At 39.2% G+C, this 57,996-nt stretch overlaps 1 protein-coding gene across 1 annotated transcript; it reads left to right on the top strand.

Moving 5' to 3' along the window:
- The first annotated feature begins 21,166 nt into the window (after positions 1-21,166).
- Positions 21,167-53,950, top strand: MYLK4 (myosin light chain kinase family member 4). Its single transcript, XM_014872402.2, has 14 exons — positions 21,167-21,868; positions 32,660-32,726; positions 33,173-33,641; positions 34,464-34,483; positions 37,236-37,341; positions 38,216-38,309; positions 39,335-39,444; positions 40,536-40,677; positions 42,960-43,030; positions 43,769-43,897; positions 44,387-44,539; positions 44,873-44,945; positions 46,500-46,575; positions 48,856-53,950. The coding sequence occupies exons 1-13, from the start codon at positions 21,224-21,226 to the stop codon at positions 46,545-46,547; spliced, it is 2,127 nt and encodes a 708-aa protein (XP_014727888.1). The 5' UTR covers positions 21,167-21,223; the 3' UTR covers positions 46,548-46,575; positions 48,856-53,950.
- The last annotated feature ends 4,046 nt before the right edge of the window (positions 53,951-57,996 follow it).

Below are 57,996 nucleotides of genomic sequence, written 5' to 3'. Positions count from 1 at the left end.
GAATTAAGAGAAAAGTCAAAGATGAATCAGAGGACTGAAGAAAAGCTGGTCTCTTTTCAATTTATTTTCAATTTTTCAGACACTTATATTACTTGTCTTTTACAGAAGTTCTCAGTTTGAGTCAAACAAGGTCAAACTCCTTTGGTGTTATTCTGGTTGACACAAGCTAAGAATTGGTCTGCTGTTTTTCACTGACCAGAAAATACAGAAACCTGCATTGGGATGGTTCCCCTTCCATATCAAAAAACATAACTTCAGTGTATAAAATGGTGTATTTCAGATAAAACTTGCCCAGCTGTCACTGATTCATTGTCAGAATTTTGGTCAAGTGGGAGTTTCAGATGTGTACTTGAAATGTAAGTTCTTTGGTTTATGAAGCTGCTATTTTTTTTAATACATTGGGAATTAGCTGAGCTCATTTATCTTTATTCTTTTCCAGTACTTTCATACTTATTTCCCCTAAAAATGGCCCACCACCTCTGTTTTGTGAGCATTGGCTGTTCCTTCTGATATTCATATCAGGATTTCTACAGCGTGGGAGACAGGAACTCAGACAAACATCCCTCCACTGTCTGAGTATCAGTTTTAAATCAGCAATGAATACAGTATGTATGCACTGCTATCTGATTGAATGTGGTAGGGTAGAAAATGTTTGAAAGATTGTTCCCAGTAATAGTCCTCTGAATGCAATGAAAGGAGAAAAGAAAATTACATTCAGATGAGCTGTGATTTATGGATTACATAGGAGGTAAACCTTCAAACCAAGAGGCTTTTTTTAAAATTAGGATCTGTTGCCAAACCTTTGTCTTTTTTAACAGATCTTGATCCTAATGCAGGTAATCCTACCCTTGTTTTCTGAGAAAAACCTGTGATTTTAATGAGTTGCAGTATTAGGTCTCCCACTGTGTTCCCATCACCATAGCTGTTGTTAGCTTACCAGTGTTCAGGGAGAGTGTCTGCAAGACCAGTAAGAGAGGCAAGCTGACATGCAAAATGAGGCTCTTGTGTGTAGGCAGGCACATGCCTAAACTCTCAGCAGTCTGCCAGTTGCTCTGCTTGGAATGAGTTGAAATAGGACTAAGTTTGTCTCCAGCAAAGAGGAGTCCTCACCAGTTAGCTACGGGTGTTTTTCAAATATTCTACAAGTGATATTTAATTTCCGTCTCACCTCAGGTCCTCCATCCTAGGTAACTTGCTTGCAATATTTTTTTGCTTTTCTTTTGAGAGGCTGATAAAGAACTACAGTTCACAGTGACCTCCAGTGGTGAAAACCCTCTTCTGGAAGAAGAACAGAGCTAATAGCCAATTTTGTCTGAAAGTAATTCTTCAGAGGTTTTAGGTGATGCAACTTCACTTCTATACTGCATAATACATTCCAATTTATCATGTTTTGTGCTGTGTTTCTGTTGTTGCTTTTTAAAAAATAACCTTGGATTTTTCTTTTTCTTGCTCTTTCTTGTTTCAGAATCTTTTTACTTTTGTGTTAACAATAGTTGACAATGGTCCTACTGGAGCCATATTGTATATGAGCTATGAAGCTTTGCTTGATTAGATGTCTCCCGGTATAATGGCATGAGATCAGTTCTGTTTTTCTTTCCCTCAAAAATTTTGATTTATTTTATAGTCGGCTGAATGCTCATAATTTCTTTAAAGCTTCTTCTACATATTTCTTTCTGTCTTTTCCATATATTTATATATGTTGTTCATTGAGGACTTCTTCCATTTCGCTTAAGGTGGTTTCTTCAGTGGTCTGTGCTGAGAGTTGATTCTGCAAAGTTTTAGCCATCTGGATAGCCTAGACTCCACAAATAGTATGAAAGAGTGGATTTTTGGAATTGATAATGCTGAAAGGTGCCATTAAGAGTGAAGGGAAAATGTTTCCATATTCTTCAAGGCAGAATATACCTTTTTGCTTTAGAGTCCCTCATAGCAATTTTAATAGAGGAATACTTGTCTTTGCCTACACTGGCTTCTGTACTGTGGGCAGCACAGAATAACCTGAATGCTTTACGTCTGCTTCTCAGCATTACTGACCTTTCCTTGTAGAAAATAGACAGCTATCTTCAGGAATGAAAATGGAGCTGGATTCTACAAAGAGCAGTCAAGATGTCAGGTAATTTGTGTTTTTACAGGGATGGGGAGGAAATTTTTGGGGGTTAATATGACACATGAATAACTTGCCTTTCCCAGATGATTTCCATTCTTTTGCACTTCATATACCAAGTAAATGTGCACTGTGCTAGACATGCAAGGAATCAGAAATCAGCAGGCCTAAGACGCCTGCTGTGAATGTAAATCTACATGTGCATTACTTGAGTGGACATCTTCTGAGCTGCCAATATGATTATGCTGGAAGTTGCCTTTTCCTGGGAATATCTAGATAAACAGAATAAAACCCAAACAGGCATGAAGATCAGGTTTCAGAATTTGCACAGTCTTGTTTGCTAATTTTCTGAACTAAATTTTGCTGATTATTATGGATCTTTCATTCCCATGGACTTTCTTTGGACCTCTGAGATGGTGTTTGAGAGGCTATTTGGAGTGCGTTGTCTTCCTCTGGATAGACTAGAGTTTGGAAAACAAACTGAACAATTAAACAACACAGCAGAGCAGCTCACTGAAAGATAGAGCATAAAATATTCTACTACAAACTGTGCTTGAGTTGACTCTTCTCTAAATCCTTCCCAAACAGATCAGGTAGGTGCTGTTGTATTTCTTTTACAGAGGTTTGCTATACCTTTGCCACAACCCCAGTGACTGACAATGAAAGATCCTGTTGTCATTGTAAAAGAAAAGGGTGTGTTGGCCACATTTCTGCACTACTCACTCTGGGCTGCAAAGGGGCAATTATGCTTGTAAATGGGAATATTCAAATCCTGTAGGGAGGGTGTCATGCTGGCAAGGTGCTCCTAGCTTCCTGGGAATTTCCCTGTAGCCTGCTCCTCGTGAACCCTGTAAATGCCTAGAATTCAAATGCATATTTCTCATAGCTGTAGAGTAAACGTGTATAAAAATAGTCCGTGCATCTCATTGTCATGGCAAAAAAGCAAGGCTCTTGGATTGCAGTTGAAGTGAAGAATTGGTGATAGACATAGCCATGGATGGTTGTGCTGTGGCAGGCATGTGCTGCTCTCCCTGTAAGGTTTCGCTGGTAATCTCTGGGCAGTTGAACACAGACATCAGGTTTCATGCCGTTCTGAGAGGCCATGGACCGCTGAAGAGATGCTGATGGTGTCAGAGCAGCTTGAAAAGTTAGAAGACTGTAGTTGTCAGCAGAACAGCAGGTGTTGTAGTGACAAAGGTTCAGACCCATGCCATGAAATGTAGTGCAGTGGCTGTAGCTGGCTCTGCTCTTCTGGCTTATAAATCATTTACATCAAAGCTAACTGGGAACTGAAGCACCTGCAGATGATGATGAGTCCTGTGGGCTTATGAGACCTTCTAATTGTGGTATTCAGTGATATGAATGCTAACTATAATGGGTCCACCTCTCTCCAATTGTTTCTGCTCCTTAAATGGCTCCAGTCATATTTCTTTATCCCTGTTAATAATAGATGGGATTTACAGATGGCTCATATGCCAAGAACTTAATGCCGAGCACTATGAAAATTTGTCATAGCTTCAAAACCATAGTTTTGGATATTCTCCATGAACCTACTTGTGCCAGTACTTTCCAGAAGTGCTTCCTGAGGACAATGGTGTTTCCTTTTTTGGTTCAGCAATGGTAGGCATCTTGACAAAGAATTGCTTTCTGAATGATTCTTGATAATCACAAGATAATCTTTAGGAACTAATGCAAACTAATTAGAATACATGATTATAAGCTGCCCATCCTGCTTAAAATCTACAGATCTGTGTCTTTGTGAATTAGCTTAAGAAAAAAAGGTCAAGCTAATTGCATGCACCAATGTTACTTCTCAGTTCAAGATGAAGCAGGCAGAAACAAGATTTGTGGTTCCAGATAAGGAATGAACAATATCACTGTAAACAGAATTTCTGATGCCTTCCTAAGAAACTTGTATCTATCCCACCTTGGATGAAGGAAAGCTGGGATGCAAGCCACTGAAGCTCTTTGCAATGTAAAGGCATTTGCAGGGTTTCATGTTTCAAATGACAATTATATTTACCCTTAGTTTGGGGAGGTGAGGTGGGGAGAGAGGAAAGAGGGAATAGATTAATTTATTTTAAATTTTTTTTCATTTTACCTGTCTTTCTTCTTTGTATGTTGTTGCCTCAGATTCTTTTGTTAAGTATTTAAAAAAACGAACTAAATTTTAAAACAATTGTACTCAAATAGTGTATCCTGAACTTAGGCAGACTAACTTACAGTGCTGTGAGAGGGACTGCAGAACTAATGAAGCATCTGAAACTTTTACTTTGCTATCAGGTTTAACTCTGTCTGTGCAGTCTCTAATGGGTTCTGAAACTGTGAGAAACAAATTGCATTGTTTATTCATATTAAAGCACACCTCTAAGTCTCTGTTTGGGACATGTAAATTATTATACCTTACAGTGGAGTAGGGTATTCAAGGTTCATGTAAATTGTTTCTAGCATGTAATGCTCCCTCAGTGCCCCTGCCCAGAAAAATTTTTCCTTGATTTGGATTAGTGTACTGAAGCAGGTGAACGTGTGTTAATGCACTGAAATGGTGTGGATTTAGAGCCTACCAGGATCTCCCTACTTAACCTTCACATATTTAGTATTAGCACGTGGATTAAGTCAATGATTCTTTGAATGTTTCCTCTTACTTTGAGAGCCTAAGGGTTGCTGTACATGGAGTTAGTGAAAGGCAGGGAGCATGCTGCTTGTGGGTGTTCTGTCACATCCGAACACCCAAGATACAAGATTCAACAGATTTGCACAAAATATTTCTGAACAGCAACATGAACACAGTGATAATGCGTTTGAGAGGTGCAGATGGCTGACTGGTCCTTGATATTTAAGTTAGAATCATGTCTTGAGACTTCAGAGAATCACGTCTCTTTGTATGTTTCTCATGGCTTTTTGTCCACAGCAGTAGGCAGTCATATGAGCACTTCTTCAGAAAGTGTAAAGCTTAAAAGAGATTGCTTGCTTTAACTATCATTACTCAAAAGAGGCATAATTATTCTTTCTGTTGATGTGATGCTTATCCACTCCACTCCAGCCCTGATTACGTCCATGACAGTTCAAGTTGCTCTTGTGGAGAGCTTTCAGTCTGTGCATTTTCATGGCCGGATGCTTCCTTCCAATCTCAAAGCTCTCAGCATGTTATGAATCCTCTGAATGATATTTCTGTATTATTATCCCTGTTTGAAAAAAAGGAGAAACTGAATTAGAAAGATATTACACAAATTTCTTAGGCGGATGCACAGCAAGTAAGTACTGACTGACTTTAGTTCCCTATTATTTCCCCATGATCTCAAAAATCTGAACCTGAAACAAGATACAAATGAAAGGAAATATTTTAATCTTTTTTAATATTAAAAAAATCCTAGTTTATTTTTTCCTCCCTATTTTTCTTTTATACTTCATGTTCTGCTACAGTTTCAGCTAAGTCTTATAGCCCTGGGCATACTGATAATGTGTTCAAGAGGAGTAGAGCATACTGACAGGTCCTTGGAACCTGGTCCAGGAAATTGGACCTTTTCAAGAAATCATGCCTCTTCAGCTCCCTTCAGAAGCACTGATGTGTTAGTTTGGGATGTTCCCCTGTCATTACATGCATTCAGGCTGTATTCCTTAAGAAAACATACAAGTATTTATATATTGAGCAGCAAGCCAAAGGCATGACTAGCAGTGTCTGAAAAGATGAGCTGCACACACAGAATTGCAGGTACTGCCAGCCCAGAGACACACCTGCATGAACACAAAGAAGCATTGGGTTCCCCTAGGAGGACAAACATTTAATCTCCTTTGCCTTTGCTGCATTAGTCCTCGACTCCCAGTGGTGAAGATTTGGAGACACAGCCTCCCCATTGAGGTCTGGGGTGGGATCTGCTCCCTGCTCTGCCACACATGACTCTTTATTCCTGGCGGTTACAGTGCTGATCCCTGACACTTGATTCTGGACAGTGGCAATGCAGACAGCTGAGCCTTCGTGCTTGATCTCTGACACTGGGTCTCTATTAGGAAAATTACTGGTACCTGATCTGCCTGATTACAGCTACTTGATATATGGTGATGTTCTCCATTGTGGCATGTTTACCACTGAAAGTAAACTTGAAACAGCTAGTACAGCAGAACCAAAGAATTGAAGAATTTTGCTGTGCTCTGCTGATACTGTGGATGAATGGATGTGGATGTTGATGTTAAGAAATGCCATCTTGTAAGGAAAATAACAGAAAGTAGTGATACGGGGTTAAAAGGAGAAAATAAACAGGAAATATTAAAAAAAAAGGTGCAGTTCCCAGCACCTCTACCTGTTATCAGAGCTTCATGCTCTGCCTTAACTCTGTATGCTGTGTTCAACATCTAAAACCAAAATTAGCTTCCTTCAGCTTTATGTAAAATTGTCTTTTTATGAAAAGCTTAGTTAAATCTATTTCACAGCAAGTACATTTCAGTTCAGTCAGTGGGCTTCCAGAAGATAGAAAATGCCTTTGACTAAGTAAGCTGGCTGAAATTAGTTTGTGAAGAAATTTATAATCTGACTCATTTCATAAGGTTTTGAATTTCATTGTAATAATTTCATACCCTTGAAGAGAGGGCTGCAAAAGAAAAACTGAACTGAAGTGAAAAATAGACATGCTTCATTCCAGTAGGGTTGCAAGTATTGCTCTGCCTTCTTCCCTAGTTAATTTTACTTGGAAGAGCGCATCATGTGTTGATCAGTCTTCTGTTTTCATGAGCCATCGTTTTCCAACACATTCCAGTGTTTTGTTTCAAAACTCTTTGGTTAGCTCCAGTGACAACTATTTTTAATTCTCATGTTGGATCATATGAATTGGTCAGGGAATAGAGCCTTGTGCTCTGGGTGATCACAGTTCATTTTCCATAGTGTCAGATGAAAAATTTAGGTAAAAAAAAAATGCACCAGTCATGAAATTGAATCCCACATGCAGAAAGGTGAGTGAGGTCATGGCAAGGCTTCCAAATGTTTCCAGGTGCAAGCACTATGTTCTAGTGGCAGAATGAAAGGCTTACAAGCAATAAAGCAGGGGTTTCCACGTGAGTATTTTTGATTTAGAGCTTGGCCAACATCCCAGCTGCAGGTGACTAGTAGAATATCCAAAACTGGGGAATATAAGATGGGATTCTTACCCAGGGAGACCTTCTGAGCTTCAGTCAGACGTCAGACCATGGCCAGAAGTTATTCTTTGCTATTGCCTCTAATGCAACTGTCCTTCATAATTTTGTCCAATGCGTTTTTATCTGCCCTTATTCCCCCACCCCATCAATTCCCTATGTCAATAAGATCCTGCACAGGTAATTAGTGTGAGAATCTGTTGTTTCTGATTTGAAACTGATGTGCAGTATTTGTTTTGATTGTCTGTATCCTCTTCCTCTGGGAGAAATGGCAGTCAGTCATTCCCTATTCATCTTGTCACAACAATCATGATTTTCTAGAGCTATGGTAGTCTTAGAGATGTATGTATGACTCTTCAGTGAGTACTGAGATTAAGGCATAAGGATTACTTAGAAACCATGTATTTCTTTAAAAAAAAAGGGAGGGGGGGAAGAAAGAGAACTGAGAGAGGAATTAACTATTTTATGAAACCATTAAACCAGCTAAGCAGACTAATAAAAAACTGAACAACATAGCCTAATTGTGAAGTGAGATTGCTCTGTGAAATTGTCCCACCTTTCCAAAGACTCTGGATTTTTTCCACCTTCTGAAAATTGCCTTTCCAAAGAGTGAAAATCAGGTACTTTGAGAAGAACAATCCCTTTTGCAGTGCTCATCTGTGTTGTATAGGCAGAGTGATGAAATAATTTTTGGGTTCTGATCAGTTCACATATGTTTCCTGCCCTTAGGACAAGATTTAATCCATGATTTCAGCTGATGCCATTTTTCCAAGCAACATTCATGAATTACATGATAGAAGTCATGATGAAAATACCATCTGCCACATCTTCACACAAAATCAAACCCCACTATTTGATGTTCTGAGATGAGAACTCAGAATGAAATGAAACTTCTGTTTCTTTGTGCTTGCTCATTAGAGCCTAACACCACAGTGCAGTAGAAGGAAAGTTACAAGGCTAGCTCTTGCCCAGGCTAGGGACAGACATAACTTAAACAATGCTGAAAGCCATGATTCAGGTTTTCTGATGACAGACTTTTTTCTAAGCTTTGTTGTAGTGAGGGCAAAAGGTGAGATTAGTCTTCTCTGCCTCTAGTCCTTGAAACAGTAGCAGGTCTCCTCCTTTAGTCAGGAAGGAGAGAAATACCGCCTAGGACACTTCTTTCCATTTGTCCACCATCATAATCTCATCATCTGGGGTTGAACTGTCCTGTAGACATTGCTCACTTTTTTTCTCCCTTGACTATACAGCCTTATGCTAAACATCTTTTAGATGACTAGAGTTATATTATGGGGTCTAGCAGTTCTGTATCTTCATTTTCCTTGTGTTTATACTCAGCTTTAGCTGGTGTAATAGCTGACTATCCTCCGGAGGAGAGAGGAAAGCCAGACAAGGGTATCAGTAAAGCCTTATCTATCTCTGCTTTCCCTTCAAATAGGAGAGAGAAAGAGGATGCTACTTGTATCTGTGATCCCAAAAATATTACAGAGTTTAAAAGGTAAAAAGACCTATAACATAGGCTTTCATTAATTGCATGAAATAAGAAGGGACCATTTTTTATCTTTCAGTCTGCCCTTCTATGGTGTAGAGGCCATGGAAATTGGCCAGGGGGTTTCTGTATAGAACCCAAAAACTTGTGATCAAATTAGAGTACGTAACGTTAATGGAGTTCTGTAAATAGAAGCAGGGAACAGATGAGGATAGGTCAGGAGAAGAGAGGAAAGTGACTTTGAGGTAAGAGGAGAGTTTGTTTCATAACATGACTGCTCTTCTCGTGTTTCCCTGTCCCAGAAGCAGTCACTAGACACTCAGGAATCCAGATCTGATCTTTCATTAACATAAATACAACTAACCTATTCTAAGTAATGTTATGTTTCCTTTTTCCTATACAAAAAATATGTAACAATTTAGCCTGAAAACACTTGAATAAACAAAAGATCTGGCTTCTAGGAAATGCTAATTTTCTTGTATTGCATAGGTATAATGTTTGTCTTACTTCTGCTGTATTTTCAAGTGAGAGTTTCCTATTAGTGAGGTTTATTAAATATTATACTCCTATAGTATAAGATATTCACTGTGGTCAATTGTACAATGCAGCAAGAGCCCTGACTTTTCTGGTTGCTGTTTCTTTGCATTTTAACCATTCACATTTAGAGAGCCTATAGCCCCTCTTATGCAGAAGTGGGGAAGTTACAGGTGCAAGAAAACTATGCTGTTTAAACATCATCACCCCCTTTTCTGTTCTCATATAGGATAAGAAATCCAGATAGTGATTGGGCCAACTACATGGGGCAAGTGGGGAAAACTCTTCATCTATCTTTCCTTTTGCTGGACAAGTTTCTAGGAGAGCACTGCTCTGACCATCTGCTTCACTAGGAAACTGTGCCTGCTTACCAGTGCACGTGGCTGGTGTCCTGCATGAATTGTTCAGAATGCTCTTTTCTTCAGCTTCTGAGAGGTTCCCACTCCTATCACACAGCAGCACAGTTGTTTTCACCTGAACACTCCAGAAGGCTTTAGAGTTCTGAAGTTCATACAAGTAAGTATGAACAGCAGGCATAGCTTCTCCCCAAAGGCTTTTCAAAAAGCAGTCAGAAATGCTTCTAGATGCACCTGATGACATCAAATGGTGAAACACTAAAACGTGAATACTGTCAGCAAACGTTATCTTGCACCTGTTCTGGCCACCTGCGTGGATGGGCTCTCCTAAATGGTTCATACTTCAGTTCTGGTGTCTGTAGGTTAAAATCGTCCTCATAGCACTAATGCTGAATCCTACAGCAAGCACCAAGCAAAGGCTGAAAGCTTCCACTTTGGTGGCCTGCAGGTGTGCACTGTAACAGAGTTTTAATTTGGAGCAGGTGACAACAGGAAAGCACAATGTGTGCATTTTGGCAAAGAAGTGATACAACTGCTGAGCTTCAGTAGACAGACCGATTTCATTGGTTTGGTTATTCTATACTCACTGAGAGAAAATATCTGGTCTTTGGCACTTGTGATCTAACTTAAGCCATTCTTTTAACACAAGGCTTTCGTTTTGGACTCTAACTTAATAATCCTGACTACTGAGTTTTTTAAAGTCTAATGCATGACTGCATCGGACTTTATGGAAGCAAAAAGAAAGACTAAACTTTAATAGTTGCATGAATTCAGGGATTTTAGAGGTTGGACTGTAAGCATGGAAGTGATACAATGTGGTAGGAAGGTGAGGCTTCTCAGCAGGCATAGAACTAACAAAATATTTTTTCCTAAAAGAAACCAAACCAGTATTTCCTAAGTATTTACAGGCTGAAACACATTAATATTCAGGAATATTAATGAATGAGTAATACCATCCTCTGTTTAATTAGCCAACTTCTGTAACACTGATGTACGTTGTTATTTACTCAAACTGCGAACTTATCCAGTGTTACATTTTGATAAAATTTATGTGAAAAGAAACTTCTGTCTGGGATAAGCTACAGCTGGCCAAAGGAAGTGCTGTTTTTGCTTAGCTAGTTGGCCCAAAGGCCAAGCACTTTTAATGTTACATGATTTTACTTAACCTGTGCATTAAGGTGGGGAAACAGTGTTTCAGTTGTGGGCACTGTTACCCAACTCTGTGTGCTTTGGGTCACTCTGCTCATGAGATGCCCAAACTGACCTTTGAAAGCAGATTTCCTGCAGCATTACCACGAAATAAAACCTTAGCTCTTCTTTCCTGGAATGACACAGCTGTTATTTTATTGCTGACCTGCCTTAAAGAACACTGCTTCCCAAGAAAAGCGCTTGAAGTTGAAAAATGGCAGGTGTGCAGCCTCAGAGTTTCTCCTCCAGTTCTTACGGACTGTCTTAACATCTGGATGCATACTACTTTTTTGGGGGTCTTCCTGTGTGGTAAGCAGAAGCCTGTTTACAACAACTTGACTTTCAGAACTTTTGTTTCTTCTTATTTAGTGCATTGAGATACTCACTCTGCTCCATTTAAACACGTTCTTTACTTATTCTGGAATGCCTGAAGGGTATCATAGACAGAAGTGAAAGCATGGGAAGAAAAGATATCTGTGTTCAGAGATGCATTTGCCAGGGCCACTGTGGGTTCTTGAAGGTGAAAGAAGCATCTGCAAGGTAAATCCTGCTCAAACTCCCTGCATCTGCCAGGAAAGTCCTCATCCATTAGCAAAGGCAAATACTTGGCAGCAAGAGTCCTCTCCCCAGATTTTGTGTAAATGATCATAAGAATATATTCAGTACACACTAAACCTCTTTAAAGTTTTGTTTTTTCTTGAAAATAATTTAATTTGAAATTTCTCACAACAATAAGGCCAAGACTGATGTTCTTCTTTGGAAGTTTTTTGGAAGCTGAACAAAACCTTACAAATTGAAACAAAAAAAGCTTTATTATAGAAGATATTTGGTGGATGTAATCTTGTTTTGTGTATCAGTGTCCTACCAGCTAAACATTTTAGAACTCACCATGTAATGCAAAATTGAAGAAGTGACACACAGGGTCTCTGTAACAGCTGTTGATATTCTTAATTTGCTGAATGTCTTTGGTTGGGCACTGAATGTGGCTAATCTTTGTAGCCAGGTGGCTGGGCATCTGGAATGATCATTTAGTTGAAATATGTGGGGTTTAAAGGACACAAAAATAGGTGATGATTTTGATGGCTTTCAGAGTTCAGCTGTAAGGCTGGGAACTTGCCATGTTTCATTTTGGAATGAAGGTTTCAGGAGTGAAAATAGCTGAAAAAGAAGACATGTAGCTAAAAGACATTTCTGTTGCTGAAAATATCCACTAGTGCAAAATGGTATTAGCATGTGCACCCTGGGCAGGACAAGAAGACAAGGAAAAAGATTTCTATGACCTTTATTTACCTCATGTCCATTCAGTCTGTCATGAAATTGAGCAGAATGGGCAACTTGTATTGATATAAAAGAAATAGATCAAAGAGGAGAAATACTTTAATGCTTAGATTCCTGGATTTTAGGGCTTTTTAATATAGATAAGAAATTAAATTTTAAGTAACACCCTTCCTTTGAATTCTTCATCCCTAAAGCATAAAGTAATGCTATGGAAACTTGCCAGGGTCAGGTTACAATCTGTTAAAATATCGACATTCACCAGAATTAGCCAACCCTACAGATAAAATAAGCTCAAATTGCCCCTTTTCTGAAAATACTCGTTGCCACTATATGCATCTTATGTTCCTTTTTGTTTTTCCTTCTACACAGTCCTAGATTCTGACATGCATGCCTAATATGAATGTGCCATTTATTTCACTTTTTCTGATGCTAGATTTTCAAGAGATGATTCACGGCATTTTCTGTATGCAGCTTTTTATGCTGATTTACTTAGTTGAAATCTGTTTAATTCCAAATTTGGTTGCACTCATGCTGGTAAAAGAATGTTTGCTTCAGCAGAGTCTGCCTGGATAAATAACCAAGTGCCCTGGCTTGCTTACAGAGCAAGTGAATTCCTTTTTTTTTGGTGCAATAAATGTATGATACAGAATTGGGCTAATAGTAGTTGCGGGTAGTGTTTACTGTTATTCTAAAGAAACAAACAAGCAAAAATCCATAAAATTTCCTTCCCACTTCTGCACTGCCATAGCTGGTCTCACAGTAGAAGGGAACAGGAACAAACCACAAGTGAAAACGAATCGGTAGTCATTTATCAGAAGAACACTACATTCCCTCTTTGCCTCACTGGGATCTTCACTAGCGTGGTGTTATCTTTTGGAGTGTTCTTATAGCAGAGAATATGGGTTGGCTCTGAGGGTATCAGAAGATGATTGTCTTTGCATTGTAAGGGTTAATTTGTAAAGCCAGCTTATCACAGAGTGACAGCCCGAGGCACACATGGGTCTTGTGTGCTCTGCCTGTTGGGTGGGCAGTCACCCCAGAGGATGCCCACTGTTTCTGACCAGGGCTCTGCTATTTAGTTCTGGACAGTAGGTAAGTTTTGCAGCTTGAAGAAAGCTGAGCTATCAATGTGTTTCTTCTGGAGAGGATAATGCGTACTTTTTAAAACTTCTACCTCCCAATAGGAGAGGCAGCTCTGGGGCTCTTCTCTGTAGCTCTTTTAAAGATCTTTTAATCAGTACAGTTTCCCTTTCTCACTGAAATTGCATTTACTGTATTTTTAGTATGTTCTGGTAGAGCAAAAGGTGTTACTTACATCCAATTTTCCATATAACCACTTCTGATGACTGTCCCTTTCAAGTCCTTTCAGCCTATCCATCCTGAATTAACTTTTTTGTAAGAAAAGGCCTTTTGTAGTTTATAAATTTTAATACAGGATGCTAGCTGCCAGAAAGTTTTGGATTGAAACCAAAGATTTTAACCAGTCTACCCAGCAGATGAAATGAGGTATAGCTCCTACTGCACCTGGAGACAGTACTTCTTTCATTGCTCTGTTTCAGAGTTATGACACCTCTGCTTTAGCCTCAGAAAGTCAGGAATTTTCCTTTAAACAAGCTTCCTGGAAATAGAGTTTTAGACTATTAATGGGTAATTTATCACACAGTATTTTTCAGCCTTAAGAAACTCTGGTTTTTGAGGTTTGTTTTGTTTTTAGTGTAGTTAATTGGGGACAGCTAAGCAAAGGTGAGACTCTTGATGTGATATCTTGACAGCAGGAGATGATAGTGGAGACCAACCCTCAGTGAAAGAACATCAGGCACTTTGAAGGCGAAGTGCTTTAAACTTTGGCTGCTGAGCAGACAGATGCTGATTTTGGTGGCATTTTTCAATGTACTGTGCAGCTCTTATTCATCCAATGAAACCCATTAGCACTAGGATGCCATGTATGAGTTAGTTGTTCTTGACCTGAATAAATGTTGCATGCTGCACCATGCAACCTGCAGTTACACTATGTTTTCTGTGCAAATGTTTTTCCACATGAAGGAGATCTGCAGAGTTCCAGAGTACGAGAGATTTCCCCCCCAGAACATGGATAGTGCCTTCTGTTATCATTTTCATCCAAAGATATTTTCTATGGAAGGATATACTGGTCAATGAACATTTATTTTTCTGCAAATGGTGGTCACATGAATGCTCACAGAGAGGCACAGAATTTGAAGGTGGTAGTATATCTAAAAGACCAGTACCAGGCACCTGCAAATTGATCACTGAACTGTGCTGGGATCTCTCTGTAGTTTGTTTCAGGGGCTTTCTCTCATTATTTATCCCTAGGATATTCCAGGGTACTTCGTTACCAGAGTCATTACAGTAAAGGAAGTCAGAATTCATAATTAATTAACAGGTCGTAGAGTAGTTGTGTGCAGAGAGCCCTGTGGAGCAGTAAATTCCCTAGTCCTACCTCATGAAGTTCATTGCCAGACTTTTCTTGCTGTATGCTCCTGCACTGTATGAAGCTGTTTCCTTTTCTGACCCTAAGCAGAGCTGCAGACAAGTGTTTTGGGCAGACCCCAGAGGAGCCATAAAGGCATATCATTTATGATACAGTATGTCACTTAATCTTAGGCATGTGGTTATTTCAGCCCCCATGGTGAGGGAGTCCAACATGACTTCTCATTGTAGAAATACATCCTTTTGGATCAATTTCCTCATCTATCTTGATGGATCTTTTTTGATTGGGAAGGATGGGAGGAATGGGGGCAGAAGGAAGAGAATGGTTTTTCTGTTCTACCATCAGGGACATCTGTGAACTTTCAGCAAACAGCATGACTTTCTGAATCTAGTTCATAGCTTTCATTCTTGCTTTCTAATCTGTTTCAGAGCTGGGCAGCTGTAAGCTTATACTGTTTCTCAGGGAGATGTTTTTGTGCACTAGAGAAAGAGCAGAAGTGCTTTAGCTCTCACATGCATTACTGTGTTACAGACTTTTTCAGCTTTGTGACTAGAACATCGAAATCTTTGAGTATTTTGGATAGTGGCTTTCCTCCTTCCCCAAAGTCTTAAATTGTTCCTTCTTTGAGACTTATTGAGATATGGATCTTACTGAGACTTCTACACAAAAATATTCTGTGCATGATATAAGGATCTTCTTCAAAACACCTTATTTGCAAATGATTAAAGGAGACAGACTTTCTTGCTATGTCTACAGTTTATGACCACTATCACAATAGGGAAAAATACAAAGATATGATTTATCGCTGAAACACAATTGGTGATTCAGATGTAAAACATACTATTGGACCTCCTCTGCTGTGTCCTGTATCCAGTCCAACCACAAAATATACATTGCTGGGGAAAGTCTGAGAACAAAGTCTGCATTTCTCTTGATCAGAGTTTCAGAAAGAGGAGTGGTTTGTTGGTTGTGCTTGGTATTTTTTTTTTAATTTGTAGAAAATAGATCATTGGAATAGTTAATTTGAACTAGGACTTCATAAAAGTAGCATAACAATTATACCCTGACCTTTCTTAATTTATGAATGAGTTTTCATTAAATGAATTCAGATCAGCCATAGAATAAAAGCTGAAGACAAAACAGTAGTCAGGATGGCAGGAGAGAATTAATTTTAAGGAAGAAAGAAGAATATAGAAGTTCCGGATATGTAGGGCAGTGATATATAAGGCATAAACTAGACATTTAAAAGAATAAAAATGAATGAGAACTCACCTGAAAAGTAAGATAATTGCAGATAATCTTCCGAAGAAAGATTATTTACATTTTTTCTGCAATTTTCTGCAATTCTTTTAACTCATTGAAATAGAAAACAGTGGATAGTGATTTTGTTATGTGGGCTCCTGAAAAGCATCCTGCTGTTTGTTTATGGCATTTTTCTTTTCTCTATCCTGAGGTTTTATTTTAAAGATTTAAGCAATTTTATTAATAGAAAAGATTCATATATTCTAAGGAAAGCAAAATCTTACATTGTTTTCTGGGAGATACAGCATAACATATTAGCTTGTACCATTTTCACAAATGAATTTATTAAAATATCCACAAACACAGAATATCTTTGATTTCTTTTCATCTAGGAAGGCAACTTCTCCAGAAAAATACTCAAGAAAAAGCCCCCCATTTTTCTCAATACTGATCATTTCTAGGGAATGGTAATATGTTTTTGTGTGCAATGTAACTATATATTTGAGAGAACACTGAGAGGGAGATGCAATAATAAACTTCAAATACATTAAATGTATTTGCAAAAGAGAAGAGAACAGATTATTCTAGTCATCCATGGATGTCGCAGGAAGAAATCAACTTCAATTGCACCAAGGGAAATTGAGATAGTATTTTTGGACAACTTAGAAAGTCAGAGCTAATTGTTCACATACCTGCAGCCCACTCCCCTTAATATATTCCCTATGTAAACCCAATCCTTGCCAGGACACAGGTACAGAAATGTCAGGAGAGCACGAGTGAGGAATGGCTGGAACATGGAGTGTGCATCACACACATGTTGCAAACTCATGCATGGCAGGTCACCCCGTGTTATTTCTGAGGGAAAAACATCCCAATCCTCCATTGCAGTTAAATATTAAACTGGACATGGGCGTTTTGGAGATACCTTGTTTAGAACAACTCAACATTGATGAATGTGTACCATTTTCTCCAGATAATGTTCAGTTGTAGCAGTCGTCATGCCAGCAGACATAAATTTATTAGGTACACTGTCTGGACGTTTAATTGTTAGGAAAAATAAAGAACTGAACTGAATTAAATTGAGAAGACTCAGTCTAAAAAAGCATGGAGGGAGAGGGTAACTCCTGGTAACATGGGTCTAGTAGAACAAGATAAGGTAAGGAAGGGTAGTTAACAGCTCAGCTGTATGATCAGAGGACCAAGAATTGATGAAAACTTAGTGAACAACTTTAAGCAGAAAGCAGGCTTTCTTTGGTCTGATAAGTTGTCATGTGAAATTAACCACAAATATTACATATTTTTACAATTTTTACTGATTAGAAGCTGGATGTTTTGGGCTATGATTTTTTTTCAAATGTGTTTTCTCTAATGCCTGTGAGACTGAGATCCAAACACTGTGGAACTGAGGTCCTCCTGCCTTTTAATGCTTTGGGTCAGAATGTGCTAAAAGCTTGGTCTGGGCATCTCTGAACTGGAGCATCACAGTTCAGAAGCAGGCAGCTAATAGAGCTAGGGAGCAAATAGCTATGCTGGGATAATTTCCTAATCCTAGCCAGCTTTCCATATTTGTGTGTACAGAGAAAATAATACTGGCTGAAATTTGAGTTCAAGAGAGAAATCAGAAGGAAAAATTTACTTCTCCGGTCTGTCCAATCTTCACCTATAGCCTGTTTAATTATGTGTATATATAAGGTACAGAGTTTTATGGCATCGCTGACAGGCTCACTGTATCATGTCTACAGATACGTTAAAAATGTGAAGGTCACGGTAGGAGCAATGTATCCATTGGTGCTTTATTGCTATTTCTTCCAAATTTTCAGTGCCATGACACTTGGAAAATTGTATATGCTGTTTTAAGGCCTTTTCCAACGGACCTGGAAGTAAAAGAGAACTACGGGTTAATTTTCTTTTATGTAAAAGCCACTCAAAAGATTCATCACCAACAGGGCAGCAATTGTATAGAAGAAATTAAGCTGTAGGGAAGATTATCAAATACCATATGTTTTCACAGTTGATTAGCAGGTGTTTTTTACAGCTGTGTGCAACAATTCCCAGAGCTCAATTTCAGCCTTTGAGCTGATATTGTCACTGCCATGGTGCAGTGGGCTAGTGTTAATATTCTGAATTGTAGTATTATGCAATATTGGGAACATGAGGAATCATGTCATCTTTAAAACTAGTGGAATTGCTTTCTTTATAATGTATTTCAATCAGTTGTGTTTCTTTGTTTTCAATACATGAAAAGCAATCACTCCTGCAGCTCACACCCTTAATTCTCAGCAGACTTTTAAGCATCTTTGGTGCTGTGCAAATTCAATGATCAGTCATCACTAAAATTTGTGAGATGAAAATAAGAATGCTGTTATATGAGCTTATTTGGTGCATTAATGATAGGTACAGGTGCTAAGAGATTATCTTAGTCACTAGGAAAGCTGCATTCAGCTATTTGTTTATTATAAATGGCTCAAATTATTTACATATAGTATTATTGAATTTCATAAGGTAGCAGTAATAATTCACAGCACCAAGAAGGAAATATTCAAATATTTTAAATCACACTATTTTTTACAGAACAATTTCCCTTAAGTAATTAATTTTCACTGAACTCCTGAAAAGCATCTGGGTATGTTGTATATATGTATAATTTCTGGTTTACAGACCAAGAGGCCAGGGTCACAGATTCCCAGCTGTGAAGAAGGTACTGGCAAGAGCTTTCTGAGCCTACAAAGCAAGCTGACACTAGTTTTCTTTCATTTATTCCTATTTTCAAGACCCTACATAGCAGTTCTCTCTTCCAGTTCAGTTCAGCTTCAGACAGAACTGCTAACATACTGATGAGCTTTTAATGAAGCATTTTTATAGTTTGCTTTCTACCCTTTCAGTATATGTCATGGTAAAATATTAAATCAGTAGGACTTTACAGATGATACTTGATAATAGGATCTTACCTCACAGAGCTTAAAATTTTTATTAGTGTTTATAGTACTGGTTTGAGGTATTTCACAAAGTATTTCCCTGGGCAACTGTTAGGAGAGATTTAAATGTTTAACATATGTGGCTATGCACAGTAATATAACACATGATTTTACCATTGCTATCTGTATGTCCTTTTCTTTTTTTCTTTTCATAATTTCTTGCTTTAGCAAATTGTTCTTTTTGAATAGGATCCTTGTACTTAACAGTCTTTGCCTATGAAACTTCCCAGAGCAGGAGTCCTAGCTGAAAGGGTGGCAAGATCTAATAAACCTTTAACCTTTTCTTGTGTGTACAGGGAGGGCAGGGGACAGGGGGAAGCTAACTGTGAACTCCTGCAGGGATGTTTCATCCAAGATAAATGGCTTTTCAAACCTGGCCAGCTAGCCAACATGTAAATGCGTATTCTGGAAGTTTGTGTCCAGCAGGGGCTTCTGCAGATATGAAACTGTCAGGAGAGTTTAGTTCAGGTTTCTAGCACATAAGAAAAAGGACTTCAAACAAAACTACTTTTCGGGAACGGATGTGATATTTTTTGCTTTGTTGTTACTTCCTCTTGTTTAAACTGCTATCCTGTATATTATTTTTCCATGAAATAGAGAACTTTAAATTGTTGGGGTTTTTTTAAAATCCTGTTTCCTATTTTAAAAATATTTAACCTTCTCAGTGAATATGCTGTGCATGGTAACACATGATTACCTCTTGGAAGTGCCTGTTATTTAAAGAAGAGATTTCAATCCATGTTTTAGGGTCACGCATGAACAAAGTTCACTTTCACTTGCAGTAACATGCTGATCCCAGAAGGTGACAAATGTGCTTATGAACCTGCAGTAACCAGAGAACAAGCTCCTGAATTAGCTTATCCTTATCAACACTGACTACATGTTGAGTCACAAATAATTGTGGGAGAATGCCTTTGGAAGCTTTTGGAAACTTCAGCTGTATTTGACTCTAAAAGACATGTTTGGCACCTAAAATTGAAGAGAAGACCGTGCAATTTTGAAAGACTATTTAGTGGGTTAGGTATTCAGAACTCACTCTATCCCTTACCTAATTATCCCTCATACTCCCTGTTTAAAGGATGGAGAAACTGAGGCTGGCAAAAGAAATAGTTAACAGGGATCACAAAAGAAGCTCTTGATCCTTTGAGCAGAGCAACAGTCTGGCTGTTTATCAACCAGCTGGCCAACTTTATGAGTTTATTTCTATAAAAGATGTGGCAACAGTGCAGACTGACCTATGTGTGGTCTATCTGTGACAGTCATTTGTCTAAGGTAGCTGTTTCTTTGTGTTTCAGAGGCAGCCTGTCTCCATCGAGCTGATCCATACTGATTTACTTCTTCCTCCTGTGGTGTATAGCTGACTTGAGATGAGAAATTCTGGTTTTATTCTGTCTTTAAATCCTGTTTTTATTTTTATAACCAACATGAAAGGTGCTCAACGATTCAGCCTACCCTTAGCAGAATCCTGTTCCCAGTAATGAAATTTCTTTTTTGTCCAATGTTGTCTTTCCGAAAGAAACAAAGATCTTTTGCAAAAGCAAAACTCGAGCATACTCTTTGAATTAGGAATATTAATCGCTGATCATGAAACATTTACTGTCAGGCAAACAAAGAAAAGAGCTGAGTCTCTATGAAATGTTCTATTTTGGTATTTGGATGATCAGACCATAGTAAAACATAAACCTCTTAATTTGTGGCAAATTAGAACAGCCTTGATAAATGCAGAATTAAATGAAGATATTAGCTATGGAGCTAGTTACTTGTGCAACTATGTAGTAGCTGAGATATAGCATAGATAAAAAGGCTCTGAATCTTTTTTCAAATTATTTGCATTCCAGCATCTCCTTCTTGTTTTATTTTCTTTAATGTATTTATTTTTTAACCACTCTATTGACTTCCTGCCTGGCATAACAGATCTTCAAGGAATAGAAGTTTTCATCTGAAAAGTTTACCTTAAAACAGCAATTTCAAGCATCCACATTCAAGTTCCCTGTAAGGACCCTTATTCTCTTCAGAGTGGGGATCACATTACATACTAGGCTTTTGAAAAGCAACAGCACCACTGCCAAAGTCTCTCTACCCTTAATGACTTCTCATGTGTCGCGTAGCCTTTTTGCTGTCAAATGCCATTGGAGTGCAAATAGTTTGGTCCTTGCTAGGGCATGGACCTTGCTAGGGCAGCGACCTGCATGTCACTGAACCGAGTGCTTTTAGGATACGCATCTCTATATTCACTTCATTTGGAAATAGATAGATATATATATATGCAAAGAAAAGAATGGATGAAAGGCACTTTTCTGCTGAATAATTTGCTCTTTTCTCTGTTTTAGTCAAATACATGAGAGTAGTTTATTAATTAGTTGTGCTGGAGTTGCCAAACTTGGCTGTATATCTGAGCAGCCTGGATGGAAAGCCTTTGCAACTGATATTGTCCTCAAGCAGCTGATCATCAGAGCTTTTCCTTCCCATACCCAAACCAGCAAAATGACCACATCCAGCAGGCAGAGCTCTTCTACGTCTATGGTCAACAACTTGGCCAAAATATTCGATCCAAACACTTTGCAAAACCAAGGGCCAGATAATGGAATGGAACCTCCTCAAACTCTTCATGTTGAGAGAAGTGATGTCAGCACGTCTGAAAGTTTCAACATCATGGATGTGAAGTTTGCCTCCCTTGAAGAGAAAATTGATAAACTGTTGACTCTGCAAGAGAATGTCCTTAAGAAGCTTAACAGTGTTTCCCAAGAAATCTGTTGCATTGAAAAAGACATGGAGATGGTAAAGGCGGAAACATCTGAACCTGGATCAAGGATGGAAAGAAACAAAAAAATGAGAAATAATGAAGTGAAGAGACTTTGCCTTAAAATGAAAAAATCTCTTTCTGATATAAACAGGAAAGCAGAGCAGCAGGTTAAAAGGCTAGATGGACTTGAACAAAGTGTTTCTGGACTACAGAAACTTGTAGGACCTCTGGTAGAGAGGGTGAAAACATTAGTAATTCATAATTCAAGTGTAAAACATCATGTTAAAAAACGTAAAGCTTGCAAGGCAGGAGCTGGACATCCCTTTAGGATGCATGTTTTCTCGGAGACAACAGCTGGTGATCTGCTCAAGAAGAAAAATGAAAAGGTGAGCCCAGGTTTGTGTTTCATCTTGGCAGGAATCATTGCGAGCTACGGATAGTTCTGCTACATGCTCAGCTTTTTTGTTTTGTTGACATTTAAGAAAGAACAACCAATGTGGTCTAAAACTGAAAAGTATAAGAACAAGCTGAGCAAGTTTCAGTGGAAAAAATATAGAAAAATCTACTTGTTATACAGACCTTCATTTTTCTCTAATTATTCCTTTGCAGCTGTAAAACATAAAAACAAAGAACATAAAAAAGATTGAGAGACATCAGTAGCCTTGGGTCCTGTCCATGAATTTTACAATGATCTTTTCTGGATTTATAATTATCTGGGGGAATCAAGTTGCTGCAGTCATGGTATGAGCACCAGGGTCTAGAGATTAGTGGAACTGGTAAAAAGCCTCCTTGGGTCAGGGCATGCACATATGTTTGTCCTTTATTTCAGAGAACATCTTAAGTGTGGTGTTCCGATCTGGTATTTCTCTCCATTGGTGAAGACTAGGGGACTTCTAAACTGGGATCTGAGGTAGGGTTACTGTAACTGGAGCTGTGGCTTGTGTAAACTTCCCTGGGTAAAAAATGCCTCTGTTACCATAATGAGAGTTTCATCATGTTCTTTAAAGCTCAGATAAAAGATACCAAACCAAAAAATCTCTTGAAAGACTCTCTTGACTCTAATAAGTTCTTGTAAGGTAGTTTGAGTATTCTTTTTTGGGAAAGAAAATTAAGGATGTTCTTGTAACTAAGTATGTTAAGTATTTAAAGTATGTAAGTATTTAATTATCACACTGTGAACCAAAAACGTTGCTTTTCATATTCTTTTTTGCTTAGTTTTTTTCTACCAAAAGTCACATGCAGGCTTTACTCTTTGGTTCATTTAAATAATAGTTCTTGAGTTTGTTTTTTTTAAGTTTTTAAGCAGGAAAAACATCATGTAAATGTATTACTGGAAACAGCATTCCTTGAAGAGAAGAAGCACTGCACCCGGTATTACTCAGAATGGTCTGGTCAGCAAATCATGTGCTTTTCAGCTTGGTTACCCTAAGTCAACACCACTTCTTAGATAGACAAGAAACATTTGAGCCTTCAAAAAAAAAAAAAAAAAAAAATCAGTCAGTGCTGAGTAGCAGCAGAAGAGCATCTTGTAAAGGTCTTTGCGCTGAACTGACTGATCTGTGACTATGTAAGGATACAAATTGTGCAGCCTTGTTTCCAGAGCATCATTAACTGAAGAGAAAAATAGCTTCCTTGCCAAAGAAGACTGACAACAAAAATTGTCCTTACAAGCCCTTCTTGAACATCAGGCTGGACTTAAAAAAAGGACTTTCAACAGGAGAGAAGTTTTCTTGTTTTACAGAATTACTTTGATAAGAAAAGATTATTTATTTTGAGCATCTGAGGTTAGGGCTTCATTTACTTTTCAAAACATTAATGAAAACATCTGCTGTAAAAGTCCCATTGGAGTGACACCCACAGGTCATCTTTGTAAGGCTGCCATTACTGCAGTTTGTGGTAGAGACCTTCTTATCTTAGTGAAAGTACATATTCATCTAAATTATTTATAAATGTAAACTGAATCAGGTCTGGCATGTTAATGAACGGGTACTTCCTGCAGACCAGAGTAGTTGCAAGGCTCTCTGCAATAGAAGCACAGGGCTGGAGAAAGGAGAGGACCTTGCAGGGTTTGGTAGTGAGTTTGTGGGAACCAACAGGTGTAGCAGAACAGGAGGAGCTTGTGCTCGTGACAGGTCAGAGGGGAGCCAGGATGGCAGAGATGCAGGTGCCCTCCGTGGAGAGTTAAGGGCTTTAAAATACCTGGAGGTAGAGGCAAGGGACCTTGAACATGATGGAAAAAGAGGTAGCCTACTGATAAGGATCCAATAAAGACATGAGCAACTGGAGTTTCTGTCTTTTTCCAACAGCAGCTACATTTGTAATTCCCTCACTGATTCATTTTTGTTTCTGCAGACTCTTGGCAATGTTGAGTGGAGTCAGCAGGAACTTGTCTAGCATGTGGGCTTAGGAAAGGCAGCATGAGCATGTCTGGAATCATGCTGATGATATTATTATGTTGTTTATATTTTGTTTGTTTTATGAGATAGCATACATATGTTAGCTTGTCATTACCTCCTCTCTGTGTCTTTGATTTATTAGAAAAGGACCATCATAAAATTACAAAGCTATCCTGTGAACAACAGCTGGCTTTGGTAAACACTTAGTCATCTTAGGTTTAAGTAAAAACAGACTTGGAGTCAGCCCTGCATTAGGAGTAACAGAACATGGAATGATATCCTTCAGCAGAGACTGCTGAGCTTGGCTATCAGCTTAGTAGGAGGTAGTGTATACCAGCATTTAGGGCAAACAGACTCCTCTCTGGGTGAGAGGGAAAGGACAGGATCTCTGAGCAATTTAGTCAAAATACTGGTCCATGACACTGTGAAGTTGGTTGCTTGTGCCTCCATATTTGAATTAGATCTGCATATTTTTCTATATATTTTATATAATTGTGATTAAAGTTAAAAGAAAAGCAAAGGAATAGAAAAATAGGGGATTTCACCCTTGAAGAGTTTTACACCTGAAATGCATCAATAATATCTGGTGACAAAGCAATGAACAAATTTACCCAAATGTGCAGATACCAATCCTTGCTTCTCTTAACAGAATCCTCATTCCATCTCTCCTGTCTCTAGTCACACACAGTGATAGTTTTGAACAGTGCTGACCCCACCGAAGTGCAAGCTGCCAGGCAGCAAGAACAATATGTCTTGTATCATAGGTGGACTTCTTGTGGCAGCACTGAGCAGCCCTTCAGTCCCGTTAGACTGCACAGTCCTATTCTGTTTCTATATGCCCACAGACAAGGCAATCCATTCATTGCAGTTAGTTCAGGACAGTGCCCACTTATATGCACTACTGGAGATGATAAGATGTTTTGGGTGATGTTCCTGTTTGTCATCCACCCTGCTGCAGCTATGAGTAAATGCCATCTTTTGGTTCTAATAGCTGAGCTGTCTGCAAAATGTTGGTCTGTCCCCAGCCTGGTTTGGCAAAATAATCCAACCATAACTTATGAATAAATTAGTAGTAGGTGGTGCAGTAGGTGGTCATGGGTACAACTGGATAAGGCAGTGAATAGTGTTGATATAATGCTCACCTGCCTTTACATCTTTCCTTCTCTAGAGACATGCTGCTTTTTACTTAATGTAGTACTGTTTTTTAAATTTTTCCTAACTGCCTCTTTTTACAGAACCATATTATGTAGAGAGCTGTGAAAGAAGCAGAACAGAGAGGGAAGAGGGGAATGAGAGAGAGATAAAGAAGGAGTATAAGCATCTGGGGTGTGTAATCTCTCTCTTGGCATCAGCAACAGCTGTAGCAGTTTCCTAATCACAGGCTCCACAGGCACATTTTGTGCTCTTGCAAAATATAGGGACTTCTCTCTTCTGAAGCAAATTTCTGCTTTCCTGCCTTTTACTGCCATCCTGAAATACCTTCACTGCCTCATAGAGGGGCTTAGTTTATTTCTGGTTTGGGTTGAAATTGTAATATGGTGTAGCTTGGAGACACTTCATGCTTTGTCGATGCTGCCAAATGTCTCCCAGCCGTTTTCCACTGAGTGCAGCATGACCTTATCACCACATGGCTGAGAGCAGTAGTGTGTATTACTTGTCATTTAAGTTATTTTGTCACTATTGCCACTCAGGGAAATCAGCAGTTCTACAGTAAGCATCTTTAAAAGCCTTGAGGTTTTCCTCAAATTCACCTTTTTAAGTAGTCTGTGATAATCCTGTTGCAAAATGTTCCTGTCCATAACTCCATTTTCAGCCTTACTTCTTCCACTTACAAAGAAAGAGGGTAAAATAATACTTCATTTATTTCCTCCAAATTAAAGAGTTTAGAGAGTCTGTACTATTAACCTGCAAATATTCATCTGGAGAGTCAGAAAGTCCATTTTGTTGCCATTATAAAGTAGTGTTGAACTTCCTGCAGTTGCCTGCAGGTGTCTGTAACTTTGGTTTCCTGACATTTCTACAGGCTTTGCTGTAGGAATAACAACTATTAGCAGTTTGAGGCTGTTTCCCACACTAAAGACACTCCAGCAGTTGGAGCTGTGTTCTCTGCTTGAACCCTCTGTACCTCCTGTGCAGGTATCACACTGCAATTGCAGGTCACTGGCTGCTTTAGTAGGAGCCCACAATGAAACTGCTGTTTGCCACATGTGTTTTAAGATCCATTCAGCCTCAGTCCATAACTGTTCTGATTCCTCCATTTTGCCTACAAATGCTAACAGGTCCCTTATGTATTATTTAAATTCTCTCCAAAATGGCCATGTTTCATGTATTTTTCATCTTTCAGCCAAATAGGTGGGTAATGTTTTGTTAAATTGTTTTAACATCTATTTGCAAGAGTTTCTGCTGGGCTTGGTGGTTTCTGCAGAATCTCAGCAGATGTGTTGTCTGTTGCTTGGGCGATGCAGCTGGTCAGCACCCACAGGTGCCATCATACTTGGGAGTGCTCTTCTTTCCCTCAGGACTGATGCCTTTACTTAAATATGTTCTTGGTAGAAGAATTTCAGCTTCTCAGTGAGCTGTAGTATATCAGAGTTAAAATTCTCTCTCTGACTGTCTGCCAGTCATAAAACTGGTATATTTTCTTAGGACAAAGTTTTCATCTCATTTTGCCCTGTTCTCTCCCTTACTGACAGCCATAGGAGTTGTTTCATGCCCTTTCAAGTTATAATGCTGTTTAACTTTGTTTCCATTTACTCCCAGAACTTGCTGTCTACTGTATAAAGTTCACTGCACAGGATCCCTTCCTGAAAACTGTTGGGATTTTGCTGTCTCTACAACTCTGAAAATGTGTGAAATCAAAGTAGATACAGCTAATTTCTAAATAACTATATGCCACATTGGATAGCTCCTGGGGGCATGACATGAATGCCTACATAGGAATCCTTTACAATTCCTTTGCAAAACTAGGGAGACCTCATGATGAAGTTAAAGAGATAACTGGCAAGTGCAGGAAAGCAAAGCAAGATAGCTCATCAGAGGGCAGTCCTGGAAAACCAGAATGTTCCTCAAAGAGGTGAGACAACGACAGGAGGGATTTGCCAGGGAGGAAGTCTTTGTCTGCTGCAGCCATCTGAAATTCAACTTTTGTTGTCAGATATCCTGGCAGTTTTCTGGTAATGACTCCTCTCAGCCCCGATCAGAAAGTGCAGGGGTACCATGCCTGGCTATTTCCTCTGGTAGGAGAGTGCCATTGCAATTAAATGTGAGGTCTCCACCACACTGAGTTTTAGTGACAAGGGTGACTGCTCTGAAACACAACTAATTTGGTGCCATCCTGGCAGCACCCTGGGTTTTGCATACACATGCAGCAGTGAGAAGCAGCAGAGATGGGTGGCTGGGCAGCAGCTGCAACAGAGCCTGGAATGAGCCCCACCACATTCCATTCGCTGGCTTCTGCATGGTGAGGTGTGTCATGTCTATAAAGGGAAAATTTAAAAAAAAATTTAAAAAATGGGTCTTTCCCCTCAACCCAAACTCCCTTCTTGTTAAATGAATTGTTAGGAAACCTGCATTTCTGAAGGTTTTCCAATTCAAAGTGAGCCATCAAAGCTGTAGGACATGATTTCTTGTTTATAACCGTTTGGATGGAAATCTCCCAGCTGTGTGATTTTGGAGAAAAGCTTAGGAAGGGCTGTTTATGAAGTCTGAAGATATTTGCCATCCCTACCATTGTCTGCTTAACTCAGTTAGTTAAGTTGAGAAATACTCTCTTAACAGTGAGGCTACTTAAATGATACTGTAGGGAAAAAAAATTGCCTGAGTAGTTTGGCAAGTGAGTGGTTTATCTCCACAGCCAAAAAAGATCTGCCAGTGGTTTGGCTTTCAAGATGGGGTTTTTTTCTCCTGTGTCACACTGTGACAATAGTGGAACCCACTTAGGAGGATGACCCATTTAATAGTAATGGCAAAAATGTGAAGAGCAGCACCTGGAAAATTTTGGGATTATAGAACAGGTGCATATGAGGCACATGTGCACTCTGTCAGTCATCACACATGTACGGAATTTGAGCAGTATAGAGAAGGGAGAGATGTGAGACTGTCTAATGTATTGGTAAGAAAAGCAGCTGAATTCTTTGGTGCTTGTGCTTGCCTGACGTTGTGCCTGTTTTGTTCAGGTGAAAAACTCAAAAACAACAGTGACTGGTTGATTTGATTTCCCAGATGCAGTGAAAGGAGGTATCAAAGCCAGGTAATGCTGAGTGCTCTTATAGGTGTCTTGGTAGGCTCAGATTTGTTAGTGATTATTACAGGTCTCTGTGTATTCCAGAGACATTAAAAATAAACCAGTAAAGTAAATTGGAGTTAAACTCTCTACTTCCAAAGCCCTTCTTAGGCCTGATAATGACTCTGTTAGGTGACAGTGACTAGACCTCAAGACAAAAGTAAAGATGTTTAGAATCAACCTGTCACTGTTAGTGCAACCTGTTGCACCTTCACCCAGGCCATGGGCTTTGTCAGGAGCCTGATTGTGTGAAAGCCTTTTCTATTCCTCAGAGTAAGATTCCCTGTTTTGAGACCAGTGGCCTGGCAGGGAGAAGCATCCATTCGAAACAGAACAGCCACACCTTCTCCAGCACAGTGGGTGGGAAATCAGCAAACTTTAGTGGGGAATGGACAACACTTTGTCTTCACTGATTTTCATCTTCTGCCCTAGGTTGATGTTGTTCTGAGGTTTTTTTTTTCATGCAGAGGTTGTTACTTCATTGCCTGTGTATTTGCAAAGCAGCAGGTCACATAGAACTTCTCTTGTATTTTCTATTGGGGGGAATCATGATTCTCATGGTTCAGAGTTTATTTTTTGTGTGTGATTAGAAGATGTTTGTGGATTGAGTTTGTATTTTGCAAAAGAATGATTTCTTTATCTAGTTCAAGGAGCTCTGTAAAAATCATGCAAGAGTCAAAGTCTTTGCCTGAAGGTGCCAGCATTTGTTACGGTGTACCAAAAAAAGAATGACATGAAAGCAGATGCACCACCTGCCAATAAAAGCAGAATTCCCGTGTGTGTGGTTTTTAGCATTTAGAAGTTTGTATCAAAAATACTCTCACTGAATATTTTACACTGATAGGAGGGAGAAAGGTGTATATGTTGAAGAGGAACATGAAAGGGCAGGTGGGGATGGATTCCAGCTTTGATGGATGGCACAGGAGGCATCACCATGCGTGTGCTGTCCCAAGGTCTCTGTGTTGTGTTCTGCATTCTCCTGGGAACTGGTGAGGAGATACTGGGAGCACTCTCAGTGGCAAAGCCCATGGCTGAGTTTTGGCTGTTAGGGAAACTCATTAATTGCAAATATCAAGTAACTAATAATTTTGATAAATGAATGGTGATCCGATCTTGCACAAAGCCAGGTTATCTTGCCATAATACAGCTCTGCAAACAATCAAGAATATGAGAAAGTGAAACAGAGTTAAAATTTGGTTTAGGCACATGCAAAGGTTTGTGTCTTGATATTGGCTGATGGAAGCTGATGATAACGTCTTGGTATCAAATGAGATATGGTAGGGTGATAAAGGACCTCTAACTGAATGGTTGGGGTTGCTTCCTGAGGCCATTAATTACAAAAATTTTTTTGCAGTAGGAAAAAAAGAATCAAAGAGTTTTATTAGGTGAATAAAAAAATCTGAAAGTTAGCTAAAAAAACATTCCAAAGGTAGGACTGCTGCAGTATAAAGAAAGAATTTAACCATGTAGAGCTCATTAAAAAGGAGTCAGATATATATAAAAGACATTAATTTCTTGCTGCATTTGAAATTTCAATTAGAATATATTATATTTATATATATTATTGTTTTTTCCTTGATTTCTGCAGGTTTCTAAAGTAAATTAAAATACTTTCCTGGGTTTTTTGTTTGGTTGGGTTTTTTTCCCCATTCTGTATTAAAGTTTCAGCCTCTGGACTATCTCACATTATTCTGTATCATCACCTGGACTTGTATTCTGTCTCTCTTACTTAGGGTCTGGCAATACCCTATGAAAGAATATGTTTAAGTCTAGAAACTGTATTTTTGAAGACACAATACAAAATTGTGTAGATACAGACACATTTTTGCTATAGTGTACAGGGTAACAACACAGACTTTCATATTCAAGCTTTTGTGAAATGAAAATTTAAAATTCTTTGGAAGCTTTTGGCTTGTATGACTTGGAAAAATTACTATAGTGCCATTTACCTGATTTTTCATATTCAAGTCATCAAAGAAAGGGGAAAAATGTTTTCTACTAAGAAATATTTATTACTGTAATTTTTGAAAATACAGGCTGGAGAAAGTCATGTTACATAACTCTGGGAAGAATAATGCATAAATAAATAAAATATTATTGAGGATTAAGTTATAGAGACCCTTAAGAAAGTTCTAACAGAGGGAAGAGGAGTGGTATGAAGAGTAATTAGGTGGGATACATGTCTTTAACAAACCACCACACCTTTCAGATGAGATTTTCACAGTGTGTGATGGCTTTTGGGAATTGTGGGCTCTCAGAGCAGCTGCTCAGCTGCCTGGGGCTGGACGTTGTGCATGCCCCTGAGAAACTACAAGGAGCTCTTTGTACTGCCTGTGGCTAGCATAGGAAGAATACATTGATTTCTGGGAGCTCCAGAGAACCTGGTGAGCCTCCACCCTTTAGAGGGAAGAAATAATGGGCAAAAATTCTTGGTTTTATTGCTAGGTCAAGATTTGACAAGTTGAAGTCACATGTTGCTACAAACAGCAAAATATGGAGAAAAGTAGGTTGTTCATATATAGACTGCTCATGTATTTACACGTATTTAAATTTGTACTTGTGTTTCTTACTCTAGTGCACTCTTGCCCCTTTATTTATTGCAAATTAATTCTGAAGAATATCAGTAAATATTTAATTTGTATGATTTTTTTTCATTTAAATTATTGCAAACTCCTCATCTGCTAGTGAAATGTCAGAGATCAGAAATGGTGCTTGAATAAACACAGTAGTAATTCATGTAATGCCCTGGCAGTCTCAGGTATTCAGCACTGTCCAGTGTTCCTTCCACTAGACGGATTTTTAAAAGCTGGCTTCTGTATTTCACACCTGCAAACTACAGCAATATTTAGTTGGAAGTGCCGTGTGTCTGCAATTAATTCTGAATGCAGAAGTGAAATCTGGCCTCATGCATCAAAGAGCTTGGAGGCCATTTCTCTGGTTATTTGCTCAGCTGACTGTGTTTGATCAGAGATGATGTCCTCAGTGGTACAGAGAGGCTGACATACTTACAGGAATGCGAGTGCATTACTAATTGCCAGCACAGTGCAAAATAAATAAGTCTGCGGCTTTTCCCTATTTTATTTTCTTTTCAGTGCTTTTTAGAGCATTAGTTGGTTCCCTGTGTTCCATCTGGCAACATTGCATTATATTTAATTCTGTAGGAACAAGACTCCAATTTATATTTCAAAGGTATTTACCTTGTTGTATTGCGGCCTCTTTAATTTTGTGCCTGCAAAATGCATCCAAAATAATTGTCAGTCTCAGGTCTTATGCTCATATTACAGTTCCCTTGTCCCTTGTGGATCAAGATTTTCTGAATGAGTCCTGTTGAAATCCCTCCATGCAGTTACATCCAGTTTGTTTCAACTCTTTTGGCTTCACATGGAATTTCCTTTCCCTTGAACTCTGTTTATAGTGGATACACATTGCTTTGATTTCATGCCTATTTTCTATATAGCCTGATGAAATTAAAATAAAAAAAAATAAAGCATAAAAAATGTGGAGGGCTTACCAGAATAAATGTTTAGTAATAGGATTGGTTGGTGCCCAAAGCTGTGGGACTGATCACATTGGTTAAGACACTCAAAATTAAGTGCCTGAACCTGTACTTTTATTTGGGATATGTACAAAACTACTTTAGCTGGTAGCCCCTCTGGAAAATATTTTGGGGTGAAAACTTTTTTCACACCATGTGGATCTAATAATAGCAATGACAGTGCCAGTTTCATAACATTGTGAGAGAAAGAAGGTGAAAAAAGGAGCACTGAGCAACAGCAGATACCATGTTTTACTGTGGTCATCTACTGACAAGTCTAGGAGGGGCCAGGAAAAAACATGACAAGCACACAGCATAGAAACCTGAGTTAATATCCATACAACAGTAATTGCAGAGGTTTTATGAGGGCCAGGGTTGATATAAAGCACCTCTAGGTGTCACTGCAACATTGTAAAATGTAGGTAAAAGAAGAGGACAAAGCTGAAGCTACGGGCTTGAACGCTCCAATTCCTGGTTACTTCTCAGTCAGCCCTTAATAAATCGTTGCATCATTAAAGAAGTCATTACCAAATGTTGATTAAACAGGGATAAACTTTTTGATAAGTGTCAGTAAGATTGTTACTGAACATTTTACTAGAATATTAAATATTCCAAGATTTGGTTTAACCTAGTTTTTAACAGCAAACACTAGGGCAGGGCAGCAGCTGATTCTTGGATGCTTCTTTGGTTTCGTCTCTGAGGTTCAGTCCTAATCTTTTCTAGGCTGTTTTTATGCCAACACTGATGCTGATTACAACCAAGATAATTTCTCTTGCTTTGCACTGGTATCAATTCAATTGGCTTTTAGAGATTAAAATTAGGAACATCATTTACAGGAAATGTGGGAGTTAGAACACAGAGTATTTGCATTTGACAAAAAAAAATTCAGGCTGCAATTTCATGAGGACCAATACAACATGTATACTGTATATATTGACTAATATGTCGATTGCCTTCTTCACAGGTCGTCAAAGAAAAGTCACATTTCAATGAAACAGAAACAAAAGAAAAGAAGCCACCAGATTCAACAGGTTAGACTATTTTTTTCTCTCATCAACTTCTAGTTCCTAAGAAATAACACAGAAATAACCATGATTTTCCTGAGCAACTCCTGTGAAGTTGCTTGAATTACATTTGTGTTCATCAGCATGAGTGAGTGAAGGGTGTGCAACTGCTCAATAAGGTACTTTGTATGAGGAATTTATTAACCTTGACTTGGCTGACAATAACTTGGAGTGAGAAAAACATTTTCTAGAGCTGGGTCTCAAAGAAAGCATTTTTGACCATGAAATCGCAATTTACAAATAAGTAGTCAGCTCTTGCTTAGGAAACAGTTGTACTGACCTTGAAAGTGGAAGAGGAAAGCAAATACCTAGTTCAAAATTCAACAGAAGTTATGCTAAGTCTGCAGCTCTACTTTTATACTGTTACTGTCTATCAGAAAAGCACTGACAGATTACTTTGTAATCCCTTATAGATGGGGACATCCAGCAGAGTCAGTCCTGCTCTCAGGAAGAAGTTGATAAGCTCAACAAGGAAAATGCGAAGAGGGAAAGTTCTGTTCTGCTTGAAGTGGATCCTCCCAAATTTCATACTGAAGAGTCAGATGAGAAAGAAGAAAGTTTGTCTTTAGAAAGCCATTACGAATATAGGAGAAACTCTTTCCAGGAATCCTTCACTCCAGAACAGAAACAGGAAGAAGATGCTGTTAATGATGCTTGTCAAAAACTAACTGTGCAGAAGACAGAGAGTGAGTCCCCAACAGATGAAGAGAAGAAGGAACATCAGGTGCCTGAAGATGCACTTGAGGAACAACAAAAGGAGAAAAAGAATGAAGGGGAGGAAAATGCTGATAAGAGTGAAAAAGGTGCTGAGGACCCACCAGCTCCTTCCCAAAAGGAAGATAAGGCAGAACAAAGTCATGATGAAGAGGTATCAGAGGGAAGGTAAGGTCTGAAACTCAAACTACGCATTCTTGGTTCAGAAAAATGTGTAGTTCAAGTTTCAAATCAAAGTGACTGATTAATATAAGTACTGGTGAAAATTTAGCCCAGTACAAAAGTGAAAAATATGTTTATGTCTCTGATCTAAGTGAAATTATATTCTTAAAAAAAGACAAGCGAACAATCCACCACATATGATATTAGCAGTGTGCTGTGGCTGTTTGCTTGGGAAATATGTAAGGAACACGGGAATTATGTTATGCTATTCTTTATCTCTGAGGAGAATTCTCCCATAGTTATGCTTATATACTGCAATGTCATATAACATAAGCAAAATAGATTAGGCTATCTGCCAATTGGGAGTTAATTTACTGCAAATTTAGTAACTTAAAGGACAACATAAAAATGTGAACATTTGCCCAGGTAATTGACCTAATAGATTTGTTTATTGCACTTCTTTCTTGGCTGAATTTAATATATAGCGTTTCAAGGATAAACAGGTTTAAGCTCTCAGGAACCTGTATGAACAAAGGGGAATTTCAATGCTCTCCCCTTGCTTTAAAGGCTAGATTCATAGCCTAATATCAAGTTCAGAAGAACTCAGGTGAGGTTTTCAGTAACTGAGAAACATTTTGCTGTCATGATTAATTTTAGGGCCATTTTTATTTCTCAATGTGAATATTAAACCTGTAAATTTTACACCATGAAACAAAATAACTTAATGTTATTTGAATGCAATATCCATGTAGGCATTTTTCAGCTATGTTTCTAAAGTTGCTCTGCTTTAAGTGTACTCTGCACTAATACCATGTTTTATCCTTGCAGGTGTAAAAGCTGCGAAAAAGGTACAGGAAATTCTAGTTCAATCCCTGGGCAGACCTGCCAGTTTGAGCATAGTGGTAGCAGTGAGCATGGAGTGCCTGAGGAAGGTCTAGTCAAAGATGACAACAAAAAGAGCAGAGTAGTTGCAGAAAGTGCTGACGGCATATGTAAAACTATAAAGAACTCTTAAAGGAAGTATCCTAAAGGGAAAGCATTGGATTCCCTTGGTATTACAATGATGAACAGAGACAGAGATCTGTAGAAAAGAATGATTTCATGATTCTAATTAGTAGGGGGAAAAGGTGTGCATGGTAGCTCAGATGGGAAACAGCTTTTCATGGACTGAATCTTAAGCTGATGAGAAATAACACGATTCTGCTTGCTTTCATAATAGACGCTTCTGGTCTGTCAGAAATTACTCAAAATTAATTTGCTTCTGCCACAACTACTCCACTAACACTATCCTGTCTCCCTCTTCTTTTAACAAAAGCTAAAATCCCTAAGTATGGAGTGGAGGGAGAAATTATATCAGGTGTGGCAAACTTGGTCTACCTGTGGAAAAGTGTTGAGAATGTGTGTTAACAGGGAATCTGCAATGCTGTGGATGTGGCATGAAAAACCAGCTTGCTCATATTCATGCCATTGTAATCTGAAGTGAGAACTGCAGGCTACAAAGTAAAGAAATACAGACTTTTGTGTAGAAGCCTGAGTGATGCTGTTGAACAGTCAGATAAATGGTGCTCAGGCACAGAACTCTGAAGCAGTACTTACCATGGTGAGGCAGAAATTTCTAATATTAGACCTCTATCTTGAAAATTTCAATGCCTATCCCTTTATATGAAATTATGGCATGTGAAGAGGTGGCCTGAAAGACTTGGAAAAATATGCGTGTGCATGTGCATACACAGGACTCAGGATGAATTTATCTGCTTTCGAAAAGGGGGGAGAGCATGGGAGGGAAACATCACAGGTTTGTGCTAGGTTTTTGTAGCAGAAAACAGGAGATAGCACACTAAAACTTTAAAATCCATAAACTCTTGTGAGCTCTGGGTGATTGCTATGGATGATGTTAAGGTTATAGTGTCTCTATTGGAGCATATTTGAGCTGTAATAGGAAATTTTTCTTGAATAGGGAGAAATCCCCACTGGTTTGCAGGAAAAGGAAAATAGAGGGTCTGTCATGGGGAACATCTTGAAGGCAAAAACTTAAACATAGTTTTGAAAAGCAGTCTGGTGTCTTTAAAATAATATTTCCTTGACCAAAGTTTGGTAATGTTTTTAGCTGAGCTTTCAGAAAGACCTTTTCTTCTGTCACTTACATACTAGTGCTGATGGAGTTTGTGTTGTTAGAGTCAAATTTTGCCTTAGGTTAGAGGTTTTCTTAGCATTTTGTGGGTCTTGGTAACGTGCAAAGACCCATACTTACAGTCATGCAATTCAAACTCTGCAGAATCCCAAGTAGGTGGCAAACTTCCAGAAGCCCCAGCTTTTCATAATTCCTTGTCCATGAACTAACTTCCTGACCATGTAAGTTATTAACACTGTCAAAAAAAAAATCTAGGTACACAGCTGGTGTCCTGGAAAAATGGACACTGACTGTGAATAAGGACAATCTACTGCCACATTAATGACCAAACTGTTCCTGCCAGCTACGTGCTGTCATGGGGTTTCTTGTTTGTGTTTTTGATCATTTTCACTGGAGAAATGAATGGTTTTAAAATTGCTCAACAAGCCTCACACAAAAAGGAGCTGGCATTCCAAACTAGAGAGCTCATATTGAAACACTGGGGCTGTAGCCCTCCCAAATGGTTGAAGAAGTATTTGTCACCTTGGTCAGCCAAAGGTCACTCTCGGGAGTATCAATCAAATGAAGAACAATGTGGGTATGAAACTGAAGTCACAAAAGCCTGCAAAAAGTCCAAATTAGGCATGGAGGGCTGGTCTCCAGCAGGGATTTTGACATCAGGATGGCAGGAAGGGCCAGCATGTGGAGGTCCAGAAAGTAACACCGAGACCTGCCAAAACTCCATAGCTGCTGCAGTGCAATGCTGGGGACTACCCCTCCTCTGTGTCCCTCTTTACCGTCTGCCATCTTTTTTTTACGGACAGAAATTCTTCAGATCAGCATATGACATATGTACTGAGCCATACTGGAAATCCCAAGTGCTGTCTGCCAGGGTGAAACTCCCTCATGTGCACGAACTCTAAATGTGATCTTTAAAGGTGATGACCACATTGTGGAAAAAGACAAGTTTTGTCAATCAGTTGAGAAGGGGATTCTTCACTGTTAACACCAAAAGCTGGGAAATAGCCTCTCTTAGCTGGGCTTGCAGGAGAGGCTATTTCTCTTCCTACTCCACTGGAGAGTTAGAGTACATACTCACCTACTAACAGTCCCTGAGGAGGAAAAAATATTTTAAAGAAACAGAGATTAGGCTGAATTGCAGAGGCCCCTTGTGAATATGAAGCTACGTTGGTATAGTCTAGTAGTCTTCACTTTGCCTCTCGCAACTATTGTACAAAGGATGACAACTTTAAAAAGGAGTCCTTGTCTTGTGGTAGTGTAACTCCCCAACAATAACCTCTTTTTATGAGTCAGAGCTTCTGAAATAAAACCCTTGTTTAATAGCAGAGAAAGACCTATCTATAAAGCTTACAGTAAGTGTATTCAGTTCTTAAATGAACTTATCTGGGGAAAAGAGGAACTAAAATATGGGATAGACAAGCACTGCATGTGACCACTCATATGCTCTCTGTCTGTTTCATCTTTTTTAGATGATACTCCTACTCCACCAGCACCATTTGATCACCGGATTGTCTCAGCCAAAAGGGTGGGGATCAGCAATTACTATAATGTCAACGAGGATGAAATTCTGGGAGGGTAAGTCAGGTGTAGTAAATCAGCTTGGAAAGCAAGGCACAAATTTACAGCCAAGTACCCTGGGAGGTGAATGGAGGCAACATGCCCCACTAGAGCTGAAGTAATGAAAGTCTAAGCTCTTTCAGTGCTTTATAGAGGGATGAAAAGAGGAGGCTGGTTTTATAGTGTGAGTGAATTTTGGCTTACTATTTGACACCAGCAGACTTGGCCTGTGTTTGGCATTGTTCATAGAGCCAGATGCCCTCAGGCTTTATGGCAGGGCTCCTAGGGTGCTGAATTACTTTACCTCAATTTACAGCCAGTGGTATTTAGAGACATACCGTAGTCTTCCTCTCTGTGAGTCTCACTCCTGAAAACACATGCTTATTTTCAGATAGATTACAAGATATTACAAGATATTACAGACAGGTGATCTGACAGGCCATGGAGTTACTTATCTCTCATGCTGACATTATTTAGGAGAGTGGGATATTGTAATTTTCATGGCAGCATACTCTTGGGTAGGACTTTGTTTCATCAAAAAACCACAACCTTCCCATGGAGGAGAACGATGTGATGGAGAGGGGCAGATGGTGCACAGAAGTGAGCCATTATCCTTACAGTATAACTTTGACTTGCTTGGGATTAGTCACTGCATGTTATGAGGTGAGCATAGCAAATCATATAAGTGGGGAAGTATCAGAGAGAACAAGGTGTGATGTTGGTGTGCCTAAGTGAGTAGTAGCAAGTACAATCTACACGATAAAATAGCAACAACAGAAAAATTGAAATGAAAGCCAGTAGGGAGAGGATAATTCATGTTTTTTTATAGTGTAGTTCACATTCACAGTTGACACCTGTACCACTGGATTATTTTTTTGCTCCTTTTTCCTAGAGGGCGATTTGGGCAAGTGCACAAATGTGAAGAGAAAGCAACAGGTCTCAAGTTGGCAGCCAAAATTATAAAAGCACAAGGTCCAAAACAGAAGGTTGGTAGAGCATGATATTAGTCTTTTGTTCCCATGTATTGCACTGTTCTTCAGCTACCCAAAAGGTCATGACCAAGTGTCTCATGAGCCATTACACTCATAAGACCTGCTGGAATACCATCAATTTTATCTCCTCTAAAACTTCTAGTAGCTTATCAAAGTACTATTTTTGGGCTGTTTTCTGATTCTTTTAAAGATTATTTTTTTTCTTTCTTTCTGTTGATAATTCTATTAATGTTTTGTTTAATGGTAGAAACATTTGTCAGGCTGATGACGTAGTGTATTCCCTCCCAAGCACACTGTAGCCTTTGCTGCAATGACTTGATGTCAGTGATGGGGATGCTGATAACAGACATGATCTGGTCACCTGACATCAACACAAATATGATGAGAAGAATTAATCTGGGCTGTTTTGCAAACCTCTTGGCCATCTGGGACTGGCTTTCACTGGAAAGATGTGCATGGCATCCTTTGTGTGACACGGGTGTCATTAAGGGCATTCAAGAGTGGGATTTGTCTCAGTTAACTGGAGTTTCTAAGCTATAGCTGTGGCCAAGCTGACCACCAAGTATCCCTTTATGGTGAATGGAGAGAGACTGACACCATCAGAGAATGATTCAGCATACATAAAATATTTGGGCTGAATGGAGGTACCAGTCTCTCTTCTCTGACTGCAAAGTTAGGTTTTGAGGACTGTCTTGGAGTTTTCTTAGCTTGATTTTGTGCATCTACAGCTGTTTGAACAAAATTCTCCTCTGCTTCTCTTTTTCCTTTACATCCCTGGGAGCCTGTCACTTGTCCATGCGGGCTCTCCTCTTCCTTTTACAGTAAATATCTTATTACTGAAACACCCCACTGAAGCTCTGAGTTCAGTCTGTTAGTTCCTATAGCTTTGACATTGACCACTTGCAAGAGCCCTGATTCTGGTTGCCACAAGAGAGAACATGAAAATAATGTAGATTTGCTTCAGACGTAACTTTCTTAGCAAGCAAGGCAACTGAAGCAGTACTCATGGTTCTTTACAGGATGAAGTAAAAAATGAAATCAATGTCATGAACCAGCTGAATCACGTGAACCTTATTCAGCTATATGATGCCTTTGAATCTAAAAATGACATTGTACTCGTCATGGAATAGTAAGTATGTTCTTTTCCTTTCTGTGTTTACTACTTTTGCTAGAATTGTCAATTTCCTTCTTGCTTTCTCCTGAAATTAGAGATGGAGCATCTAACAGGTGGAAAACAGAAATTAAATATGTTCTCATGAACAACAGAAAAAAAGGGAATTTAGGAGAAAAGTTTTCCGATGCAGCCATTTATGCATTTTTTCCAGTAGTGTGCCACATTCCTGGCGCTACAAAGCAAATGCTCCAATAGAAGATAGAGCTGTGTTACATATCTTTAATTTAGCTCTTTAATTTGTGTTGGGAAAGAAATAAACCTTTCAGACTACCTCCTATTCTGTGAGGCAAACAAGAAGACATCTAACACTGAAGAGGAGCCAGATATGGGTGCCGAGTGCCTGAAAGGAAAAACCTACTTTTTATGCTGTGTTATCAGACTAATTAGGCACAAAATATCTGCCTTAAGGTCAAGTTAAGCAGGTGCTGTCTTAAGGAAGTCAAAAAGGCCAAAACTAAAACACTGAAATGTGTGGCCAAGGGTTCAAAGTTATGTGAATTTGACTATTCTGGACATTCTCAAATAGTCCTCTGAATTTGGTCTATATGATTAACATAAGAAAAATATCTGTGCATCTATGAACAGATAAGCTGGAGGCATACTGAAATGTGAAGAGAAATTAAATAATTTTTGTTGACTTTAGGTAGTTTGAGATTGACATTTGGATCCTATCCCTCTTAAACTTAGAGGGAAGAGACCACAGATTTAAATGCAGATTCTCCATTATGTTGTTTTGGTTTTCCGTGGAACTTCATTAATTGCACTGGTACAAAATGATGACTGGAGACCACATAATATCCAAATTTCAAGACGTTCATAGTTTTCAATGGATGGGAGGAGGGACTCTTAGGCCTTGAAGAGGCTCAGACCAGTATGCATCAGAACTCAGATTTTAGAAAGTTCAGATCAGAGAGCTCATCTTACTTAACTTGACTGTGAATGATAAAAATGGTCAAGAGCGTATTTTCTGCATTAGTCTTACTGTATGGGATTGGATTTGAACTTGGTCACTGCTTTATTGTGCTTTATTGTCTTTTTCTCCTCAGTGTGGAAGGAGGAGAGTTATTTGACCGAATTATTGATGAAAACTACAATTTGACAGAGATGGATACTATCTCTTTCATAAAACAGATCTGCAAGGGAATTCAGTACATGCACCAAATGTACATTATTCATTTGGATCTCAAGGTACAGTTTTGAGATGTATGTTTTGTGCAATGACAGATGTGGAAATTCCATTCTTAATGGTAGGCCATAAAGCTTAGCAGATTCCTGTGGCAGAAACAACAAAGAGCCTTATTCTACTTTCCTTATTTCAATGCATATTTACTTTAACCACATTGAGATCAGTTAAATTACTACAGGACTAAGTAAATTAGATGAAAATTGTGGTCATATGTCATCAAGCTTCATAGTGCTTAAATTTTCCACAGACTGATTTTACAGAAAGCCAGCAGCTGACTACAAATATGTTGCTATTTTTAATTTCCGTATTTAGATCTCAAGATATTGAGCAAGTATTATTTAATTCAACTGCACAAGGTACGTGTTTTATACAGCAGCCATGGGGTGGTAATTATCCCTGTTGTTTACTATGCAGAAAGGCATGAGTGAGTGGAACTAAATTCAAGTGTCATTCAGGATCAGTGTAAGCCCACACAATTTTTTGAGGACTACACTAAACTGCTTCTGTCATGAAAAGGCATCAATAGATAGCCAGATTAAGGGGAAGTACATTAAAAAGTACTTTCTAAAATGAAAGGAATAAAAGTAGTCAGTGGTTAATGTAACAAATACAGCCTGTGTAGCTGAAAGCCCAGAGAAAGGTGGCAGATTCTCTACCATGTACTAACACAAGTACAAGTACTCTACCATCTACTTGCACATTCTGACTCTGGTCAACTGCAAATGGTCAACTGCCACCCCTTAGAAAACATTTGTTATTATTTTTCATTAAACTGTACACTTGAGCTGGCTCTTTTTCCCTTAGCCCAATTTTTTATTAAATAATGGACTTGTTCCTTACCTCTATTTAGTGCAGGAATAAAATGGGATGATGACTTTAGTTTTATGACTGGCTAGAAAGCTTCCTAGTGATCTCTAAGCTTTACAATACAATAAAAAGAAACAAGGAGTGCACAAGATGGCTTTCTCTTTGGTGAGATTTTTATAACAGCTGCTGGTTTTGGCTTGTAATAACTGAGTTAATATAGTACATCTTTAATGTTGTTAGCATACATATTATTGCAGTGGTTAAGGAAATGAGCAGATGCTTGTTGGGACCTGCTTCAGTAGCCGATTGATGACCAGACTTACTTTTCTCGTTCTCTATAAACATCCAGTTACCTAGAAACCTGTCAAACAGAAGTTCACACAGTTCTTTGGGACACATTAATTATGATCTTGAGATGGCACAGTTTTAATGTGAGGTCAAACTGCTGACAAAAATATACATATACAATCCAAGAAATTAATCCCAGAGATCTCTTTTCATGTGCTTGCCAGCTATGGCTTCTCCCTTCTGTTTTGCTTGTTCATAGATTGCTGTCAGTAACAAATGAGTTTGGGAAAGAAAGCTTGAAATTGAAAGAAAATTGTCTTGACCATAATCATACAGGACCTCAGAAACTATGGACATATGGTGTTTAAAAGTCCTACATGTAAAATGAATTAGTAATGGTGACAAAGGTTAACTAATGTTTTAAGTGTTGAGGGCTGTTTTGTTTCAAAGAGGACTCACTGAGCAATAAGACAGAGTAGCTGTAAAAGTGCTGGCAGTGAATATGGGACTGTGCTTTAGGTATTTACATTTCAAAGACAATTGGCCAAATCCTTCTCTCAGTTTCTTCTGTAAGAATTTGGAGTAATTCTTGGAAGTTAATGGATTCCTGCCAGGAAAGTGAAGAATAGCATTTGGCCCTGTGAAAATCCAGAGGTATTTAACCTGTGAATCCTACTTTTGCTAAAATACCTGGAAAAAAACCATAAAGTTGATGTGACTGGCTTAATATATTAATGTTCAATCTGACAGAATATTTGAGAACTCAGAAATGTAAAGCTGTAAGATAAATTTCAAAGCCCAAAAAATCAATTTCTTTTTAATCACTGTGAGCTTATTAAGGTCTGTAAAATCACAGTGAAAGTATCCTGAAACCCCTCCTTGGAAGTGTGCATTCCCTGTCGCCCTCCCCCTAATGAGTTCTTTATCTGAACTGCTGCCTTATGTCAAATTGAAAAGCTATGGGGAGGAAAAAGCAGTTGGAAGGCACAAAATGCATGGTTCTGGTTCTTGTGTGACAGCAAGGGGGGTATCCGTGCAGAGAGATCGGAACAAGGAGGGAAGCAAAAGGTGCTCATGAGATATTTGCACTGTTATTAGCGTCCTTCTCCCTCCAGTTTACTAAAAGCCCAGTTTTTCATACTTGTTTCAAGTGGTTTTTGTTGTTTTTTCTTTTTGTTTCTCTTGGCAGCCTGAGAATATCCTGTGCGTGAACCGAGAGGCAAATCAAATAAAAATTATTGATTTTGGATTGGCAAGAAGGTACATGCATGTGTTGTCACTAATCATAAATGAATTAGGAAACAATGAAAAAAGTATTGCATCTCTGCAATTATGTATTTGATACATAATGGTCTTCTACTCTTCTTAGGACAAATTTGTTTCTTTCAACCAGGGATATCTTTTAATACGAAATGTTTGAAGCTGAGTGAAAAAAATTTGTCCTGAGACCTTCTTTTCAGGTAGAAGGTTGAAAGAGGGCTGATTCTCACTAAGAATGCACATAAATATCTTGGAACAGCTAAAACGGACAAAACCAGGAGTACATCTTTTCTAGTCTCTTGTCTCCAGTATTAAGAGATTCTTCAAAAGAGAGTGTGAGATACCATTGTGGGCTCTTAAAATATATCCCATGCTATATCCCTTCCTAGTTTAATTAGGTGCTATAACCTCAGTGAAGGATTTACTAGTTAAGAAATTCATGCCTATGATATGGAGAAGTCCCAAAAGGATGGTAAGAGCTGCTCTGAGAAGTCCTTGAATTATGAATTTCTTCCTTTTTGTAGTAATTGCATTTTGCCTTAGTATGATACAAAGCTTGACAATACTTTTCATTCTATATATGGGTATATTTCTTTTTAGTTTGTGCCTCTGTCTGTCCTTGTTTTCCTACTGAATTTTTTGTATGGTCCTAGAATTCCTCTAAGTGCTAGACAATTGATGATGCAACTTTAATAAGAACTGTAATTAATGTCCTTTGTTAATGTTTTCATTTACTAGATATAAACCCAGGGAAAAACTTCGAGTTAATTTTGGGACTCCAGAATTTCTTGCTCCTGAAGTTGTGAATTATGAGTTTGTCTCTTTTCCTACAGACATGTGGAGTTTAGGAGTCATTGCTTATATGCTGTAAGTAGGATTCAGTATCTGCTTTGTAAACTGTTTCCTTCTTTGCTGTTATACTGGAAGAGTGAAAAACTGTGTACCCAAAATAGGAAATGTAGACTTATTTCCAAATTTCCATGTTGAGAAACCTCTCCTCTTTTCCAATTGCCATGAACTTTTCATCTTTGGTTTTTTGCACATCTCTCAAGAGTGTTTGAGCATCACACTTCCAGAGTAATGTAAGCTGCTTGGTAAATTCCCAGTGGTTAGTGCAAGAGTGGTCAGAGGGCTAGAAAATATCACCTACCATGAAAGACAGTAATGCTTGGTGTGTTAGAGGAGTGATTATTTAAACACGTAAATAGATGAGAAAATGGGAATGGTCTGCAGACCTTCTTAGAGAGTAGTATTTTGTAAGATAGGCCAGAGTGACAGAATAATCTTGGTACATTGGAGACCATGAACAGGAAGAGGGAAAGACAGGAGGACTGAACATATTCCTTTTTACTTCAGCCTCACTGGATTGTCTCCTTTTCTGGGTGATGATGACAATGAGACCCTCAACAATATCCTGGCCTGTAACTGGGATTTTGAAGATGAGGAATTTCGAGATGTTTCTGATGAGGCCAAAGATTTCATATCAAAGCTTCTCATCAAGGAAAAATGGTATATAATCCTGTATCTTTGAAATGTGTATTCCATGACATCATGACACAAGTGTGTCACTTGTGCTGCTCCATTGCAGAACTAATATGACTTAAGTTTTTTATGCCCACATACAGTATTATAATGACACCTCATTGATGTTGTTCATTGTATCCATTAAATGCTCTGAAATTACCTGAATACATCTTTGCTGAGAAACAAAAATTAATCTGCTGTCATGCTGTTCTGAAATGACAGCATTGCATGATGGCAGAGCACATGACCTGTAGCAGATAACTGCTGAATTGTAAGATTCTGGGAAAAACTGTTAATAGCATTCTGGTTTTCCTCTAGCTGGAGATTAAGTGCAACTGCTGCCTTAAAACACCCATGGTTAACAGACCACAAGCTCCACTGCAGACTCCAGGTCCCTACATTTAAATACTCTTGTGCATCTGCTGTTGCCCTCTTGTGTTGCCACATCACTTTGCTTTGACATTTTTCTTCACTTCATTTGAGTCTTTGTTGCTAATTCATTTCCTGCCACTGTGAGCCACTTGTGTCCCTTTGCTTTTTTTTTAGCTGTTATAATTTGCATGCTCACACTTCCTTATCAGTTCTTGCATGTCTGGGAGGAAATATAAGATCCTGCAATGCTGTGTGTTGCTGAGTGGATCAATTTCTTAGCAAAATGAAAGTATTTATAAAAGGAGCACTATATTACCATGTGAAAAGGATTTTCCAGCTGGGCATGATTCTTATTCCTGCTTTGAAAGCCCTTTCAGGATCCCCTGAAGACCTCCCTCAGTGCTGTTTCATCCTGTCTCTTCCAAAGAGATACCTTTCCCAACAGAGCTTGGAACTTCACCTGGTGCATACCTTTGTACTTAAGCACCTTCTTGCCCTTCAGTGGTATCCAGCTTAGTGGCCAACACAGAAGAAGTTTTGCTCAAGCAAACAATTCAGTTGGGCTGAGCTGGAGGAGCAACAAGATTTTAAATCACTTTGGTTATTTCTGTGTCAGTAATTTTTGGAGATTCACACTCTTGGTGACACCTCTGTTAGCTGTTTCTAAGTGAGTCCACTCTGTGGTTCAGTGGTTCACAAAGGGATAACTGTAAGCAGATTTCAGAATTTTTACAGCTTTTGAAGTGCAATATTCACTTCTTCCTTAGCAGGCAAAGCACATCTGTGTTAACTAAGATGACTACTGTATTGCCTGGGATGTATATGTCAAGGTGCATTTTCATATACAACCATCATTAAGAATTAATAGGTGATAGTATTAATTAACAAAATAAGGTTATTAAAATGAGAGCAAAGATTATGGTGATAATCAGCAGAGGTAGCCCTACTGATAAGGCAGTGGGATGGACTGAATAGTGTCTTGATAGCTGTCCTTGCAAGATGTTCCTGTTATAGACCAAGGATAACCAGAATTACTGTAAAATAGGATATAAAAAATAAAATAAATTAGTCGAATTTTCACTTAAATTTAGTTTTCATTCCAATGTCCCAGAACAGCAATACCCATGAGATTATTACATGATTTTTAAGTGTGTGTGCACAGTAAAAATAGGAGAGTTTGTCATGGTTAATATATCTTCAGAGGTTTTTGTAGAATATAATTTGACTCGTTTAGTTGGGCTCCAGTGAAGCTCTGATTTCTGCAATCTGGGAAACACAGTCTTTTCCAAGTGCTGCAAGAGCACAAGCTTCTGTCCTTACTATCACCAGTTTTTTTTCTCAGGAAACCCTACCCTAATGCAAACCCTACCCTAATGCAAACCTTACAGCTCATGTTGTCCTCTGTATCTTCTCCCCCAATATTTGTTTTATTCGTACTTGTGCTTTGCAAAATAGCTTAACTAAACATACTGATGTTGCAGTGTTCTTCTGCCATTACCTTAACTAGTAATAAGATATGATTGATCTTCAATTAGTGCTCCAATAATGGTATCTTTCTTTTTTTTTTCCTTAGAAAAAGGCTAAAGGTGGCTGTGTGTCTCAAGCACCCCTGGCTCAATAACCTCTCTGAAAGAGCTGCCAAACAGAAGGTTTGTTTCAGGTCCCAAATGTTCCTTCAGATGTAAAAGCTTTAGCCCCTGTGGAAGGGATCAGGGGACAGCTGAAAACCTTGTGTAGTCCAAAGTGCACGGTCCAAACTGTATTCACCACCACCATCTCTGCTGCTGTCTGGAAAGCATTCAAAATGTAAACTGGCTCTATTACTTATACCAAGTAACAGCAATGTGCAAAATAATTAATAGGTACGGAGCCATATGTGCTGCAAACCCTGGCCATTTTAGAGGGAATGGTTATGCTCCCACTGGCTCTCATGGGACAGGATTTCACCCAATAATTTTTCAGTGTTGAAAGCTTTCGGGTTTTCATGCTGTGGTTAGAAGTAGAGTTTAAAAAGAGTAGAAATATGAAAAATAATAACTTTTTAGCAGAGGCATAGGCCAGACCCTCAGGGCAGCTTGACTAACTGCAGCAAAATCAAAGCAAGGTGACCCCTAAAAGAAGCTGCTCCACACGTGCAAGGAACCAGTTCTGACAGGGCACTTACCTTCCTTTTAGCAACCCAAACAAATTTGACAGAGCATCTCGCTGTCATTTTTCCCCGGCTCCTTGTCTTTGCTCTTTCATTAACAAATAGTTCGTTAGTGGTTCTCAGGCTGGCTTGGTTGCCTTCCCTGGGGATCAAGCAGACTTAAGTCTGCTCTCTTTTTCTGTCCCTGGTCTTGGACCAGTGCATGCTCACTCAGCCACTTTGAAACTGTGCAGCCTCAGGTGGTGCAGTGTCTCCATAAACCAGTACTCCAATTCCCACAGCCACTTTCACCAACTACCACAAAAATTGGCAGCTCTGTTCAGGGACCAAGGGAACTGCTCAAAGGTTCTGGAGGCCATCTCTGGGCAACACTTGGTGGAGGGTCAAGATGTGAATTAGGCTGAGAACACACACATACACTGTAAAACCACTTCCTTTTAGTAGTGCGTCACATGTAACAACAGCATGCCAAAATAAAAGTAGTCCACCTTTCACCACTTGCCAAAGGGCAAGTTTTTAATGGTGCCATCATCCATCATCTGCTTGGTAAGACAAGTGCTATGTTGGCTTTCTTTTTGCAACAAGTATTTTTCCAGGAACATGTGGAAAACAGAGTATTGTGGGAAGTTGAAATTTTTCTTCTGACTAAGTAAGACTAGAGCAAATTTTATACAGTCTAGTGTAGTAACACAGAAGGTAATGGTCTTTACATGAGCTATTTCAGAGACATGAAGATGCCTTTTCATGATAAAGTGGAAGCCAGTAAGCACTAAGGTACCATTATTACATCACACTTGCTCTCTGAAGCAATGTAACTTCCTGACACTGTAATAGCTGAGCATCAACTTCTGGAGTAGAAATCCAGTGGGAAATTATACCTCTTTGCGATCCTCCATGTTCACCCTCACTTCACTGGTGCTGAGATAGATTCTATAATGCTTTGGTCCACTCACCTGTGTGCTTCTACACAAGAGTTTTCTAAAATAGATTTTCCAGCCCCGTTGCAAGATTGGTGTTTGTATCTGGATTTCCAATTTCAAGCCACTAACTTGTGGCAACAAACACAACAACAAAATGGTGAAAATTCTCCCTCTGCAACACAGGAAGCACTGTATTACACAATTTTCTGTTACAACCAAAGTCAACTTTAAGATAAATTGACTGTCCAACAGCAGTCAAAATTATTTTAAAATAAACTTTTAATAGCTTTGTAACATAGTAACCTACCCATGATCTAACTTGCAGGAAAATCTGGTTTTGGCTTTTGCAGTGTTATTTCCTCTGTGTGTGTTTTTCTTTTTGGAGCTTATTTGAGTTTACTTAATGAGTGGATCTAAAGCCATAGCTGTGCTTTATTTTTAAAGAATATTTTTAGCTATTTTTATCAGGCAAGTAGTATGGTTACCACATTTAACCCAAAATAATGCACTCAAGTGCCAGTTGATTTAGACCTGGCATTATAAATGCTTGCAGTGGTAACACAAATAAATTGAGAGGTTTGCAGCATGCCTTTGCATACTGTGATCTGTATGACAAGAGAGGCAAAAAAAGCAGAGTAGCTGCATTTAAAGAGACACCTCCAAGATCAATCTTTTTAATATTGTATAAAACCTTTCACAGAAAAGCTGGCTGTGAGAATCCTTTGTAAGCAAGAAGCTTCAGTGCTGCTTTCTTTTCTTTATGCACAAAGAAACCACCATGTGGTCATCCCAGAACACTTAACCAAATGAAAAAAATATACTGCTGAATTAAGTGGATTCTTGTTTTGTTTATTTTACAGAAAAGCTGCTGTGTGGTTACTGCTGCTAAGAGATTTGAAAATATCAGCAGTCTCGGTGCTTCACTCCCCTGCCATGACTGAGACTTCTACTAAATGGACCAACAGCACTTCAGTTGCAGGACAAGTCCCAGCATTGTGGAGCTGCTTCTTCTCTATTCAGCTATTAAAAGAAGGAAAGTATTTCTCCAGGTTGCAGGAATGTGTTTCTTCTGGAGCAGCACGTTCTCCATGCCTGCAAGTGCTACATTAGCTTGGTTTCATAATGAACTTTATCTAGTCTTATATCCTCATTTACTTATCAAAGGCTCCTTAAAGTTAAAATTATCATGTAAAATTGACTGTTTCTCAGCTGAGCCCAGAAGGAAATCTGTCATTATGTTATATCTCTAGCCAAGGTTCATTTGACACTGGAGTAAAATAATTAAAAAAAAAAAACAAAAAAAAATTGCAGCAAATTTAAAGCTGCCTTCTGTAGAAGGTTTGAAGTTTGTTTTTCCTGTCACACTAAAATGAGTTAAGGATTAGCTCAACCAGAGTTAAAGCCATGTTAATGAAACATCAGTGGAAGGGAGAAATGAGGCTTTCCTTGTGTATAGGTGAATTTGCTGCAACTGTGATATGGTACATTTCAGGATTTTTTAGCCTGATGAATTACTGCTCACTGTAAATACACTTGGATTAATTAAACAAGAAAGAGAACAAGGCACTATTCACTTGTACCCCTGCAGACCCTGTTCTCCAAAATGCAAGTATAATTCAGAGTTATTTTAACAGAGGGTGATTTTATATCAGCTAATCTCTTTAATGCTAATTTAACTGATTAGGACCACTGGCAAAGCGGTGAACAGGCTCAAATAAAAATCCTCTGTATTTATGAAGTTTTCTTGTCTTGCGCCCAAGCCTTTCCGATTTTTAACTATAAAAAATTGGAGTCAGAACAGCTGAATTCATCACCTGAAATTTTTTGATTATGGCTTATCATTAAGTGAATCTAAGTTGCCGAAACTCTGAAGTTAAAATAATGAGACTTACTCACTGCTGTATATGGCTTTCTTACTGCTTGTTTTCAGAACTATATAAATGCTACTACAAAACTGTAATGAGTATTTTAATTAATCATGCTGTTGTGGTGTCTTTACATTGTCTTTGCTTAATCCAGTTCTGATCAAACCGCATATTAACATAGCTATCTCTATATATTTATCTATACATTTCATATGTTTATATATTTAAGTTCTGTCTTTTTAAAAAAGGGATCAACATAAGGACAAAACAGTATTATTCATCACCACGCAATTAATTGCTTCTCACACCTTTGTCCTTTCTGGATAGCGTTACTTTTGAAATAAAAAGGGGCCCATTAATGGGACATCATGGCCATCACACTCTCTACAGCCAGTTTGATCCAATGTTTTAAAATCATTGTAGTACATCCCTTAAGACTGCTGCTGTAAATGAACTGGGCTTTTTATAGCTGTGACTTCTTAGTAATACTGATGTGTTGCACCAGAGGTTGCAAATACTGCTGTCACACCCTGACACACCATGTAACTTTTATATGATGTAGAGCACTGCCACCTTCAAGTCCTCCTCTGTAGTCTTAACTAAAGTAAACTTCGACAAGCAGAAATGGAAGTTTCTTTGGGGAAAGACTGAGCAGTCTCAAAGCAAGAAAATGAGCATATGACTTTTAGGTAGAAGCTGGGCTGCTTTTTTTTAGTCACCATTTATATTTGCCTGGTCAAAATGAATAGAAAAGTTGCCTTTCTGTTAGGGCTGGAGTTCTCACTTCTGTTATGACTGTCTTCAAGATAGTGTAGCTTTTTGTACAGTAAGCAACTCAATGATCAGACTAAAATTCAGCAAACCACTTTGGAATTACAGGATCTCATTATGCACTCTAGTGCCATTATTGTAGAATTGGATCAGGGTTTTGTTTTTCCCTTGGTAGATTTTACATGAGTAAATTGCATGTAATTTTGAATCCTATTAACTATACTAAAATAATAGTGTGACTACAGTCTTTTCTGCTTTGTTGCTCAGTTGAATTAAGAGGATTTATTATGTCTTGATATATACATCTGAGTAGTAATTAAGAGCTTAGTGCCATGAAGATCAGCCCAGTGTTGGAGTGTGTTGTACTGAGTCAACCACAAATCCTCCAGGAGCTGTAGGAAAATGTGGCCTCTGTTGAGCACATCCCCTAAGTTCATCTGTACAGTGCTCTGTCAGAAATAAGAACACATGGGAGGATAGAAGAACTGGACATACTTCCCCAACCTTGAGAATTTAGGCATGAGTTCAGGAGGGGACTCCTCAGCAATCTCTGGCTTGTGCATCCTGGCAGTGTGCTAACACAATCTAGGCATTTAACATCTATTCTTAATAACATGGACAATGGTGGTCACACTCTAGAGTCTTGTCTGCAAATTGTCCCACTGTTTCATTCTTGGAACGGCTCCTGCAGTAGGGGATGAATTTGAGGGAGGGACAGTCAGAGGAGGTTGGACTGAGCAAGTCTCTTCAGCGTCTGAAGGTGCCATTTGGTGCCCAGGGTTAAACCCAAGTGGGCCTGCAGGTGTCCAGTGGAGGAGGAAAGAATCCCAAGAGCACTTCTGCTTTTTGCTCCACAGACGCTGGATCTGCAGCACTGAGTCAAAAGGGAGGTGCATTACCTAGGGCCTTATTATCACCAAGGGTAAAAAAATCGTACTGCTGTGTAATCATCACTGCTGTGTATAGCAATGTGCCTGAGAAAAATGTCTCCAGAGATGTTCCTTTGTGTCTTGTATACACCTCAACATGAGGAGGAGCTTTTTTACATTGAGGGTGGCAGAGCACTGGAACAGGCTGCCCAGGGAGATCATGGAGTCTCCCTCTCTGGAGACATTCCAAACCCCCTTGATGTGCTCCTGTGTCACCTGCTTTAGGTGACCCTGCCTTGGCAGTGGGGTTGGACTGGATGATCTCCAGAGATCCCTTTCAACCCTAAAAATTCTGTAATTCTGTGATTCTATGATCTTTTCTGGCTCTTGTAATTTTAGTCAATAATAGCTTGAGATAGATTCTTTTTAGTGGCTTCCTAATTGTGTCTCGTTGCACTTCGAGCAGCATGGTGTTTTGTGTGTGTGCTCACATATGCAAGTTTGGTTTGGGTTCTGTTTTACTTTGCCCTACCTCTGGAAACATTCTAGGGTGAGTTGGACAGGGCTGTAAGCAACCTTATCAAGTGGGAGACCTCATTTCTCATTGTAGGAAGGTTGGACTAGATGACCTTTAAAGGTCCCATCCAACTCAAACTATTCTATGATTCTATGATTTAAATATGTTCTGTAATGACTAATAGCTAAAGCCCACTGTGTTAAATTATTTTTTTGGCACATCATTTTCTACTAGGTCATAGTAATATTAAGGCTACTAAGTTCTAATAAGTCACTTACATCTGTGTGAGTTTGCTTATAATTTTTGCTTATGTGTTTGCATTTGGAAACTGTGAATGGCTGTGCTTGTAAGCAGGTTTGGGTGTGAAAGGCACTGTTCTAGCTGCTGCTATTCCATTTAGCTCATGGACAGACAGGGATGACTGCAGGTACCTCAAGAGTAGTATAGAAACATCAGTTGTGGTGGGAGGGATGAACTGCCCAGATGCATTGCTTGTTTTGTGCATTCTTCCTGACATGTAAAAATTAAATCCTGGGAACATGACGACTATCACCTGGCACTCATAAGAATCAGGACACTGCTATTCCCACTCAGATGCAGCAAGTATACTGGATGCCAGATACACTAGAGTAGTCTAAGACTGACATCAAGATTAGAAGCAAATTTACTTGGCACAAGATGGGACACTAATGGTTTTTCAACTGCTTTTGTATGTTGTACATCCTGAAGATTATGAAATGGATAAAAACCTCTTCTGCAGAAAGATCTCCATACCATCATGTCCATGTTTGTGAACTCCTGCAGCCAGTCACTCCTCTAGGTACCCTCACAGCATAAGCAGTTGGAAACCTGGATAATCCACTCTGGAGATTACAAGAGCAGCTGGTTTTTAATTTCGTTTTTATACTCCCTCTAATGTCAGAAGCTGAATAAAGTTAAAGCCAAGCTAAATTCTTGATTCCAACCAGGAATAACAGGATAGCTCACAGAAATAAATAAGGAAAGTGCTAGATTCACCTTTTGTGATGTGAGTAGTAGAAGAGCCCAGTTTAACCAAACTGCCTTCCTGCCAAAAATATCTACTTTGCACCAGTCCTGATCAGTAAAAATAAAAAGAACCTTAATCTATTTAGCAGTGAAGAAATCTCAATCAAGAAAGTTTTGCTGCAGTGGTTAAATTGCTGCAGTAAAAGTCAAGTTATTTTAGCATTTTCAGTTTAATGCTGACACTATAAATCACTGACAGCCTCTTTCAGCAAAATGGCCCCCACCAGGAGCTGTGAGAAAAGAAAATGTTTGTCAGCTCTTCTCCACTGATAGAGACCTGGATTCTGTCCCACTGGATCCAGTGAGCAGGGCAGTTCTTAGCTTTAGGACTTTTAATATGTGGTAACGGATGCAGTTTTGCACCCAGAGTAGTGATGAATGGATGAATGAGCACCGATGCTCCAAACCCCTTCCAGGAGGATGATGCATCTTCACATACTACTTTTATCACCAATACATACTTGTTCTTGTGTCTCCTGTGAATAAAACTAAACACTGCATGAATCCGTTTAGGAATGCTAGACTGTTTCACCTTCCATGAAGGCTTGGTAGCTGAACTACTACCTACATGTTTCAGACATAGATGAAGACTGGTAGAGATAGTGCTTTGTAAATATGTTGTTTAGCTCTGTCTGTAGTTAGTGATCTCATTTAGGTGTGGCAGAACTACTGTTTGTGTACCCTACAGCAACTTCCCTTGAATTTAGAGGACAGACATGTGGCGACTAAATCATGAAGCATGTGGATTTTCATGTACCTTATCACTTTGGTTTGCATATATGGTTTTGTAGATTAACTCCTGTATCTCTGGTATGTGTTCTTTTGTGGAAACCATGAAGCAATCTTGTAAAAAGATGAATGAGGAATAAATGCTGATTTTGTTTATTCCAGGGTTTTTGTTTGCTGTATTTAATGTGCCTGTCATTTATATTAGTGACAGAAAGAAGTGTGGCCTTTTTCTCAACTGCTTTCTCTAGATATATGAAAAGTAATTTCCATTGAAACAAATGTACCTACATCAAAGGTTGACTCAGGCTCACAGTTTGTACTCACTCTTTGTAAGAAAACCTCAGCTCTCTCTGCATGTAACTGGGACCTGAGGTGCTCTTGACTGCAGTCTTGCTGGAAGTCCTTAAGACCAGGTTACTAAAGAGGAAATTAGAAATTACTGAAATTTCAGGTGTTTGGTCACTCAAGAGACCTGGTGTACTTTTCTCCCTAATTTGTCACACTTGCACCACTGGCCTATTCAGTATTGCCGTCTGGGGGCTGCACTTTAACCTTATGCCATCTAGGAGTTCATCGACTACCAAAACAGTCTGGAATCAGAATTATTGTTTCCTGCAGAGCTAAATCAAACTTCAAGTGGGCTGGCTAGTGAAAAAATAAAGAGTGAGAGTAAAAATGGAGAAAAAGGTTACAGGGTAAGAAATCAGGAAACAACCTCTGATGGACACTGGCCTATATTCAGTATTTTTCTGCCTGGTTTATCCACAGCTCTGGTTGCAGCACTGGAGACGTGCACCATACTTGAGAAACAACTTTGGCTTCTTACACTGGAAGGTTCTCATTTAACACCAGCCTGTATTTGATAAGCCTGAAGTTTGCAGGTGTAACTGATGAGGAAAACTTTGCTGTAGTACCTTGGTGCTCTCAACAGCTCCTGCTAAATGCATGCTGCTGGCAAAAATAAAATAAATGGGGCTAAAATAATGCTCAGCTCCCTGTATGTGTCTGTAAAGCAACTACACACTTTTAAAATGTGTTCCCTAAGTTCATGTGGTTAAAAATATGTTGACTACAGGAAAAAAAATCCAACAAGGGACATTCATAATTCTTCATTAATTAATAGTCAACCCTTTTTCTCCCCCAATTATTTCAAACACCTGCTCACAGTAAATTTCCTTTGCAGTTTTTTAATGCTATTTTAATATTACCCAGAACTTGGAAACATACACTAAGCTTCTCTTATTTTTAATTATTTTCAAATTAATTTTAATTTTCTGAATATTTTCAGTGCTGCCCATTCATTCAATAAAACTGAATTTTAATTTTAATTTTTTTTTTCTTTAAGGGCCTCCTAAACTTTCCAGAGAAACTTTATGGGCTGTTTTAATGAAAGCTTTTGGAAAAGGGACTGGATATTTCAAAATTCCTCTCTTGAAGCCTCCTCATCCAAAAAGAAGTGGGCGGGGGAAAATCACTTCATCTGGTGACTCACATCTCTTGCGTGCAAGTAGGAATTAATCCAGGAGCTGAGCCATCTTGTATTTGGAGTGCAGGCTCTTCTGGGTGCAGCAGCAGGACCACCACCCCCAGCAGTGCCTCTCCTGTGCTGGGTGGGCTGTGCCCACCCCCAGGCTTCCAGCTTGTGCCCATCTTCAGTGGGGGCACAGTGAACACTGCGCTGCCACCACGCGTGAGGCTGTCCCCAGGGCTCAACAGACTGCTGGGAGCACAGAGCTGTGACTGGGGCAGAGATGGGGAAGGCAGGGTGAAAGTCATTCTTTTCCAGAGCTGTCCACTCCCCACCAGCTATTCCACGTGCACGTCCTTTCTTTGCTTTAGTTGCCCAGTCGCTGTTTCATGAACTCTGATCTTTGTGTATCTCCATAACTTACGTAGGGCTGACATCTGACCACTCTAAACAGATCAGGGCAAACAACTTTCAGGCTGACCTTGGTTCTCCAATAACATGAATACTTTCACGGAGGGAGCACCAAGACACCCCTGCTCTGAACCTTGAATGTGTTCACCCCATTTCAGTCTGTGTGGTCTCAGGGGTCAGGGAAAATTTAGAGACAGGTGGCAGAGTCTTGCCTCGTAAAAATGTGGTGGTCTCATTGTGTCAACTGAGCATTCCTGCTGCATCGCTGTGTCACCTGCTACTTGTACCCCTCCACTTTGTCAGGCAGTTCATAATGGGTTTCTAATCCCTCACTGACAAAGCTCATGTCATGGGAAACACTGGGGAAGCCAAACCACCCGACTGCTGAAAGGAGATATTTAACTGGCACTGACATTTGCTAAGTTTCTTCGTTTTGCTTTTAGCTTTATTTTTTGTTATGGTTCACTTATGCAGACTTAAGAAATATCTATTGCAAGGAGCTTTCATCTACTCTGCTCTTAATCCCTGCAGATGCCCATATTCCATGGACCGGAAGAAGCTTTCTAATAGTAGGATTATAGTATAAGGATAGGGATCCTTATTTCCTGCAGGTTTCCACTATTTCCTGCAGGTTTTCAAGAGATGAAATAGAGATGCATGAGACAGATACACCTATAGCTCATGTGTGACATTTTGGGGCAGAATCAGGGCACTAAAGGCAGGGAACTCCTTCCTCCTGCTACACAGTTTTCCTTAGGGAACCCTCCGGGCTGGGATCTGGTAGATAAGAAACGGTCTTATAGTATGGATCCTTATACTACACTAAATAGTATAGGATCTAATAGTATGATTTTTTTCATCTTTGCCCCAGTGAAAGTGCTGTCCCAGAACTCTTCAGATGGCCTGAAATGTTAGACTTAGTCCCACAGGCATTTGTGGTCAAAGCAAAAAGCAATAGCAACTGCTGCAACAGCAGCAAGTTGCGTCCTGACCGTGGACACCTTCCTGAGCTGAGGCCAAAGCTGTCAGTCTGTCAGTCAGTCAGTCAGTCAATCAGTCAGTCAGTCAGTCAGTCAGTCAGTCAGTCAGTCAGTCAGTACCACCGGGGGGGAGCTGGTACCAGGGGCAAGGCGATGCGCCCATGACGGGCAGCATTTCAAGGGATGCTGTGTGGGTGTGGTGCTGCTCCTCTCGCAGCCCTGCCCGGCGGTGTCTGTGCGGGGCCAGCGCGGCCACCAGAGGCCAGCATTGCTGTTCGGGAGCTGCCACAGCGGCCCCTGCCTCGGCTCCGGAGGGGATGCTCTGGGAAGGCACATTCCACACCGAGCTGCCAGCGCCGGCTGCGTTATGTAGCACAGTGGCACTCCCAAATCCCTCTTAGGGACCACCCGTGCCAACCAGTGGAGGCGGATGACCTTTAAAATACCTCTGACTAATAAAACGCTATTTATTTGCGGGGGAAAACTGCACTAAACGCAGGTTTTAACCTCTCCCCATCCTTAGCCTGTCCTCAGCACACCAAGCAGAAGGACGCAGGGAAGTGCCTGAGGTATAGTATCAGAAAAAGATTGGAGAGTTTGCACCATGTGAGGCTGGCCGGGGCGACTGGGCAAATGTACAGTGCAGCTGGGAATGCTCCTTACTTACTGCCATTCTACACCATTCTCCCTTTGGCAATAGCACTGCTTCAGGTCGCCTGCAGAACACAAACAGAAAATTGATGTGGTTCAGGATTCGCCTGTAAATCAGCTGACAGGAGTAGAAAATCACGAAGCACACTTCTGCTATAAATAGAAATCTACATAGGATATGGTTTGTGTGTTGAGAACGAGATCCTGTAAGAAGCTGAACGCATCAAGTGAGACCATGGGTACTTCCCTGCTGGCTTGAATGGGGTGTGAGAGAATTAGGCAACTACTAGGGTTAGTTCTTTGTATACTAACACACTCTTTTTTTCTTTGCCCTGTGCAAAGAAGTCCTGTTCGTATCTTGAAAAAGCAAGAATGGAGGTCCCAAGTTCCATAATATTATAATTTCTTTATTCATATGGAAGCTGAATGATTATTCATTAATTAGAACCAGAAATTACATGGTCAGAGATCTTTGTGATGGCTTCATCTGATCTTTAGTGACATAAGACCTCCCCAAATTAATTTCTTCTTGCCCTATGGCACATAAAAAAAAAAATCTTACTTCTTGTCTGATTTTGTTCATCTTCTAGCCATTGGTTCTTGCTTTACATTTGCCAAACTGAACAAATCCCTGCTAGCAAATGCCTCCTCAGCTATGTACTTCTAGACTGACTGTCAAAGTCCCCACTTCAC

Source organism: Sturnus vulgaris, chromosome 1 (genome assembly GCF_052056855.1).
Source record: "Sturnus vulgaris isolate bStuVul1 chromosome 1, bStuVul1.hap1, whole genome shotgun sequence".
In the NCBI taxonomy this organism is placed as follows: domain Eukaryota; kingdom Metazoa; phylum Chordata; class Aves; order Passeriformes; family Sturnidae; genus Sturnus; species Sturnus vulgaris.
This window is presented reverse-complemented; position numbering and strand designations above follow the sequence as displayed.

Excerpts from the sequence above, each read along its gene's own strand:
- MYLK4 (XM_014872402.2), top strand. The coding sequence starts at position 21,224 with ATGACCACATCCAGCAGGCAGAGCTCTTCTACGTCTATGGTCAACAAC. Across the intron at positions 39,445-40,535 it reads ATTGTACTCGTCATGGAATA|TGTGGAAGGAGGAGAGTTAT; the intron begins GTAAGTATGTTC and ends TTTTCTCCTCAG. Across the intron at positions 43,898-44,386 it reads GGAGTCATTGCTTATATGCT|CCTCACTGGATTGTCTCCTT; the intron begins GTAAGTAGGATT and ends TTTTTACTTCAG.